The sequence below is a fragment of the Capsicum annuum genome, chromosome 1 (assembly GCF_002878395.1).
Source record: "Capsicum annuum cultivar UCD-10X-F1 chromosome 1, UCD10Xv1.1, whole genome shotgun sequence".
Classification (NCBI taxonomy): Eukaryota; Viridiplantae; Streptophyta; class Magnoliopsida; order Solanales; family Solanaceae; genus Capsicum; species Capsicum annuum.
Window position 1 is genome coordinate 71,057,693 of NC_061111.1, and position 72,089 is coordinate 71,129,781.

General features: G+C 32.2%; 1 pseudogene; it reads right to left on the minus strand.

Annotated features, from left to right (window-relative positions):
- Positions 1-14,596: 14,596 nt before the first annotated feature.
- LOC107855075 lies at positions 14,597-53,859 on the minus strand (annotated as a pseudogene).
- Positions 53,860-72,089: the final 18,230 nt, after the last annotated feature.

The window sequence follows — 72,089 nt, forward strand, 5'->3', positions numbered from 1 at the left end:
CTCCTTTGTGTTACATAAATCCACATACACTACCAGAAAAATGTGAATTACATGGGAATTTTCTTGCAACTTTTATAAAAAATTCGTAGGAAACTAAATTTCCTGCGATTTTTTCTACCAAATAAAATTCGATGGTAAAATCTTCGTGGATAATATTACCTGGAAATTTCAAAAATTCCTAAATAATTTAGCTGGGGATTTGAATTTTTCATAAAAGGAAATTTCTTTCATAGAAATTTTTTCGCAAGTAAAGTGGCACAAAGAATTTTAATAAATTTTTAGGGAACAATTTGTTTGAATGCAGTATATACCTATTTATTTTTAACATTATCCTCCTTTGTTAATTTACTACTTCATTTGTGCACTGTCAACCTCACCCCATTTATGGATATACTACCCTATTGCACGTTTTTCTTCTTGATCCATCCCACCCCCCATTTAATCAATCAACCCTCAACCCTTATATAACTGTACTACTTCACCCAGTTGGCCCCACCCCGGCCAATTCTTGAAGTTCCACCCTATTCCTGTTTACATATGGTATTATAAATACCAATGTTTTGATGTTCTCAACCGATGTGGTACAAAAGGTACTAGTGAAATTGCACCCAATTTTATTCATACTAAATTAAATATTATCCTAATATTTATATATTTTTAATTCTTTTTTAGATTAATGTAAATAAATAATTTTATAATACTTCTTCGTTCCTTTTTAGTTGTCATATATCACTTTTTGAGAATCCATTTAGCTAATGTTTAAAGTTACATTACATTAAATAATTTAATATTTTAAAATATAGTTTAGATAATCATAAACTACATAAAAAGTACTCTAATCTACAAATCTTGACATATCAATAAAATGAGAAAATATATTTTAAATTATTGATCAAAGTTCATATTATTTGACTAAAGATGAAACATAATAAATGTTTATGTGCTCTAAAATAATTCACTTCCACCTTACATATTATGAAAATTTTATGTTTACACTTCTTGTGAGATTATATCCATAACTTAGCATATTTGTGGTACTTATAATTTTAATTTATCTTTAACAATTATATTATAACATACTTAATTGCATATAGTATAAGCAAATAAATACCTTTTGATAACTTACTAAAGAGAAACTATATCATTTAAATACTTGTATCTGATATATATATATATATATATAAGGCAAAAAGTAAAATTTCAATTTAATACAATTCTATCATTGAGGTGGATAGTTAAACTTCACATTAATTATGTATATAATTGAACTTTTCTATACTTAAAAATTGCGCTTAGCTTTTTCATAGACAATTAACATATTTTTTAAATAATATTAAATCAACATTTATTATATTTATGATAGTTATTTTTCTATTGGATAAATAACTAGCCATCAAATTTTAATAATTTGTATTATTCAAATCCAAAAAATATATATATCAAATTTTAATAATTTGTATTATTCAAATCCAAAAAAATTCCATCACTGATTTTTATATGAGATAAAATATTAATTATATGTAAGTTAAAAATATTGAAAAATACGCATGGCATTTCTACAAATATCTAATATAAATTAAGTAAATACGATAATTTCAAATGATGGCTTAGACCCTTTCTATTATATTTGTTTGGGTAATGTTCGGATACCTTATTTGATTTAATTTTTTATATAATAAGTTATTTAACCTGAGAACAAAATAAAGATTTAAAAATAAATTTATTTCTAATGTCATTATCCTTGTTATATATAATTTTAATTTTCTTAAATATATTTTCAATAAAATATTCCTTTTTAAATCTCTAAATAAAAATAAAATCTTACATTTCTAGAAAAAAACTCCAATTAAAATTATATTAATAAGATTTTTAAGTATGCATATTTCCAAGTAAAATCCAAAAGAAATCTCCAACTAAATTAACAATAATAAAATCCCCAAGTAATTCTCAAAGTAAAAAAATTCCTAAGTACACCCTCAAGAAATAAATCCCAACAAATTCATAAAACTTGAATCTCCAGGTAATAAATCCCAACAAATTCATAAAACTTGAATCTCCAGGTAATACTGCATGTAAAAATATTCCTAGATAAATCCCCAAGTAAGTATTTCTAGCTAAATCCGCAAGTAAATTTACCTAGGAATTTTCTTGCAAACCTATATAAAAAATACCTTTTGTTCATTACTTGCAGATTTACCTATGAAAATGGCAGTTGCAGATTAGTTGCCCAAATAAATTCCTAGTTAATAATTTTGCAAAAATGGCACCACATTTTTCTACTAATTTTTCTAGGAAAATATTTTCCACAAGTAAAAGGTTTTAGAATTTAGGAATTCCATATTTTTGCATGAAAATTCGTAGCAAATTTCTACGAATAAAATCCCCAAGTAAGATCTGCAGGCAATTTATAATTTTCTAGTAATGATAGTTAGTTTTGGAAAAGTTGAAAGTAGGAGGGGATAAACATTGTTAAGCTGAAATTGAGTTGACTGTCATAGGTGCCTTAGGTTTCTCCTATTTAAGAATCATGTTATTTTGTTAGTGTGTTTGTTGTCCGGGGACATTCAAATGTTCTAAGTCAAGGGTGTTGATGTGTCATAGTTTCATGACACTTTCGATGCTTAAAACCAGAAAATATGTAAGTACTTAGGTCCTTTTAGTTTGATATGATATGTTTTTGTGTTTGCATTGCAGGAAACTAGGTTTTGAAGTTGAAGAGAAGAAAAATTGATGAAAAGGTACAAAATAACCACTTATAGGTCCACTTACAGCCCGTAAGTTGTACCTACGATGGTCATAGTCCCTCCGTAGGTGTCAGACAAAAAGTTCTGAAAGCTGAAGATTTTCTCTAAAAGTTACGACACCCACTTACGGCGAAGAATCACTTACAGGCGAAAGTATCACTTCTGCCCCTCGTAAATGCCTTCGTATGTGGGAGTTCAGACACTGTTGATTTCTTCTAACACTTACGACCCACCTAGGGGTCCGAAAGTACTACTTACGTCCTATAAGTAGGTCCGTAAGTTGTCACCCATACAACTTTCTTTATTCATTTTAGTTAGATTTTTAGGTTTTTGATGTATTCAATAAAAACCCTTTTGATTTTTTTGTATTTGTTTACACACTCTTTACATTCACAATATTATACTGATTCTAAGATTCAATTTTTTATCTTGGGATCCTTTGTTCTTGATTTTTTATGGTTGATTATTAATTTGAGATTCTAGGTTTTGTTCTTAAATTAGTGTAAGATTATTCATATATTTTCCTTCTTGAATTCAATGGATGTTCTTGCAAACATGAGAGGTTAAACCACCTAACTAGGGTTGTGGAAACCCTAGCGGAATAATGAAGCAAAGGAAGTGTAAAGTAGTTCTTGATCAATATTCTTGCATGTATTTTGATCAACTTCGGTATAATTATTTCTTAATGACGGCCAAAGTTGAGAACCTACCTGTATTCGATACTTACTTTGAAAGAGAAGTAGATATTGAAAAAAAGAGATCACAATAGTAATTTGAGGTTACCAACTCTCATCTAATTAACTTGACACTCAAAAGGTAATAATTAATCTAGAATCTAGGATAAGGGTTAGCAAGCGACACTCTAAGACTCAAAAGGTAAAGAGTGAAATTTACCAAAAACGTTCACAAGACGGTTGGTGATACATATCTTATCAAATTTAGCATGTAATGTATTGAGATAGTTCGACGGAGCACGATAAATCTACAGAGTTAGGAAGTCCGGGGGAACACATTCCTAATATTCATCTCATATTGATTTCAACCAAATCGACCAAGATTTGTTACTACTGATATCATCTTCACAAAATCCCTTATTTATCTTTCTGTATTTTTCTGGCTACTTCAACAAGTTCGTGAGAGATATTCAGCATATTCCTCGTGAATTCGACCCCAACCTCTATTGGATTATATATTTGACAGCGATCATATTATACTTCTTGAAGGTGTTATATTGGGCGACATCAGATACACTTCTTCTTATGTTATTCAGTTCATTGAAAACAAACGAGGTAATAAGAAAGAGATAAAAGTCAACTACATAAGCAAAGGACACTTTTTTCATGTAAGCCATAAGTGCTCTTATATTTGTCTTGCCATGTTTGTTGTTATTTCTCGTTAAGTTCAATGTAACATAGTTGAGCCAGGGGTGATTTTACATATGAAAAATGGAGCTCGTGAATTTATAATTTCTTCCAAAAATTTGATATTTTATGTATAAATTTTTTAAAATTAATATAATACTAGTATACATACTCACGCGATACGCAAATCATTTTAAAAAAAAAATCAGTATATTATAAGATGTGTAAATCAAACTAATGAACGTAAAGCATCTCTTGTACAATAAAACTATTGACCTATCTTTAGGACTTGAGGACTACAATATTTTAACCAAACAAATTAAATATTTAGAATTCAATAATATGTGTAACTAAAAGGACAACACGCAAATAATTTTATAAAAACAACTTTGGATAAATTACTTGATTGCATTACCGGCCTTCCTAGCTTGATCAAATTTGATGTCCATTTGATAACTGCATTACTTCATGCTTCCCAAATTATCAGTGTTGCCAAAAAATTAATCCAAATCTTCAGATCAAGATTAATTTACTACGACACACCAGAAATTTACATAAGTAAAAGATGATACAGTGCAAAATTTAATGCTAAGGAAAAATTTGATAAATGGACCAATTATATACGCTTATTTCCAAGAAATAATATGGGTGATTGCACAAACATTCAGAGATATATTTTCATTTCACGTTGCAATTTGCTCGCCAATTTGTCATATTAATTAGGTGCTATTCACTAAGTAGGTGTTTCACCATGAAAATTAATTTTTTTTTTTGTAGTTGAAGTTGAAGCAGGAGTTATGTTTGATCATGTCTCTTTGAAAATTTCTTTAATTTTTTTTTTAATTATAATTTTACACCCTTGATTTTTTAAAACTTTCAAAATCACTCATCTTAATTAATTTACCTACACGATAGAACCAAATATGAGAGGCGATAATAATGTTGCATTTGTTGTTAGTGTTGCATAAAGACTCACTAGAATAGATGGATTAAGATTTCATTGTATCATGAGGAGATTTTGAGGAAGAAGAAAAAAATTAAAGTTACCTTCAATTTTGAGGTATTTTATTGATGAAAGTAGGATGAAGTGGGCAATGTAGTAGTTAAACATTTAACTCTGATTATTGAATGAAATTAATAGGGGGTTTTTGTAAAAATAAAAAAAATGGAGTCATTTGTAATAGTAAAAAAAGTTGAAATTGAAATTGGAAAAAAATTGAAACAAGTAAAACTTGTTTTCACTTTTACCAAAAACAATTTGGAATTCTCATGGTCAAAGACCCCAATTTTTACTGAAGTGAAATAACTTTTTGAAAAAAATAAAAAATTCTTATGGCCAAACGGGTCATAAGTTTCTACATGATGAGTATATAATATTAAAAAAATAACTACATCATAAGTAAAATGTCACACATATAACCCACAAGTCATCTAGAAAGATAATAACCATATAACAGCAAGAAGCAACACCACATTCTACAAATAGTACAAAAAATATACTACATCCTAGAATTAATATGAGTTGTGTGCATATGACACGGACAAACATAATTAAAATAAAAAATAATATTATAAAATCTGAAAAAGTAGCAGCATTATATACTATTTTCTTACTCTTTCTTATTATTTTTAGTAGTTTCTTATTTTTTTTTTATAATTTTTCAAATCAATTTCATTTTCAATTTTATGTACCTATGAGTAGTGAATAGATAAGCAACAAATTGATCAATTTAGTTTATTATTAGCAGTACCATTAACTATGAAGGCACTTAACTTGTAATGTTTGATATTTGTTTTTCTTTTGTTCTGTTTCAGGTATATAGCATATGAAACTTTCTATTTTCATAATTTTTTTTTCAATCAGTGATCTATCGTTATGGATATAGAAATAGGACGAAGTGACTTATCTCTCCTGGTGAACAACATAAAAGTGAAAAATATTCTTTTCTTGACAACCTATCATACCACATCTTACATAAAAATCAAAACTGAAAATTTAGTCAAATTATTAAGTTGGAATGTAAATATTATTAAAATAGATAAATGTTTAAAATAAATTGAATGACAAACCTCAATATTTTAAATGTAATTTTGAATAAAATAAGAACACAACATACTTATCAATGTTTATCAAAATCGATTGAAGAAAATATTATCATTAGCCCGGAAGGTATCCTCCATTTTCAATTTACACACTAAAGCAGATCTTCAGTCCAAAAAATATTTCTAGATAGAGAAAACACATCTTGTAATTGAGGTAACAATTAATTGCTACAGTATTCTCTATTTTAAAAGAAGAAATTAAATAGTGAAAAGAATGAGGGAAAGGGACATATAACGAAGAAATATTCTTTAAATAGTTAAGATACACTGAACATTCAAACGTGTGACGACAATCTGAAACTCAACGAGAATATGTGGATGGACCTATATTTTTCATGTGTATTAAAGATTCACGAGAGTTTCAGAAAAAAGAACTGCCACCGTTAGAAAGACAATTATGCGTAGAGATGGAGAGGTTAAAAGTATACGTAACTTTTCTCTTTTAGATGAGAAGTTGTAACCAACTCTACTTCAATTTTCAAAAATGTTGGTAGATAAGATTTGCAATTGGCGGTTCTTAACTTTGTGATTTTTAAAATTATTATTTTAATATATAATTTTTAATAATAAGTATTGATTTTTATAGTATTAATATGTGACGTTTCTGCCTTTATTATTAGATTTACATAGATCATCTATTAACATTCATGCTACGGAAAGACTAAATGGTAGTCTTAATTGGATATTAAGTTAGTTACTTAAAGGACTATGTGTATCAATTCTTGCTTATTGTGCATTTTTTCCTTTTTTCTTTAAATGATGCACCCCATGCTCTAAAAATTTTAGAGTCCCTAAACAAGTCAAGAATTATTAATATGTGTATAGAAAATCATACATGTATTAATAATACTTATATTATCTTCAATTAATACATTAAATTAGACGATCCTCATTAATTACTTCCTCCAATACTTATATTATCTTCAATTAATACATTAAATTAGATGATCCTCATTAATTACTTCCTCCAGAAAATCATACATGTATTAATAATACTTATATTATTTTCAACTAATACATTAAACTTGACGATCCTCATTAATTACTTTCTCTATTTCTTTTTAAGTGTATGTTTCATATTTTTTGAGCCAATTTAACTAATTTTTAAAGTAAAATTAGATTAGATTAATTTAATTTTTAAAAATTAAAATTGGATACACAAGAAATTATACAAAAAGTATTATAAATTAAAATAAATAAATTAATTAAGAAATATATTTTAAAATATTAATTAAAATTTATAGTGATTCTATAAAGATCATACACTTTTATTTAAAAAGGAAGTAAGTATATAGCAAGACAAAAGAAGATTCACTTTCAACTTAAAAATTATGTGTTCGAGTCTTTAATAAAGCAAAAGAGGTGAGAATTTTTGAAAATAAAAAAAAGGTTCGTAAGCTTAATGCATAGCTGGCATTTAACTTATCAACATATTTTATTTAGACATTCAAATTATATAATATTTAAATTGAACACCCAGTTTCTAATAAAATATTTAATTAAAGATTGTGAATTCAACTTTTTAAAAAAATTAATGTGCATTTTCATTTGTCTATTAATTAGGAAATTAAGTTTAGCCACATAATACACATTAACCTCAAATAGAAAATATCTAAAATTTATGATTTATTAAGACGAATGCATATAATTAAAGAGATAACATAATTTATGAGATTAATTTTACAATCTAATTGATGATAAAAATATACATAATTTTTTTTAAAATTCAAATTAAAAATATCTAACTATAATATTTTATTAAAAGTTAAGATGTTCAAAATATTACTCCCTCCGTTCCATTTTATGTGTCATCATTTTTTTTTGGTCCGTCCCAAAAAAAAATTACATTTTCGTATTTGGTAATTATTTAATGGCATATTTTCATTTTATTTTTACTGGATCCCGCTTAATAAAAAAGACAACTAAAAAGTAAATATTAGAATAATTTTAAGAGGGACAATTTTATAAACTGTACAAAATCATCACTTATTTTTTAAATTTCGTTCCCCATCAAAAGGCGACACATAAAATAAGATGAAGAAAATACTCACTTCAAATAACTAAATAAAATATACCACCAAATTTATGAAGTAAGTATGCCACCACTTATGAAAACTTCTATCACTACCAGCCTTATAATATAACTAGGTGTCAGTTTGCATAGCACGAACTTAATTTCGATCACCGTATTTAATTTGCATATACTTCATCCTTTTCAAATAGAATAACCTATTGAAAAAATTATATGGAGTAGCATACCTAAAACTTAAATTATAAAAAATAGCAATACTTTAATGAAATTACCTTGTATAACAAACTTAACATTATTTTAAGTGTGGTCCCCCACTTTGTGCGTCTCTGAAAAATTACCGTGTTTAACATGCGAATTTCATGCCAATTGCAGACTAATCTTTCTCTTTCCTTTTCTCTTTTACTTTCTCTTTCTCTTTCTTCCCAATCTTTCTCGTTCTTTGTAACTTTACCTTTTCTCTTTCTCTTTTTTCTTTCAAATCTCTCAGATTTCACTTTTAATTTTTTTCCTCATATTTTTCTCATGTTTTTTTATAAGGATTGTGATGCACGGTCTGAATAAGGAGTTGATGGGACATGTTCCCAACTAACTCCAACTAATAAATTAATTAATAAGATAATAAAGTAATGATCATGTCCTCGAAAGATGAGGACTTACTGCTAACTCTGACTGTTGAGACTGGAATCTACTGATGCTTTGGAGCTCGTGTCTTTGAACCTATGGTATAAGATACCATAGCGCAAATGCGTCAGTACTTTGAATGTACTGGTATGCATGTGAGATAGGATGAATGCATGGGGTTCATATGCATGAACAATACTGGCTAACTGACTAATATGAACGTGAGAATACATGCATGCATACATAGTAACTATATCTGAAATTGTGATAACATGAATTTACTGATAACTAACATAACTAAAGACTGAGTTCTGATAACTGATAAAATAAGTGACTGTATCTGACAGTCCTAAATCTGATGGAACTACCTGAGTTCCGTACTGTATCTGACAGTCCAGATTTTGTAACATAAAACTATGAGAAATATTCATCTAACCAACATGACCCAAATAACGCATTATAACTGAATTGGGGTCCAATCTATGCCCTGATTAGAAGGGTGTCAATACCGTGCCACTAGTAAGGACAACATGTGAGTGACCCTCGACTAGCAGGTTACTCTAATAAGAATGGTGGGAACCCTCAACTAGCAGGTTAAGCCACCTCATCTACCCTCAACTAGCAGGTATGATGTCTCAACCTACGCTGGCTACGTAATTCTGGAATGCAAGGATTGCCTCTACTGGCAGGTGAACTCCTATTCTTGGGTTCACTCAGTGCTAATATTTACTCCCATCTGAATAGACACTGAACATGAATAATTGATCTAAACATGGACTGAGTTTACTAAATTTCATTAACTGATGGAATACTACTGATATCTGACAACCGACTGAATTCATAAGATTACTGAGGTTACTGAATTACTGAGCTTTCCTGAGTCACATGGCTGACTGAGTTCTATGGATCATGGCTTGACTGAGGATATCGTGAAAACATGACACTGGCTCTAGGCATACAACTAAATTGTCGGGTACAAGTACCCCCAGGACTCGATGGAAAGAAACTAACAAAGTATGACTTTCATGAATACATGACCAATATCGTAATCCATAATTCATTTATTGAGGCAATTCATCAAACATGTGATATGCATAAGCTTTTACATAATGGGGATTTCATAAGATCATACTAGTTGGGTATTTTTTTCCTTCACATAGGCATTTAATCAAACACATGGTAGGCATAGTATATGTAGACAATATTATATAACAAATAAATATCGTGATTCAACTCTAATTTCATCATTGAAGGGTTTAATCATAGGTCCGCATAAATCTACCTTTATACTAATCAATTCCACATAGAATTGATCACTCAACATGGATTAGAATTCAATTGGTCATCATCAACATGAACAAAAGCAACCAAACATGAAATTCATAAAGAAATCCATACAATTGAACTTTGGTAAGAGATTCTTGGGCTCCATGGATGAAAGAAGTCCATGAATGAACACTATGCATACCTAGGTTGAGTTTCTTGAAGTTCTTAAACTTGAAGATTGAATCTCTTAGTTCTTGAAGAAGATTTGAAATTTGTTCTTGAGGATTAATCTTAGAGAGAAAACCCTACTTTTATTACTGTAAATGGATAATGAATTTCTGATCTTTGTACGGATATAACTAGGTTTATAAAAGGGTGGTAAAATACCAAAAATCCCCTTTAAAAATAGCTTTAAAATAACTGAACGGAACATGTGATGGTGGGTGCGATGGTCCATCGTTGGGTCGACGGTTCATCAGACTGACTATCGCATTGGGACCAGAACTAGAACTTACTGCCTTGGTGCGACCGTGGGGTGTGATGGTACGTTGCTGGGTTGACGGTCCGTCTGTCCTGACCATCGCTTCTAGGCAGAATAGGGCCTCACTGTTTCCCTTGAGATGTCCTGAGCGACGGTCCGTCACTAGTCCGACGGTCCGTCGGCCTGGGCCGTCGATCCATGGTAGAAGGTAGTCATACTGAATCGCTACGATGATCATGGGCGACGGTCCTTCGCTAGTCCAATGGTCCGTCGGCCTCACCGTTGCACCTGGACGATTTTACTGCCTTCTGTATTTTGGCATAACTTTCTCTTTCAATGTCGGATTTTGATGAAATTGGTATCGATGGAAATCTTATTCAATTTTTCACATGAAAAAAAAATTAAAAATCTTAAAAATACCACGTGTACAAAAATGCATTCATCTTTCAAAGAAAACTTCTAACATTCTTGGGACAATTTCATGCTAGAAAAAATATGGGGTATTACACTTTCATTTGTATTTTCGTTAGGTTCAATATACATTTTAAGGTATAGGGAAAGATTTGTATTTATACATACATATCAAATTTCATATGTATTTTGCTTTAGTGATGGTTTTGTGTTTTTGTTTTGTTCAATATACATATGTATATTTATATGTATTTTTTGATGTGTTGATTGTATTTGATTGTTTTTTACAGGTTAATAAGGTGTAGTTTTACTTTGTATAGGTGCCACGTGATGAAATATTCATTGTAAGAAAACTTTCAAGTTTGCACCACATATGTGCTGCTACAGTGATAATGATATTGAGGAAAGTTTACAGTTTATATTGATATGAAATATTTATGTGTTATTTGTAGAAGATTTGTAAGTTTGAACAAAATATATTTTAATTATTATTCAATGTTTTTTTGTAGAGACTTTGGTTTGTATATGGTTACATACGGAGAGTGCCTTTCTTATAGTCAAGGCATTCCTCTAGTTGAGTTCAATCCCAACGTATTTCTTACAAGATACGCTTCACTATTGTGGAATTACATCATAAGGAAAAAAGAAGCAAAAGCTCAAAGTGACGACGAAGTATCATTGAGGCCTGTTAGAAAAAGCAAGATAACTAGTGTCACAGAAGTATTAGAAGTCTGATGGTTGATGATTTTATCACATTGTGTAATTGACAAGATTTAACTGGATGTTGCTATTAATTGTAGAAACTTATTTTATGTTTTGAAGTGAATCAAAGTTACTTATTTTTGAAGTGAATGAAAGTAATTCACTTTAGTCTTTTATGTTGAATATGTTTTCAATAATTTTGTAGTCTATGTTTTATTCCACTGTTCAGTTTTAATTTTGTAACAGTGAGATTTAGCTTCAAAATACATATGCAGTATTCAGATTTTGCAATATATATATATGCAATATTCATATTAACTTAAAAATACATATGCAGTTAATATCATATGTATTTTACTCTTGGTTCATTTTCTTTCAAATATATATGAAGTGAATCAAAGTTACTAATTTTGAACTGAATGAAAGTAATTGATTTTAGTCTGTGTTTTATTTCAGTGTTCAGTTGTATTTGTTACAGTGTGATTTAACTTCAAAATAAATATACAGTGTTCAGATTTTGCAATATATACATATCCAGTATTCAGATTTAACATAAAAATACATATGCAGTTAGCATTATATGTATTTTAATCTTTGTTCATTTACTTTCAAAATACATATGAAGTGAATCAAACCTACTAATTTCGAAGTAAATGAAAGTAATTCATTTTAGTCTTTTATGTTTAATATATTTTCAATAATTTTGTACTCTGTATTTTATTTCAGTATTCATTTTTTTTGTTACGGTGAGAGTTAGCTTAAAAATCAAGTATGTTCAGATTTTGCAATATATACATATGCGGTATTCAGATTTAACTTTGTTCATTTACTTTCAAATACTTTTAAATAATTTCATATTACAAATACATATAAATGATCATATTTGAAAAACATCTCAATTATCAAATACATATACCCTAAAACATAGTATTTTCAAATAAAAAGCATATGTATTTTTCTATCAAATTTAGTAATACATAACTGTATTACTAATTGTTATTTATAACACATTATAGCAAATGATCGATAAAGATCCTAAAACTCACAAATGAGTTCATTATTATGAAAAGTGCAAAAGAAATTATAAAGAAAGAATACAGAAGAACAAATGTATCATTTATGATATTTTCTACATGAACGCCTATTGTTATGCTTAGACCCACAACCACTACATGAGTTGATGTTCTTCTTTTCAAACATATCGCTGCTCGATTTTAGCACCTTCAGCAGATGTATTTAACACTTGATGCAAATTATTTTGGACGTCACTTCTTTCAACAGCACATACATTATGTATTTGTATTTATCCTGCATTACCAGTGATTTGATATTCCACTTGAATATGTCTGCTCCTCAAATCCACATTTATGTGAGATGCCAAAATATTGTGTATTTCATTGAATGATGCCGTCGTGCTCAATAATATTGCATCAGTGACGTACTCTTCATAGTTTTTTTCATATATCCACCTTCCAGAGTGCTTCACGAGAACTGACATGTTTCCCATTGCTAGCTTATTTCACCTAAAATATAAAAATATATATATTTGTAAGTTGTCAATAGTTAAACAAAAACTCAAACAAAATTCTACATTTATAAACGTAGAATTACAAAACAACTACTCCCGAAAATACAATTACGAAACATACAACTGCAGAAAAAATATAATTACATACAATCAAAGCCAACAACTACTCCAAAAAATTCTACAGCTAACAACTACTCCCGAAAATATAATTACGAACATTTGTTAAACCTAAAATACAAACACAGAAAAATTTTTCAGACAAAATACAATTAAAAATTAGTTGTTCAACGTTAAATATAATCAAAGTCACAACCTCCAAAATTGAACACAGCCAAATTATCTATAAACAAACTTTTCACATATACAGATATACTGTATGAATTTTGATCAGCTTAAAAAACTTATTTCGATCACTATTTTGTTCTACCGGATCAATTTACTGTAGCATTAAATTTTACTCAAAATTTATCTAAAAAATATTTAAAAACAAATTAACGACGTTGTGGAAAATTTGAACGAAGCAGCAATAATAGATCACTACAAAAATTTCTAACCAAATAACCAAATTGATATGAGAAAAAAATATTATGAATGAATACCTTCAACAGTAAAGGATGAATTTACAATCGATGGTTGAATTTGAACACATTATCTAGAAGAAGGTACAGTTGATCGTTGAATTCGAAGAAACTGATCATTCAAAATGATCGATGAATTTGAAGAAATTGAACAGAAGAAGATACACTTTAATTTGATTGTTCAATTAGAAGAAATTGATTTTGATTTTTGTTTTGCCTGAGCACTTTTTTGAAACTAAAAATTGAATTTGATTGTTGTTGGTAAAAAATAACAAAAATCACGTGATTTATTAGGTTTTAATGGGAAAGGAATGTACACATTTAATTTAAGGTAATTTTATCATATTTACCTCAACTAATTTCAGTTAATTAAGGGCAGTAAAATCATTTGTATTTGTATTTTTATAGCAATAGTTTGTTAAAATACAAAATACAAGTTGCTACCTTAGGTAATTATGAAAGTGTTGCTATGAATCTCATTATTAAGGTCTTAAGTATGCTATTTGTGAATTTCGCCCTGACATATTTTACTTTTAGCTCATTTTAAAATGGATGATTTTTACTTTTTTTGATAATATTTAATTTCAACTTTCCACATGACATGTTTAAGATCACAATATTAAAGAACATTTTGGTACATTTGACACAACTTTAATTTTAAAATCACAAAATTCAAAAATCTTCTTTACTTTCTTAAACTTCATACCAAATTAAAATAGGTCATTATATTTAAACGGAGGGAGCATATATTTTTTGTGATGAGGATGGTTTATCTTCTTCTAGCAACAGTTTCTCTTTGGGAACTAAAGTAGACAGTGGCAATAGGGAACCCATGTTGAAATTCAACACATACATAGAGACAATGCACAACAAAAATATAAATTAGAACGTACCTTCAACCATAGTTGTTCAAGTGTTGTGGAGAATCCTTTGTCAAAACTTTAATAAGAAAGAGGTAGAGAAGATATCTTAGAATCTTCTAGCCTAAACCTACCAAAGGTATACCAGAATGATGGACTCATATGCGTATTTATACGTAGACTAGTGGCTCTTAGGCAAATAACTTTAATCCTAGGGAGTTTCATACTTATTTCTTGCCATCAAAGAAATACCATATATGCATAACTTGAAGGAAAATTAATTGACTAATTTATAACTTTATTTGAGAGATAAGGTAAATTTTTTAACAAAAATATGTGGGTTATTAATACATAATATTGTACGTAATATTCTTACATTCTCCCACTTGACCCACATATCAAAATTAGCCAATCCTTTATGAGTGAAAATAAAAAATATAGTCATAAACATATATTCACTCAACTTATTAAAGGGCAGCCCGGTGCACTAAAGTTTCCTCTACGAGCAAGGTCCATGGAAGGGCTCCACTACATGGGTGTATTGTACGCAGCTTTACCTTACATAAATACATATTCACTCAACTTATTAGTTATGCAAAAATCATTTTTGTCAAGAATATATTAATACACGAATCATGACAGTCATGATCTTAATCAAACACTTCCTTCCATGTATTACGAAGTACAATATGTTCAAAATAAAGTGTCCAACAACTTTATAAATGAGCTTAATATAAGTCATTCAGAGTCCAACTTTATTGAATTCAGTGATCGCTTTATAATACATGAAAATCAAAATGCACACGTTTATGTATAACAAAACTGATAATGTCTAGACAAATTATTAGAGAACAGAACAAGACTACAATAAGTTACTAAGTCCCATATGGGTCGCATGATCCTTGAAAACATTAGTTAGTAAACCTTTAGTTATAGGATCAACAATCGTTAACGTAGTTCTAACATGTTTAAAACTCATATCTTGCTTCTGGAGATAATCTCTAACCATCAAATACTCAATGTCGATGTGCTTACTTCGGATGCCACTCTTAGTATTCTTTAAAAAGCACATTATAGCTGAATTATCACAAAATAATCTTAATGGACTCAAAATAGAATCGACAACTTTAAGACCTGAAGTAAAGTTCTTCAATCATAACACCTATGATATAGCTTCATAGCAAGCTTTAAATTCAACTTTCATTGTGGATGTTACAATAATGGTTTGCTTAATATTTCTCCAAGACAAAGCACCTATAACAAGAAGAAAAATATATCCAAAAGTAGCTTTACCACTATATTTGCATCCACTCAAATTGGAGTCTGAATACCCAATGACTTTCAATGAGTCAGAATATCTGTATATAAGCTTAAGATCCTTGAATCATTGTAAATACCTCAAAATTCACTCATCAGCTTTCCAGTGATTAGTACTAGGGTTACTTTGATATCTGTCAAGCATTCCTACTATAAAGACAATATAAGGTCTAGTACAGACTTGTGCATACATAAGACTACTAATAAGTGAAGCATATGAAATGCCCTTTATTTTATCTTCTTTCAATGCATTTTGTGGGCATTGATTCAATAAGAATTTGTCACCTTTAATGGTAGGTGCTGCTATAGGTGAATAGTTTTTCATTCCTTATCTTTTCAAAGTTCTTTCAATGTAGGCTCTTTGAGATAATTCAAGCAATCATTGGGATCTATTTCTATGAATCTTTATACCAATGACATATGAGGCTTCACCTGTATTCTCCATTTTAAAATTCTTGATAAGAAACTATTTCATCTTGTACAACAACTCCAAATCATTACTAGCAAGTAAAATGTCATCCACATATAGGACTAGAAAAATATATTTACTCTCACTTATCTGAAGGTATATATATTGATCATGATATTCTTCGTAAATCCAAATGAAGAAATAACATTATGAAATTTAATATACCATTAACGAAAAACCTATTTTTGTCCATAAATAGATTTATTCAACATGAAAACAAGGTTACTTTAATCCTTCAGGTTGATGCATGTATACCTTCTTTTCAATATATCTATTCAAAAAATCCATTTTCACATTCATTTAGTGTAGCTCTAAATCAAAATAATCTACTAATTCCATGATTATTATTAATGAGTCCTTCTTTGATAAAGAAGAGAATGTGTAACACTATGAATTTTCGGTCCTTGAATATTTCTAAAATTTTATCCTTATTGTCCTGACTACGACTCCCCTTACAATTCATAAGGAGTCTTAACGGGTCCTAGGGAACCAATTATATCCTATATAGTGTGTGTGTGTGGCTGAGTTCTGTTCTAAGTATGAGTGGCTCACTACGATCCGTAAGGACTCATTATAAGTCATGGTATGTAAATCATAGGATGTCCAGTGTATACCCTAAATGGGTTCTGTGTTGACTACGACTTGACACTACAAGTCATAGGGTCTCACTAAAGGTCATGGTATACAAGTTGTCAGGTAAATAGTATGTGCTCCAGATGACACTGTCTTGGCAATGACTCATGGAGACGAGTCATAAAGAGTCATCATGAGACCCGTAATGACTTATGGTTATTTTCTAGATTTTAAATGAGGGAATTTTAGATATTTTACTCTTATCCCAATAATAGACCATGATCTATAAACATAATTGGGGGCCCTATTTTCATTGATAACATGCTCTAAACATTCTTTCTTCTCTCTCAAGCATCCATACTTCAAGAAGTGGGCTAAGGAGAGCTTCAAGGGTTGAATTCTCTCCATAATCTTGGGTATTTTAGGCATGTTACTCTTCTTTAACTGCTAATTTATTAAAACATACATATTAAAGTGTTGTTCGTATAGTATTGATGTTGGTTTTGAAACATGGGTTGAGGGTTCTGAATAACTATTGTTTATGTGGTGTTTCATGTTTGTCCCTGCATGGGTTACGTTAAGAAATCAATTTGATGCATGGGTATGGTGAATAAATTAAGGGATTGTGATTCCCCAAATTTGTGACTTTTGAAGTGGTTATGACCTCAGCCCCATATTGTGAAATTGATTTTTGAATATGAAATGTATACATATGGAACTACTCTTGAACTATTGCATAAAGTGAAAAGTTAATAAAGTATAATGATTTTGAAATTGAACCTTACGGGGTTGTGTGATTCCCTAAGCTAATATATAATTAAACTAAAGGGGCTATGAATGTTCCTCAATAATGAAATTATTTCGGCATGTTGATATTACCTTGCAAGTGTAGTTAGTATGACGATACCAACAATGTATGTCTGAATGTGTATCATGGTTCAATGAATGAAAATATGTGTTAATTGTTCTAATTGGACTTAAAAGAGGGTCGTGTAGCTGAGTCATGAAAGTGGAAGTCCCGAGGGATCAATATTGGAAACCACGATTGCTGACGCAAGGGTCTATATGATTGGGTAGTCCAAGTCCCCCTTATTATTATTATTATATGATTGGGAGGTTCCTGTCCCCACATAATATTACATGATTTGGTGCTTAAGTCAACTTGATATTTTGGGAGGTTCGAGTCCCCCATAATGCATATGTATACTCTATGATTCTTGTGACCACATCCACTGGGGCCCTACCAGCTGGGAGAGAGATAGCCCCACATAGCCCATGAGTGCCTTCTTATGTTATAACGGTTGAGCTACACAATTCAGACTAAATTTTTAAAAATTCTTGCTAAGTCTTGTCCTACCTCGGTACATGATATATATATATATACACATATATATGTATATACATATATATATATATATATATGTAATTGCATATAATTATGTGTATTGGATTTAGGACTGGTTTTGAATTATTATTCATAATATTATTTTATCCCCTATCCTTGAGGTACATGCTAGTGCTCTAACCACTAGCCATCTCCGGGCGTTTTTTTCCCACGTGATGCAGGTATCAGAGATACCTCTACTTTTCCTATGCAGAGTTAGGTGGATCATCTCAGCTCGTCAGTTTTATTATGGTAAAGTTCCAAGCTTCCATTCTCCGGAAGACTTATAAAATTCATCAATTCCTTTCATAGACTAGAGTTGAGAGTTTATATTATCATTAACATTATCATTGTTATTATCATCTATCACAGTCGGGGACATGTCCCAACCAAGACTATTTTTTTGTTTTTTTGCTAGAAGGCTTTATTGGATTATTGTGGACTTAGGTGATATTGGTCGGTTGTTTTGGACGGTCAATAGTTATCTGGTTATGGACATATCCTTTATTCTTTAAAATTTTCTTGTTATATATTTGGAATTCATCTAACATTGGGGATATTGTGTTGTTTGTGTAGGTGTAGGGGTGGTCTTCGGTCCATGGTGGACTTGAAATGCCCGTCACGATCTGGCCCTGGTTTGGATCATGACAAAGATGGTACCAGATTCTAGGTTTGGTGTCATTGGGTGTCCATAAAATTGTGTCAAGTAGAGTCTCTTTTATAGGTGTGCAGTATGCCATACTTATAAGGGGGAGGCTACGAGGGATTTAGGAATGTTTCCCTTTCTTTTTGTTATATTTTGAGCTATAGAGTCTAAGGTGTTGAATCTCGTCTAATCCTTCTATGTTCTTTTTTTAGATTATTCCTTCTAGAAGATTTGATATTCACAAAAACTTTTCTGTCCCGTATGAGGATAATGTGGATGGAGTTCGTCCTACTTAAGGAGTTCAAACTCGGTCTAGGGTCGCTGCTTCTGATTGCCCTAGTGGAGCTCTACTAGTTCCCCCTATTTTTCCCCAGGCACCTCAAACTAGTGTGACTAATGCTGAGTTTTGCTAGTCAATTCATTTTCTTACCTAGTTTGTGGCCTCCCAAACTGAGAATGTTGCTTCTATTGCTCATCCTCCAAGGCCACTAGAGTGGTCCAATTTATGAGGTTGATCCTCCTACTTTTACTAGTTCAGAAGATCCTCAAAAATTTATTAATGAGATGAAAAAGATTTTTTGAGTGATGCATGCTACTGATGTGGAGGGTGTGGAGTTCGTCACTTACCAATTAAAAGATGTGGTATATAAGTGGTATAAGGAGTAGGATCAGTCTAGTTGTAATGATGTTGAGTCCACCTTGTGGGATGATTTCTCTAGTTCTTTCCTTGACCACTTCTTTCCTCAGGAGTTGAGGGAGGCAAAGGTTGAGGAATTCATAAATTTGAAGTAAGAAAGGATGACAGTGAAGGTGTATGCTTTGAAGTTTCACCAGCTGTCTCATTATGCTTTGGAGATGGTGTACTCTATGAGATCTTGAATGAGCAAATTTTCTTTTGGATTTTCCTGGGATTTGGTATTGGAATGCAAAGCTGCTCTATTGAATAGGACATGGACATTTCCAGGTTAGTGTGTACATACAGCAGGTTGAGAAGGAAAAAAAGAAGCAGGTTGAGATAAGTGAAAGAAAGAATAAAAAGTTTTAATATTCAGTCAGGATGGAAGTCAGTAGAAGAGTTGTAAAGACGCTGGAAAATGGTCTAAGAATAAATAAGGAAATTATGGTTCTTACTTTACGGCTAGTGATCCTTATCCTAAGCCATCGGGTGATCATCATTTTCAGAATAGTATGGGTCCCAGGGCACAGGGTGCCATCCTCAAGCTAGTGGGGATCAATTAGCTCCATCGTATCCCCCTTGTAGATTTTATGGTTAGGTTTACCATGGTGTTTGTACAGAGGGGAGTAACAAGTGCTTTAAATGTGGTTAGATTGGTCATAAGCAGAGGGATTGTCCTTCTAAGGTTTCTTCTGAGGAAAATAAAATTCTTATTGCTAATTCATCAACTCTGAACCAAAAGGTGTTGCTTCTACTTCTAGCTCTGGCACTAGTTCCAACTTTCTTACGCACTTGCTACTGACTAGGATTCTAAGGCATCTCCTGATGTTGTTGCTAGTATGCTTAAAATTTTCTCACGTGATGTATATTGTCTTCTTGATACCAATTCTACTCTCTCTTAGGTGACCCCTTATGTGGCTATCCATTTTAGTTTTGACCTTGAGTGTATTTCGGATCCCTTCTCTGTGTCACCTCAATGAGTGACTCTATTGTGGCTAGAAGGGTCTATAAGGGTTGTGTGATGTCATTCTACGGCACCGAGACATTGGTATATTTGATAGAATTATACATATTAGACTTTGATGTGATTTTGAGGATGTATTGGTAGCAGTCATGCTATGGGTCTCTTGATTGTCAGACTCAAAGGGTCAGTTTCCATTTCCCAAATGAGCCGGTGATCGAGTGGGAAGGTAGTTCCCTAGTACCTAAGGGAAGGCTCATTTCATATCTTAGAGCCCATAAATTGGTTTCTAAGGGGTGCCTTTATCCCTTAATGCATGTTAAAGATTCTAGATCCAAAGGTCCTTCTTTGCAGACTGTCCCTATGGTCTGTAATTTTTTCAAGGTGTTCCTTGATGATCTTCTTGGTGTTTCTCTCGATAGGAAAATTGATTTTGGAATTGATCTTCTTTCGGACACTCATCCTGTTTCTATCCCTCCTTATAGAATGACTCCGAATAAGTTGAAAGAACTTAAGGAGCAGTTGAAAGATCTTCTTAATAAGGGTTTTATCTACCCTAGTGTGTCTCCGTGGGGTGTTCATATTCTTTTATGCATAAGAAGGATGGGTCCCTTAGGATGTGTATTGATTACAGCAAATTGAACAAGGTGACCGTGAAGAATATGTACCCCCTTCTGAGAATTGATGACTTGTTGTGCTAAGTTCTTTTCTAAGATTGATCTCCAGTCGGGTTACCATCAGTTGAAGATTAGGGAAGTGGATATCCCTAAGACTGCTTTTCAAATCCGATATAGTAATTTTGAGTTTTTGGTGATGTCCTTTGGTTTGATCAATGCCCCGGCAACATTCATGGAATTTATGAATTGGATTTTTCATTAGTTCTTGGATTTATTAGTGATCGTGTTTATTTATGATATTTTGGTGTATTTAAAAAATAAGGTGAATCATGTCGATCACCTTTGTTTAGTGTTATAGACCCTTAGAGAGCAGTAGTTATATGCTAAATTCTCTAAGTGTGAGTTTTGGTTGAATTCTATGGCTTATCTGGGACATGTTTTTTCTATTGAACGGATCATAGTAGATCCATGGAAGGTTTCAGTGGTTAAGGAGTGGCCTAGATCTATGACTCCAACCGACATTTGAAGCTTCTTGGGTTTAGCCAGTTATTATAGAAGGTTTATTGGGAGTTTCTCTTCTATTCTTTCCCTGTTGACTAAGTTGACTCAAAAAAAGGTAAAATTCTTATAGTCTGGGGCCTGACCATATAGGGGAGAGTTGGCCCCATATAGCCTATGGAGGCCTTTTTATGTGATGATGGTTGAGCTACATAATCCAGGCTAAATTTTTAAAGGTTCATGCTAGGCCTTGTTTCTTAACCCGGCATGTGATATATATATATATATATATATATATATATATATATATATATATATAATTTCATATGATTATGTGTATTGGATTTTGGACTTATTTTGAATTAATATTCATGACATTATTTTATCTCCTATCCCTGAGTTATATGCTAGCGCTCGAACCGCTAACCGTCGTCGAACGTTGTATCCCCACGTGATGTAGGTACTGAAGATACCTCTACTTTTTCTGCGTAGAGTTAGGTGGATCGGCTCTGCTCGTTGGTTCATTGTGGTAAAGTGGTGAGCTTCCATCCTCCCAAAAACTTTGAAATTTCATCAGTTTCTTTCATAGATTAGAATTGAGAGTTTACATTATCATTATCATTGTCATATGTCAAAGTTGGGGACATGTCCCGATCAAGACTGGTTTTTAGTTCTTGTGTTAGTAGGCTTTGTTGGATTACTGTGGACTTGTGTGATATTGGTCGATTGTTTTGGTCGGTCACTGGTTATCGGTTATAGATATATCCTTTATTTATTAAAATTATATTGTTATATGTTCGGAATTCATCATTGGAGATATTATGTTATTTGGTTAGGTGCAGGGGGTGGTCTCCAATCCATGGTGGACTTGAGATGCCCATCATGGTCAGGCCTTAGTTCGAGTCGTAACAAAAGGTTTCATAGTATCAATACCTTCTATTTGAGTGAAATCCTTGGCTACAAGTCTAGCTTTATATTGTTCGAGACTACCAGATGGGTCTATTTTGATTTTATAAACCCATTTAGATACTATAGTAGAGACTCTTTTTTATATTCAATGAGATTTCAACTTTATTTTTAGCCATAGATTCCATCTCCTTTTTCATGGAATCATACCAAAGAATGAAATTTTCTCTACTCATGGCTTGTGAAAAATAACATGGATTAACTTTTAGTTCAATATTATAACTAGACTCTTGAAGATATACAACATAGTCACTAGAAATTGTTGGTCTAGGAACTCTGGAGGATCTTCTAACTTCCACTTGTTGAGATGCTCCTTCAACAATGGGTTCAGGTAAGGCGGAATGTTCTTCATGTGGTTCATCAAGTGGTGGTGATTCTTAAACTTGTTGCTCTTCAGGTAATTCATGAGAATTTAACTGATGTGCATTCAAGTTTTTAATATATAATGGTACCATAAGTGGTTCCCTTATCTCTTTTAGTTCCACCACTTACGTTTACCAACTTTCACTTACTTCATGTTCCTTAATAAATTTAGCATTTCCAGCCTCAATAATTTTAGGAGAATAAGAAGTACAATAAAATCTAAATCCTTTAGAGTTAATCACATACCCTATAAAGAAATGGCTTATTGTTCATTCATCCAACTTTTTTAAATGTGGCTTGTAAGTCCTCACTTTAGTTGGACATCCCCAAACGTGTAAGTGACTTAAACTAGGCTTTCATCATTTAAATAATTCAAAAGGTGTCTTGGGGACAATATTGTATGAAGCCCTATTTAAAATATGCATAGCAGTCTTAAGGGTTCATTTCATAAGGATAAAGATAAAGTTGATATGCTAATCATGCTTCTTACCATGTCCATTAATGTTTGGTTTCTTCTTTCCGCCATAATATTTTGTTGTGGTATTCCTGGCATGATATATTGTGCAATATACCTTTTTTCAAGAAACTCAAGAAATGGACCTTTAACTTGTCGACCTTTAACTTGTCTATTTTCTGTGTACCTACCATAATATTCTCGACCCCTATCAGACCTTACAATTTTGATCTGAGCTCAAGTTTGTTTCTCTACTTCTATTTTAAAAATTTTAAAAGCATCAAGTGCTTCTAATTTATTAAACAAAAGATAGAGATACAAATATCTTGAATAGTCAACAATAAATAAGATAAAATATATCTCACTATTCAAGCAAGGGGTAGGAAAAGGTCCACAAATATCTGTATGTCTGATCTCAAGAAATTGAGCACTCTTTTTAGCACCTTTAGTGGATTTGTTGATCTGCTTACCTTTTATGCAGTCCACACAAGTTCCAAAGTTAGAAAAATTAGGAGCTCCAATGACTCCATCATTAACTAACCTTTTGATTTCTTCAATAGAGATATGTCCCAATATCTAGTGCCAAAGACTTAATGCATTCTTATTTATAATACTTAGCTTAGTGACAATTTCTTTATCATACAGAGCTATGACATTACATTCAATCATGGGGGCTATCTCAAATTTAAATAATTTTTCATACAAATAAAAGATTTTCAAAAGTTTAATTGTAGACAAATAAAAATTAAAATCATAACCAGCTATTGATAGTCTAGAAAGGGAAATTAAATTTCTAGAATGCGATGCAACATAAAAAGTATTTTCTAAATCTAATTGAAAATCATCTATTAAATGAGCTTATAAGTTCCTATTCCTTCCACGTGTGATGAAGTCCTATTGTTAGAAAAAATATTTTATTCACTTTCTATCGATTTTCTTGGAGTTAGAAAATCCTATATGGTTTTGGTAATATGAGTTACAAAACCATAATTAATTAACCATGTATTAGCTGAAACTTTAATGAAATTAGATTCATAACATAGAAAGGTAAGATTACCTTTATTCTAGGGCTATTTCTTGTATTTGATGCAATCTTTCTTTTAGTGTCTCTTCTTTCTACAGAAACGGCAAGTGGCTTTGTCAAGATTGTTCTTCTTTATAGGAACACTTTTACCCTTTATTGCATTTTTCTTATCATGAGTCACTAAATTAACATTTTTGAGTGTCTCATATTTCAATCTCTCCTCTTCTTGCACACACATAGTCAAGAGTTCACTTATTGACCATTTATCTTTATATATGTGGTAACATATCTTGACTAAACCATATTTCATAGGAAGAGAGTTGAGAATAAAAGGCATAAGAAATGATGCAGACATATCAACCTCAAGTGACTTGAGTTCAACAACAATATCTCTAATCTTCATAATGTGCTTACGCACTGTATGACTTTTATTAAATGTCATACTTAAGAGCCTCTTCATAAGGGTACTGGCCAATGTCTTGTCAGAGCTTATAAATTGTTCATCAATTGCCTTCATATAAGCTTTGACATTGTTTTTGTAAGGGGGTAGAACCCCTAATGCTTTAGCTTATACGATCCTGTATGAGCATTAAGCTCAAGCGATTAGATTGCTTCACCACTCATAAGATGCCTTAGCCTCTGGTGTACTTGATTCTGTGGGCTTAGGTAGTTCTTCCACATGAAATGTCAGATTCATATCCAAACACCCTAAAGTGAGAAGGACTTTCTCCTTCCATTTAGTAAAGTTGTCTTCAGACATAATTCGAGCATTTTTTGTTAAATAGAGTGGTAGGAAAAGTTGTTTTAACTGCAAAACAAGGATACACATACATAAGCTATGAAATAATAACCATCAAAATGAATCTCATAAATACCGATTCTTAAGCATAATTGACAAACCATGGCTAATCCAATAACTATATTGATTTAAGCATGGTTGCACTTAGAGATAATTAATTACAAACTCAAAGAAAATATTTCAAGTAACTATAGCATATTCACAAAGTAGATTAATGAGACAAGTTATACTCCATAAGTCATTATCTTAAGTGAATAGTGAGAACTCATTGAACAGATTCGTACAATGAACTATTTGTGAATATAACAAAACACTAAACAACATAGTAAAAGTTGATTTTGATACCACATGTTAAATTTTAACACATACACAGAGCCAATGCAAATTTTAACACATACACAGAGCCAATGCACAACGAAAAAATTAATAGGAACATACCTTCAACCATCATTGTTCAAGTGTTGTGGAGAACCCTATGTCAAAACTTTAATAAGATAGAGGTAGAGAAGAGACCTTAGAATCTTCTAGCCTATGCCTATCAAATGTATGCTAGACTAATGGAGTCACATGCGTATTTATAGGTAGGCTAGAGATTCTTAGGTAAATAACTTTAAACTTAGGGAATTTTATAGTTATTTCTTTCCATCAATGGAATACTATATATGCATAACTTAGATGAAAATTAATGGACTGATTTATTACTTTACTTGGGAGATAAGGTAAATTTCTTACCAAAAAGATATGAGTCATTAATATGTAATATTCTTACAACCCAATCCACTCTCTGCTGCAAATCTTCAAGTGTTAAATTTTCCCTTGTTGCTGGTGGTTTCACTATTTGCCTTCCTTTATTTTGCTTGTACAATAGAATACATAACGGTGAATTTTAATCATTGGCTTCTAGCTCTCGTACTCACTATCTTTTTTCTTGTATGATTTGAATTTATATGTGTCAAATTTTCACGACCCAACTTTTCAGGTCATGATGGCACCTACCATAACCCATCAGAATGCAAGCCAACCTGTAGTCCGAAACGGATAGTAACAGACTACTCAATAACATAAGAAAAATACTGCAGAATACATGAAATAAAGATCAATACATCGATGAATCCCAAAATCTTGTGGTATCAGTACAAGAGCTTCTAAACATAATAGGAGTACAAAAGTGATATATCAAGGAGAAATACACTGATTTAACTTACCTCTAAATACAACTTCGAGGCTAGTCTAATACATAAGAGAGAGATAAGTAACACTCCGAACGGAAGAAGGTCACTTTAAGTCTCCGAATCAGGGCTACTCCACTGTAATGCCCCGCAAAATCCTCTTCTATTCTGAGCCGTAGAGCGTATTTGGTAAAGCAAAAATCCGAGTCAAAATATTTTAGAAATATCCTCCCAAGTATGAAATACTTTGAATCATGTGGAAATCTATTTGATCATGAATTAAGATCATAGAGGTCCCCTAAATCATGGTCGAGTTGAAAATTTTTCTATCGTTCAAATTTTAGTGACTGTAAAAATTTAGGTCAACTACAATCGACCATTAATCCTTGTATATATCTAATTAGAGGACCTACTATATATCAAATGAAATATATTTGAATTACCTTTCCAACGATATCAATTTCATCAAAAACCGATATCTGAGCAAAGAGTTATACCCATTTTACTCCAGCATGTCAATCTGGAAAAGGGTAAGGATGTTTCTGACGGCCTGTCACGTTTCTGACGACATTTCTGACGACCTCGTCACATTTTTTTGATGACATTTCTGACGATTTCGTCAGCCTTAGGCAAAAAAAAAAAATTTGACCTTTTTTTGACAACATTTCATGACGGCCTATCACGGGTCTGACGGCCTGTCACGGATGTCGTCATCTATTTTTTTCAGCAATTTAGAGACATTTTTGCAAGGATATTTTGGTCATTTTTGACCTTTTTTGAGCCTCTATAAATATGAGAACCCTCATTCAAACTCTAAATTCATCATTTTTCTCTTCTAATTCTCTCAAGAATATCTATCTAGGGTTTTATCAAGAACCTTAATCCTCCAAAAAATCATCTATAAATTCTTCAAGGTTTCTTCAAGAATCAAGTTTCTCATAGTTTGGGCTTCAAGGATTATTTATTACAAGTGCAGATAGAGTCTCAAGTATTAGGATTCATCCAATTTTAAAGGTTAAGGTATGTAGACGTTGATTCTTGAGTCCCTTTTATCTAAGAAGCTCAAGAACCCTTTTTAAAATTAAAAGATTTTTATTTTTATGAGTTAATGATTTGTATGAGTTGAAATTGGTGTTTAATGTGTTGTTGAGTTTTGATTTATGTGTTCCTACAAAATTTATGAGCTTTGACCCTAGTATGTGGAATTCATGTGATGTTTATGATAGATCCTCTTGAAGTTGTTTTTCCATGTGATCTGTTCATGACTTTAGGGTGTAGAAATGGTTGAATAAGTGAAGAATGTTCCCCATAGGTTTGATAAAGAGCTTAGGTGAAACATAAGAGCCATTATAGTATGTTGAATATGAAACTCCAAATTGTGAGCTAGTCCATGCATGCCTAGTGTTTAATAAAATGCCTTCGTGAGTGAAATGTGCCAAGATAGCATGAAATCCCCAAGTAGGTGTAAAATCGGTCATGTCTAGTGGTTGTTAAAAGACCCTAGTGACCAAGTTGGGGTATGTTGATTAAGTAATTACTTCCCACAGTTGTAGTTTCAGTATCTATCTTTAGAAATCAGGACTGTCAGATACAGTAATCCATCTCTATAAAGAACTCAAATAGTTCCATTGATTCATGGACCATCCCGTCAGATAGGCTTGGTCTCATATACAGATTCTTATTATCATATCTAGAGATCTTCCATCAGATAGGCTTGATCTCAATCTCAGACTGTGTTGAGTATTCTTATTATTATATCTAGAGATCTCCCATCAGATCGGCTTGATCTCCATCTCAGATCCTTTATTCTATTGAGTATTCTTGTTGTCAGATTTGGACATGATCATACTTATTATCATTGATAATAGTTTTCAAAATAATCTGTTAGAAAAGTTGATCTCTAATTCTGTCAGTCGAAAGTAATAAGCTCAAAGTTCAGTGCTTGATGTAAGCACATCCAGATCCTCAGTTATCAATATCAGATGATTCAGTGATTCAGTATCTTAGTTTCAGTAGTAAGTTCAATTTCAGTAAAGTGGTATTCGAGTTTCAGTATCTAGAGTTGCGATGATTGTGTTCATGTTCTATGCATTCATGTATGTGTTCTCATGCATTATTTTCATGATTATTCAGTTTAGATATTGTGCATACATGAACCCTTGCATTAGTCTACCCTGTCTACATACTCAGTACATTTCTGTACTGACGTATTTGCGTTATGGTATTTTATTTGACACCATAATTTCAGAGGCATAGGATCCAGAGTATCCTCAATAATTCAGTCCCAGTCAGCAGCAGTAGTAGTAAGTCCTCTTCTTTCGAGGACGAGTCTCAGTTTACTATTATTGTTTCAGACTTTGTTTATTTTCAGTTGATGGAGTTAGTTGGGGACATGTCCTATCAACTCCACAGTTCAGTCAGTTTAGAGGCTTTTCAAACGGATGTATTAGTATTCTATTTTCTGTATTATGAGTATTCATAGATGTATTGAACCTTATCGCTAGTTTTCACATTTATTTCTGATATTATGCAGTATACAAATATAGATATTAGTAAAGGGTTGGTTGTGGTCCTTTGGGGTCATAAGCATATTGTGACATCTTGGGATGGGATCTCGGGGCGTTACAAGCTTGGTATCAGAGCCTAAGGTTCAAGAGTATCCCAAGGAGTCTGAAAACCCACATCTAGTAGAGTCTTGTGCATGGGTGTGTAGAATGCCACATTTATGTACAAGAGGCTACATGATGTTCTTAGGAGTAGTTTCCCTTCTTTCAGTGATCGTTTCGTGCGAATGAGCATGAGCTCAAGTTGATCCTCAGTCTAATCCACTTCATTCTTTCATTTACAGAGTATGCCTCCTCGTAGAGATTTTGTCTGTGGGGTCGATGATCTTCCCCCTCAGCCAGTAGATCCTAAGAATGAGAGTGTGTCATATATAGAGTTTTAGGCCACTTTCCAGGTGCTAACCCAAGTATGACTAATGTTCATAGCAACCGTCAGGATGCAGTCCCTCCTCAGCAAGATGGGAATTCTACTGCAGCCAGGATTAGAAGCTTCACGAAAATGAACTCGCCTGAATTATTTGGGTCAGTAGTAGGTAAGGATCCACAGTTGTTTCTAGAGGAGGTGAAGAAGATCACCCATATTATGAATGTTTCTGAGGAGGAGAGTGTTCAGTTAGCATTTTATAGGTTGAAAGATATTGCTCATGATTGGGCAGTGATATGGGAGAAAAGTAGAGGGGAAAATACAGCTCCCATGACTTGGTTAGAGTTTTAGAGTGCCTTTCTAGATAGGTTTTTCCCGCTATAGGAGAGAGGCTAAGGTAGAATAGTTCATGAACCTAAGGCAAGGTTCCATGACCATGAAAGAGTATTGTCTTAAGGTTAACCAATTAGCTAAGTATGTTCCCGACGTGGTAGCTGACCCTAGAGCGAGTATGAGTAAGTTTTTGTCTGGGGTGTCGAGTTATGTGTTGAAAGAGTGTAGAGATGCCATGATCAATGGAGATATGGATCTTTCTAGGCTAATGATTCATGCACAACCAATTGAGGCAGATAAAATGAAAGAAAGAAAGAGAGTGAGTAAGAGAGGCAAGACAGATAGTCGTGGTTTCTTGCAGTCAGGGTCTCAAGGTGGTAGTAGTTCTCAGTATGGTCAAAGATTTTTAGTTCCATCTCCATCTTCAGCTAGTGTACTTGCACCTGTGTTTGGGGGTGTCAGATCTGAGGAAGCGCCAAGCTCCAAAGCCCAGAGTAGTGCTAGTGGTGTTCGTACCCATCCGCATTGTGGAGAGTGTGGTAGGTGCTAACAAGGTGTGTGTAGAGCCGGTAGTGATGTATGTTTTGCATGTGGTGAGCCAAGCCATAGAAGGTGAGAATGTAGAGAGATGACTCAAAGGGGTCGACTTTATGCGTTTCAGGATCACCTTGATCGGGAAGGATTCCCAAAAGTAGACCCAGGTATGTTATGATCCCTTCATCTTTATGACATGCATTGATAGATCCTTTTCTCCCATTTTGATCTTATATGTTATCATGAGTCATGCATGAGTTTTTGATCTTGATCGATCAATTACGACCCAGTCTGTAGGTGCCCCGCGCACCGCTCCAGTATTTCAGCGAAATGTGTTTAGAGGGACATAGAGTCCCAAGGGGGAGATACCCTATAGTATTATGATGTTGCATTCCATTAGATTCATCCTGATGCATGTTCAAATTTACTTTATGAAGTTAGCATCAATCATTGTCGCATTGTCAAGTCATGCTTTCAAAAGTGAGCTTAGCCGAACATTCATGTATTAGATATGCATATTTAGTAGAAAGAGTTCAGCTTGTCAGCGTGTGTTCAGTCGTATATTCATGAGATCATCCCAGTTATGAGTCCATGCATCAGATATGCATGTGTATTATGGGAATTTAGCTATGAGTATAATCAGTCGAGTATTCCATGCATCAGATATGCATGCCTAGTATGAGAACTCTATATGTCAGTTATTCCAGTTGCATATTCCTGATCTGAGATGTTTCCATTTCTTGAGTAAGTTCTGTTGATCCGTATTCTCAGTCTATCAAGTGACATTCAAGAACGAATGTTCTCAAGGGGGAGATAATGTAATGTCCCGCAAAATCCTCTTCCATTCTGAGACTTAGAGCGTATTTGGTAAAACGAAAATCCAAGTTAAAATGTTTCAGAAATATCCTCCCAAGTATGAAATACTTTGAATTGTGTGGGAATTTATTTGAGCATGAATTAAGATCATAGAGGCCCCCTAACTCATGGTCGAGTTAAAAACTTTCCAATCGTTCAAATTTTAGTGACTATCAAAATTTAGGTCAACTTTAATCGACTATTACTCCTTGTATATATCGAATTAGAGGACCTACTATATATCAAATAAAATCTCTTTGAATTATTTTTCTAAAGATACCAATTTCTTCAAAAACTGATATCGGAGCAAAGAATTATGCCCATTTTACTCCAGCATGTCAATCTGAAAAAGGGTGACGATGTTTCTGATGGCTGTCACGTTTCTGACGACATTTCTGACAACGTCGTCATATTTTTCTGATGACATTTCTGACGATTTCTTCAGACTTAGGTAGAAAATAAAAAATTTGACCTTTTTTTACTACATTTCGTGATGGCCTATCACGGGTCTGACGGTCTGTCACGAATATCGTCAGCTATTTTTTTCAACAATTTAGAGACGTTTTTGCAAGGATATTTTGGTCATTTCTGACCTTTCGTGAGCCTCTATAAATATGAGAACCCTCATTCAAACCCTAAATTCATCATTTTTCTCTTCCAATTCTCTCAAGAATGACTCTCTAGGGTTTTATCAAGAACCTTAATCCTCCAAAAAATCATCCATAAATTCTTCAAGGTTTCTTCAAAAATCAAGTTTCTCATAGAGTGGGCTTCAAGGATTATTTATTACAAATGCAGATAGAGTCTCAAGTATTAGGATTCATCCAATTTCAAAGGCTAAGGTATGTAGAAGTTGATTCTTGGGTCCCTTTCATCTAAGAAGATCAAGAACCCTTTTTAAAACTAAAATATTTTTATGTTTATGAGTTGTTAATGATTTGTATGAGTTGAAATTGGTGTTTAATGTGTTGTTGAGTTTTGATTTATGTGTTCCTACAAAATTTATGAGCTTTGACCCTAGTATGTGGAATTCATGTGATGTTTGTGATAGACCCTCTTGAAGTTGTTTTTTCATGTGATGTGTCATGACTTTTGGGTGTAGAAATGGTTGAATAAGTGAAGAATGTTCTCCATAGGTTTGATAAAGAGCTTAGGTGAAACATAAGAGCCATTATAGTATATTGAATATGAAACTCCAAATTGTGAGCTAGTCCATGCATGCCTAGAGTTTGATAAAATGCCTTAGTGAGTGAAATATGCCAAGATAGTATGAAATCCCCAAGTAGGTGTAAAATCAGTCATGTCTAGTGATTGTTGAAAGACCCTAGTGAACAAGTCGAGCTATGATGGTAGTAAATTCCCCGATTATGTGCTCTTTGATATATGCTATGTTTTTAATACATGTCAAGTAGTTAGTAAGTAAGTTGTGACATGATAGTATGAAGTTTCCCCAAGACATGTGATGCCCAAACAGGTGTCAAGACTGATATTGGTATGAATAACTTAATGTAAGACCTTCTTGAATGGGGTATAATCTAACAGCATGTTTTCTCTACGCTAGTATATGTTGATGATTTCTAAATGCTTAAAGTGACTCTGTAGTAATTGTGGTGAAGAATAGAGGTTTGCGATCCTTATACTTGAGGTGATATCTTAATGAACGCTTGTGACGATGCATGAATGATTGTGATGATGAATGAATGATTATGCTTTACTTTTACGCTATCGAGTCCTGGAGGTATTTATACCCGACAATCGAGCTGTTGTCTAGAGCCCGTGTCAGTTTCTCGATAACTCCAATCAAGCCATGATTCTTAGAACTCAATGAACTATAGAACTCTGTAACTTCAAAAAAGTGTAGAACTTAAGAAAGCTCAGTAATCTCAGTTATCTCTGTCATCTTTGTATCGCTAGTAATCTAGCCTCTGTCCTATAATCAGCTCAGATCTAATAGTATTCAAGTGATTCAATTCTAATCTCAGAAGTGATTCGAGTAATCTAATCAAGCTTTGCATTATCAGTCAGATCTTTTGAGAAACATGATCAGTATCAAATTTAGTTCTGTTGTGCTCAGTCAAGATTTCAGTTTAGAGTGTTTCAGTTGGGAGTAGAAGCTAGCACCAAGCGAGGAAAGGGATGACGGATCTCCCGTCAGAGAGGCCGAGTTGTTAGGAGCAATCCCTGAACTCCAGAACTGCGTAGCTAGTGCAGGATGTAGGAGTCTCCCATTAGTAGAGGTTGTCACAATCAGAGAGGTTTGACTATTATATTGCCTCAAGCCGACTTCTTGCGAGGGTCATCCTGTCAGAGAGGCTTGACCAGAGAGGTCTTTACCCGTGGCACGATATTGACACCCTTTTAACTGGGATCACAGGTTGGACCCTACCTCTGGTAGGTTGGGGCATGTCGGTTAAGTAATTACTTTCCACAGTTGTAGTTCCAGTATCTATCATCAGAAATCAGGACTGTCAGATATAGTCATCCTTCTCTATAAAGTCATCCACAATTGCAGGTGTATGCATGAACCTTTGCATTAACCTACCCCGTCTACATACTCAGTACATTCCTGCACTAATGCATTTGCGCTATGGTGTTTTATTTGACACCATAGGTTCAGAGGCATAGGATCCAGAGTATCTTCAATAGTTCAGTCCCAGTCAGCAGCACTAGCAATAAGTCCTCTTCTTTCGAGGACGAGTCTTAGTTTACTATTATTGTTTCAGACTTTGTTTATTTTCAGTTGACGGAGTTAGTTGGGGACATGTGCCATCAACTCCACAGTTCAAACAGTTTAGAGGATTTTTATAGGGACGTATTAGTATTCAATTTTCTGTATTATGAGTATTCATAGATGTATTGAACCTTATAGCTAGTTTTCACATTTATTTCCGATATTATGCAGTATACAGGTACAAATATCAGTAAAGGGTTAGCTGTGGTCCTTCAGGGTCATAAGTACCATGTGATGTCTCGGGATATGATCTCGAGGTGTTATATCCGCACGATGCACACATCAATCGCGATAATTCGTACTATGATCTGCAGGCTGCAGAGGTGTAGTATGAGTACCAAATGAATGGTACTCAGTAAGCAAATGCCAACTGATCTCTAAAGATAAAGTAGATATATACAGCATATTAATAGAATAGAAATCATGTAATAAGTCAATGAGAATAACAAGGGACGACTATCCTATTGATATCCAAGAGTCTAACATAATAGGACTAAGGAAATATCAAGGTGAACTATCTAGCTATATTCAATATCTGCCAATGCTATACCGGATATCCCAGGTCAATATACAAATAAAGAGTGAAAGAAAGGTATATTATAATATACAAGGCGAAGGAACAACTATACAATATGAACAACGAAGGAAGGGATATCCGGTAGTACAATGGCTTCTTATAGCTATATATATATATATATATATATATATATATATATATATTAATACATATAAATAGGAGGTCTTCTCAAACATAACCTAGATCATCATGTTCTCATTTTAGACCTCATTATAATACTATCATGATTTAAATACTATCATGCTCAGGGTTTCTAATCCACATGGCTAGACATGAAATAGTCATGCATAATAATGCATCATAAGAAAGGAGAGGCCAAAGACATACCTCAAATCCCAATACCGGATCAATGACCAATTTGTCATAGCTATCCATAATAATGATCATAACAATGCTAATAACAATATCAATAACAATGTTCATAACTGACTACTCCGGATAACCAAATATCTAGAAGAGCCTATGCGTACCCCCACTGCCCCAGGCCCAAAAGGTTCAATCAATATACAACAACACAAAACATATTCTTCACCCGTATCTATGAAACCGTCCCATACTGGCTGATAAATATAGGTGCATACTGGTGATAGGAGATGTGCATACAAAAATGAATATACAGTATACCATCAATATCACAACTCATAATAACTTTCCTCATCAGGACCATCATCTTCGTAATCAACCTCTGGCCTTGTCGAGAATCAATATCATCTCAATAGTATCCTCCAAACTTCGGTATCAATATCATCACAATATCCTTCGGCCTTGCCGGGTATCAATATCATCTCAATAGTATTCTCTGGACTCGAATCGGGTATCAATATCATCATAATATCCTCTAGTCTTTTTGGGTATCAAGATGTTATCACAATATTCTCTGGCCTTGCCAGGTATCAATATATCATCGTAACTATCAACACATAAATATAGGCATATAATAGGTGAATAGACGCAAGCCGATATACTCAAAACCATAATCATAAAATCGCAAAGATAACTATCTTATCATTATATTCTATCTGCTCATGATTAACTAGCCATGACTCATTATTATACCGCTAATTTACTAGTCAACACATGATATCTAGTTATCAATATAATTGATTCTTCACATAATCATTAATCATGAAATAGCAACTAACCATTAATCAATAATTAGCCAAACCTAACGTCTAGTCAAGGTTCACCATTAAACCATAATCGCCATCTATTCACTATTCATCATTTATCAACTAAACATCTTTTATTAACTAACACCAATCAATAGCTAATATTGTTTACCAACTAATCCTCATTATTAACTAGTCCTCGTTATTATCTAGTCAGCATCAGTAACTAGGCATCATTATCACTAGCATCCCTTAACACTTAGCAATGTTTACCACATTATCCTCACTTAACAACTAATTGGCATTATAACTTGTTATCAATAGCCACATATCACTACCATCAATAGACCCAACTTCATCACCACGTATCAACCCTAGTTTTTAGCTACCATATTACTAAGCAAGGATTATTAACTAATATATTTAGAATTCTAAGCATCAAGTACTATAGTCACCTAATAGACAACTAGTTACCACGTAGCTTATACCATAATTAGGAAGAACAGTCATAAGATTGCATTCAGCTATAATCACATCAATAACTGATATAATAATCATAAATGTATCAAATCTATGCATGCCATCACCAGTATTTAATCAGTTAAATCATAAGCGTCATACCACACCTTCCTTCATCCCATACCGGAGAGATGTGTATATGTATACATATATATATATATATATATATATTCATGAATTGTAGCCACATCCTTAACAAGGATAAACACTTCCTGGATGTCCAACTGATATCATCTATCGGCCCTCGGCTAAATAATATGTCTGAAATAATAACAATATCATCATCACGACCTTTGGCCCATATACATATCTGGAACTCATCTCTATAATCACATTTATATGTCATAGCATATCTCTAATCATCTTACATCTAGGAGGTATCTTGCATATATGAGGTATAATATCAATAAGCATATAACCATCTCTTACATAGGAGGCATAATATCAATAAGCATGATACCACTATAAGTCATTTCATATATAAAGGTCATTTATCATGACGATAAAGAATATCACCTCATTAGTCCAACTATCATATCTAAACAGAGGTAGCATCTCTATAGGCCCAACATCGCATCTAAGAGAAAAATCATCTCTAAGGACCCAATGTCATGTCTAAGAGAAAACGATATCTCCATGGGCCAAATATCAAGTCTAAGAGGAAATGGCATCTCTATGAGCCAAGTATCAAGTCTAAGAGGAAATAAAATCTTTATAGGCCAAGTATCAAGTCTAAGAGGAAATAATATCTCTATGGGCCCATTTTATCACATCATTTTTATAAGAAACAACATAACTACAACTCATAAGTCACAATCCAAGGAACATCATTACAATATACTGAGTCACAAAGTAACCTTATACTAAGGTTTACTAGTCTCAACTATGTCTAATATCTACAATTAATTTCACAATGACTAACACAATACTAGGCCTAAGTAGGTCGGACAATCCCATTTCTAAACCTCAATTTCCTTAATTAGGTACACTATGCCATATGCAAGCCTAAGATAGAAACTTCAACTAGAAATAAGGGAACTTAAGTCAATTCTATCCAAATTATTATTCCAAGAATACCACACTAGACTAATAAGATCAAATATACTAATCATGATTCCAACACTAAAACCACATCCATAACCTAGCAATGTATTAAATCCATGCTACAATTCAATCTAAACTAGGGAGAAGTCAATAGGAGTCCACAAGGTTATAAACATACTATCTTACGGGTCCAAAACCATCATCTAATTTCCCAAAACATCAATAGTCAAGGCTAAGATATATAACTCATAATCAATCCTAACATTCATATCCACACACAATACATATCATACATCATCTATGAAAGAAAGTGGACAGGAGCCTACCTCAAAGCTAAATTGCAAAATCACACTTCAAGCACCATATGCTCATCTTTGCTTCAAAATCCCCAAAATATCATCACAACATTAAAAATATAATTTACTCATCTATACGAGTCTAACTATATTCATATTGTACTATTGTGCTTCAGGTCCAAAAACGACACCAAAAAACCCCAAGTCGGTCCCACCTACAGAAATTGCATTTTTAAGGTCAACTCAATGCTCATACATCACCAAGGAATCATAACCCTCAACTAATGGGTGAAAACAAACCAAATTTAGGGCTAAATCAATTCCTAAGCTAAATTAGGATTTTGGGTCAAGAACTAAGATATTCACCAATAAAGTGATAAAGTCTTACCTTAATTCAGATGATAATCATGATAAAAGATGTTTACCAAGCTCCCTAGACACCCACAAGACTCAATTTTGAGTTATCATACCTATTTAGGATTTTAGGCTCTCAAAAATGAGTCAAAATGGTGAAAAACACGGCCTATAGGGTGCTTAAATACCCCTACCAACTTTGGAGATGCCGTAGTCACTGTCTGGGCCACCAGTAAAGTCAAAAACTTATTTTTGACCCTCGAAACTCATTCAGAATCCAAAATATATGATCCAATAGTGAAATTTGAGTTTAAATCACATTTCAAATTCATTGGAATCATCAAAACTTTTATCCGAGATTATTTCGGCAAAAAATGGGACCCACACCTATAGTTTCATTTTTTAAAATTCTGCTCAATATCTCGAAATGAGCTTGGGTGCATTGGAACCCGAATCAAAGGTCTACCTAGACTAAAATTGATATTTTAGATCTGCTGGCATAGTTCGAATTTGCATCCGAGATCGTTTCAATAAAGTTTTCACTCGATAGCTATTTGGAACCAGTTAAGACTTCTAATAGAGAATTGGCTCTAAAAACCAAATGAACTGCCCGGTAACCATACCGTCGGTCCCAGCAAGTCATAAATGACTTGGGGCAGCTATAGAGAAGCTCAAACGGTGAATATAAACATAAATATGGAAAATAACTTGAAGGGTCACTACACAAATTTACTGAAGAAATAATTAAGAAAATAAAAGTATGTGTTCCATGACTAAAACTATTAGATGAGATGGACATACTTCAACATGATATTAATGTAGAAAAAAAATTCTAGGTTGTACTGTCGTCGACGTTATCCATTATGAGTAGTAAAACTGTATGCCATCAAAAGAGTAAGTCCTAGATGAGAGGAACATATTAATAACATAATTAAATAAATAAATTTTACCCTTTCTAACAACTCAACTCTTTTATACGAGAGGTCATACACCTAATCAACAAGATTTACCTATTAGTACTAATTATTTCATCTTTTTTAATTTATTTGTCTGGCTTAATTTGACATGAAGTTTAAGAAAGTAAAGATGATTTTTGAAGATTGTTCTCTTAAACTTAATATATATCAAATGTATAAAAGTATACTTTAATTTTGTGATTTTAAACATGTCATGTGAAAAATTAAAATTAAGGAGTTATCAATAAAAATACAAATATTTTTTTGAAATGGTGTAAAGATATAAGTCTCTACTTCTTTGGAGGTAGTGATATGGACTGCGTACATTCTACCCCCCTCAGACCCCACTATGTGGGAATATACTGGGTTTGTTGTTGTTATTGTTGTTGATGATGATGGTGGAGTAAAGATAAAAGTACTACAAATAAATTGAAACTGGGAAATACTTATCTTTCAAGATACCATGTTAACGAAATAGTCAATTGAATTTTCTTACCAAAAACAGGCATCAGTAGAACCAGAAATATCAGTCACAATCCTAGAAAAGCAAAACCAAATTTAAATCCCATGCAAACATTACAAAGAACTTTAAATAGTAGTAATATAACTTTATAACGCCTTTCAATTCTATTTAGTCACTAATTAATTAGAGTAATATATATATATATATATATAATTAATTAATTACCAATGGAGATGTTCTCTCAAGTAATGGTCTTGATATTGCTCTCAGTTTATTTCTTTTCAAAGATCGGGTAGTAAAGAAGATAAACGTTATATCTGACTTAGGGACCAATCCTTATATAATTTCCTACGTGGATTTTCAGTTGAAAAGGTACCTTTTAAGGAAAGGTGTCTTTTCATGAAAGGTACATTTTTCTATAAGTTTTCATCAAACTTTAGAAAAAGTTTGTGGGATTCCTATAATTTCAATTAAACCCATACAAATAGTTAATTACTTTTAGGCCCAAAAACTTTAATAATTAATTAAATCATAAATTGAGCTTCTTTAGAGATAGCATATCTATGTATAATATTAATATGTGAGTCCACTAAATAGAAATTAGTAACAATCTCCACTTGAACCACATATATTTTTGAATAATCATACATAGATGAAACTTTAGTGTGTACGAACTTTTGCTATCATGATTTAAATATCTCAAAATAATATGGTCCATCGATACAATCAGTATAGGATTAGAATGGTCTTTATAATATATATTCAAAACTAAATCCATTAATGGTCACACATATCAGCAATACCAATAACATAGATCAAATATAGAAATTAAATGTAAAGTGATCTATGTCATGCCTATTTTCATTTGGTCCTACCTTATGACTTTAATATTCCCAAATCCCTTTCTTATACCTTATGTAAAACTGCAATAGAAAGTTAATATCTTTATTATTTAGAGTTATTCATAGATTTCATAAAACTTGAGTCTATAAATAGCATAAATAAAACAACAAACTCCCACTAAAAATGACTCATCATCAAATTTGACAACACTTACATGAGACAAACATATATGAAACACATAAGGTGACTAACCTTTCATGAGCGAATCCCCACTCATTGAGTTTGTACTAATATGCTCAATTTACACAAATAACTCTGAACTCTTTCTTTTATAACCAAAAACTTAATGTCTATGTTCTTTGACTTAGACAAAATTTGGTTGTTCTTTAAATATAACTCACTAGACTTATTACCACAACATTATGCCATTAACCATATTCATTCCAGTAATAAAACTTCTTAGCCATATTTCCTGATTTGATGCTTCATAATAGGCCATAACTTTGACTTCCATTGTAGAGGAAGATAATAATGTTTGTTTCTTATTTTTCCAAGAACAACTCCTCCAGCCATCATGAAACATAACCTGATATAGATCTCCAACTATCAAGACATATAACAAAATCTGAATCAGGATATACTACGATCTCTAAATAATTCGACCTCTGATAAGTGAGCATGTAATCTTTAGTTCTTTGAAGATACCTCATAGTTCATTTTGTAGTTTTTCAATGTTCTATTCTCGAATTACTTAACAATCCTACTATGTATGTTATATCTAGATGCATGCATGAGACTTTCCACTACTGGTGCATATGAGATTTTTCCATCTTTTTATTCTCTACATCCAAATATGAATATTGCCACAAACTAAACTTATCATCTTTTGCCACAGATGCATCTCCTGGTGCACAATTTTGCATGCAAAATTTATTTAGCACCTTATCAATATAATTATTTTGCGATAGTTTAAGAATATTTCTAGTGCAATCCCTATGGATCTCTACCTAGAACAAAGGATGTCTCGCCAAGATCTTTTATTTCAAATTTGCTTGATAGATTTTTCTTGGTTTCATGCAATAAACCTACATCACTTCTTGCCAGTAAAATGTCATCTACATATAGCACGAGGATAATAAATTTGCTTCCACTAAATATGAGATATATGCACTAATCAATGATATTGTGCTTAAGATCAAAAGAGGTTATCACCTGATCAAACTTTTGGTACCATTGATGGGATGCTTGTTTTAAACTATATATGGACTTCTTAATTTTACATACAAGGTGCTTTGAATCTTAAGACTCAAAGGTTTTTTATTGCACCATGTATATTATTTCTTTAATGTCTCCGTTGAGAAATTCAGTTTTTACGTCCATTTGATGTAGCTTCAAGTCATGAGCTACAAGTGTCATGATGATTCTAAAGGAGTGTTTTGATGAAACTGGTGAAAACGTCTTTTTAAAATCTATGTCTTCTTTTTGAATGAATTCCTTAGCAACTAGATGTTCTTTATATCTTTCGATGCTAACATTTGAATCATGTTTGATTTAAAAAATTCATTTATAACCAACTGGTTTTGATCCCTGTGATAACTCGACAAGATCCCAAATGTCATTGTATTTCATAGACAGAAAGAAAAAGAAGAAAAAGATATAGAACAAAAATTATTAAACGAGATAAATCAATTTAAAGAAAAATTAGAAATAAATACAATAGATATTGAAGAAACAGATAATTACGACTCAGAAGATAGTGAAACATATATAGAAATCTTAACAAATACAAAAAATTTAGAAATCAATGAAAAATAAGAAGTAATTAATGAAGAAAACTTAGAAAATAGAAACACGGAAATAAATACTCTTGATAAAAAAAGAAGATGAAAATATAATACCTAGAACATCAGAAATAAGAAAACCTACATATTATAAGAATAAGTTTAAAAGATATAATCTAAAAGATGAATATGACAACTGGACACCAAAACAAATAGTTAATAAAAATTATAACTTTTTAGACTTAAATTGTGTAATTGATACAGAAAAAACAATACAATTATGGATAAGATATATGACAAAACAATTATTAGATAATAATATAAACGTAACAGATGCACCAGAATATATAGAAAGAACATTAATAGGAACAGTGAAATTATGGTTTTCAAATTTAACTGAAAATAGCCAGAAGGTATTAAGAACTGATAAACCTACAGAAGGAACTTCATCAACAACTACAACTAAATTAACACCTATAGAATTATTAAAAAAATATGAAATAGCTATAAAAGAGGAATTTAGCAGCATGACAACAACAGAAGAAGAACAAAATGAAGAGAAAGATACAAATACAAATTTAATGTTAAAATTAGCAATATGTAATATGTGTTACATAGATGAGTATACTTGCGCATTTAAAGAATATTATTATAAAGAAACATATAATACAGAAGAAAGTAAAGAAATAAGAAAATTATATTTTAATAAATTACCTAAACCATTTAGTTCAAAAATAATAAAAAGATGGGATGAAGCAAAATTAGTAAATACTTTAGGAGCAAGAATAAAATTTTTACAACAATGGTATAGAAACCTATGTGAAAAATATAAAGAAGAAATAAAAATGAATAAAACATTAATAAGAAATTTAGCATGTTGCAAAGATAAAATAGCACCTTAATTTGGATGCGAAGAAAGATATTATATGAAAAGAAAAAGACATAAGAAATATAAGAAATACAAAAAATCAAAATATAAATATAAGAAACCAAGAAAAAGATATTATGTAAAAAATTATAAACATAAAAGACCATATAGGAAAAAGAAATCTATAAAAGAATGTACTTGTTATAATTGCGAAAAATTAGGACATTTAGCTAGAGATTGTAAATTACCTAAAAACCTAAAAAATAAACAAATATCAGAAATAAAAATAGAAAATACAAAATATATGCAGATAGATTATATAGATTACGAATTAGAAAGTAAAGATAGTAAAGATGAAATTTCAAAGAATAAAACAGATAATGAAATAGATAGTGAATTAGATGAATTAAATGACTGAAGAAGATATAAAAATAATAACAAAGGAAGAATATTTAAATGAAGAAGGAACAGATCAAAAAATAATATTTGATAGTCACATATTTGATGAAATAAAAGGAAAAAAATTAGACTTAAGTGTAGAAAAAATATTTAAAATACCAACAATAAAAAACATATTTAGTAAAAGAAAAGAAGAATACTACGTAGTAAGCCAAAAAGAACATGTAATAAACTGTAGATATGTAAAAGGTAAAGCTAGTATACCATTAGTAACAAAAAGGATAATTAATAAAGAAATAAACGATATAAAAATTAGAGACCCAATAAAATAGTACACCTAGGAGGTACAGAGATATTAATAGAAGCATGTTTCAGAGAAGGAATAGATACACCGATAGAATTATACCTAGCAGATGATAGAATTATAAAACCTAAATACTGCCATAAAAGGAAATTTAATATATCAAAAATTTTAATTTATAATAAGTGTGAATTATTCAGTAGCAATAACATATAAAAATATAGATAAATCATTGGTATTATATTGGAAAATAGTAGGAATAGAACTAACCCCAGGAAGTAAAATATTTACAGCAAGATGTAAAAATCTATATGTATTAACAACAAAACATAAAATAACGGGAAAAAATAAAATTAACAAAATACAAATAGAAAGTTCTTTCGAAAAATTTGTAAAAACAATTGATAATAATGATTATAGTTATAGAGACATAGATATAGAAGAAAATTTAGAAATAATAAATGATAGAATAAGCACAACAAAAAGAATAGCTTATGAAAAACAAGAATCATCAAGTTCATCAAAAAGGACAAGTTATGAAACAAGTTCAGCAACTAATTTAAACCAATATTACATAACTGGAACGATAAATGAAAATGAATATTTAATACTCTTAAATACAAGACAAGAAGAAAACTATGTAGCAAGATATCTAATAAAAAATGAGGAAATAAAATCTGACAATAATATATGCCCAGATCTACCAAGAAGCTTAATAAACACTAAAAATATAGCAGAAAAAAGAAATAACAATAGGAGTTAGAAAAATAGAAATAGAATTTGAAATAAAGGAAGAAATGCAAAAAGCAGACATTATATTAGAAATAAAATGGCTAGAACAAGTAAAACCATATAATATAGAGCATACACAATTATCTATAACATATAACAGAGAAAAATTATTCGTAAGAAGAGCTTTAACATGATATGAAAATATATGTATTAATGAAGCTAGTAGTAGAAGGGTATTACAGTAGATATTATACGCCTATGATATATACAGGAGCAGAAGCTAATTTATATAGATATAATTATTTACCAAAAAGTAAATGGGATAAATTAAAGACACCAATAATAGTTAAATAATTTAATAACGAAGGAAGCTTAATTACTTATAAAGCTAAGAATGTAAAAATACAAGTATGGGATAAAATATTAACAATAGAAGAAATCTATAATTAGGAGCTAACATCAAAAGATATACTTTTAGGAATGCCGTTTTTAGATAAATTATACCCACATATAATAACTAGAACGGATTGGTGGTTTACAACACCATGTAAACAGAAAGTAAGAGCAAAAAGAGTTACTAATAAAATAAGAAAGAAAACTGATTGGATAGAAGGAGGTGAAAAAATTACACAAAAATTAGAAAATATAAAAAATACTGAAGATACAATAGAATTGGTCGTATTTTCAATAAATAAAAAGGAAATAACTATATTTTCAATAAGTAAGATAGAAATAATTAAGAAAAAAAATTAGAACAATTATATTGGGAAGATCTATTAAAAGGATGAAAAAAACATAAAATTACTATAAAAATTGATTTAATAGATAAAAATAGCATAATAACTCATATACCATTAACATATAATTTGACTATTTAAAAGAATTTAAAATGCACATAGAAGAATTATTAGAAAAACAATATATACAAAAAAGTAATAGTAAACATAATAGCCCAGCATTTATAGTAAATAAACATAGTGAACAAAAAGAGGAAAAAGTAGAATAGTTATTGATTATAGAAATTTAAATGCAAAAACTATGACATATAATTACCCAATACCTAATAAGATATTAAAAATAAGATAAATACAAGGATATAATTACTTTAGTAAATTTGATTGTAAATTAGGATTTTCCCATTTAAAGTTAGAAGAAGAATCTAAGGAATTAACCGCATTTACGGTACTACAAGGATTTTATGAATGGAATGTACTACCATTTGGATATAAAAATGCACCAGGTAGATATCAACATTTTATGGATAGTTATTTTAAACAATTGCCTAATTGTATAGTATATATAGATGATATACTATTTTATACAAAACCAAAGAAGAACATTTAAAATTATTAGACAATTTACGGATACAATAGAAAAATCAGGAATAAGTTTAAGTGAAAAGAAAGCTGAAATTACGAAAAATCAGATAGAATTTTTAGGAATACAAATAGATAAAAGTGGAGTAAAAATGCAACAACATATAGTACAAAAAGTAATAAATTCAAAAGAAGAATTAGACACAAAAAAGAAATTACAATCATTTTTAGGATTAGTAAACCAAGTAACAGAATATATACCAAAATTAGCAGAAAACCTAAAGCCTTTACAAAAAAAATTAAAAAAGGATGTAGAATATAATTACAATGAAGAAGATAAAAAACAAGTTCAAAAAATAAAAATACTTTGTAAAGAATTACCAAAATTACAATTTCCAGACGAAAATAGAAAATTTATATATATAGTAGAAGCAGATGCTAGTGAATGTAGTTATGGAGGAGTACTTAAATATAGATATGAAGAAGAAAAATTAGAACACCATTGTAGATACTACTCAGGTACGTTTAATGAAACAGAAATAAAATGGGAAATAAATAGAAAAGAATTATATTCATTATATAAATGTTTATTAGCATTTGAGCCATATATTGTATATAACAAGTTTATTGTACGAACAGATAATACACAGGTACATTGGTGGCTAACAAAGAAAATACAAAATTCAGTTGCAACAAAAGAGATTTGGAGACTGGTCTTGAATATATTAAATTTCATATTTACAATTGAAGTAATTAGTACGAACAAAAAGTTATTGCAGATTACATATCAAGACAAAGCTACACAGACTGATATAATAGAAGAGGATACTTTAGAAAAGATATTCAACACCCTAACTACGCTTTCAATGAAAGTGGATAGTATGGGTAATGAAATAGAAAAGCTAAAGACTAATGAAGTTAAACCGAAGTCCGAAGCTACAAATCAGCTAACTGAGCAATGTGCAGAGCTATGTCGATCAGAAGACTTTAAAATTCCAGAGCTAGAAGGAGACGTTGGGTACTCCATAAAACCCATAACGTTTATCAATCTACTTCTGCAGGTATAAGAAAAGGAGTTAGGAAAAACACAAATATGAACCTAAATAGGCTATTTGATAAACCATTTATTCCAAATACACCAAAAGATCCTATATTCATACCCCCACAAATTATCACATACCGAGATAGTTTAAACCAAGACAAAAAGACCTACAACTATACAAGCCGAACATAGATAGAAAATATTTACAAAATACAAACCTTCTTAAATACCAACCCCAGAGCTATAAACATCCAAGAACCATATACGAATTACATAACCCAGAAGCTAACCGGATACAATAAGCTAATTGTTTTACCCAAAATCAAACCAAGTCTAGTTAAAACCCATTACGAATATGGACTACTTAGTACCATATATACCCAAGATGGAAATGAAATATCCACTATACCAGAAATATATGAGTCATTTAATATTTTTAAAAGAATAACCAAAGGTAACCTATTTTTTATAAAATTTTACATAGCACCAGCAAAAATATTGTATGATAAAGTTAAATCACCTATACAAGTTGTAAAAATAGGAATGACCTGAGATGTGATTATACCAGAAGATATTACTCAACAACCAGAAATACCTAGAATTGAGATACCAAATTTTTATGCAAATAAGAGAATTATTGGACTATCCACGATTTTTCAAGAGTAAGCAAACACTTATCGCAACAGAAATTCCATATGGAGTTATTATTAAAGAGGTAATGTAATAGTATACTCAAATTCAAAGGAACTACGAGAAGCAGATATGGAAGAGGTTAGGCAATGGATCTTGACGTTACTCAATCCAGAGAAAAAACCTATCGCAGAGCCATTAGAAAAAAATTTATTTCGGAAGAATTATTAACCAGATATTGCAAGTTAATTGGGCATAAATATCCAGACCATCAATGTTCAAAATGTAATGGAGAAGATAATATTGTCCCAGAAGTTCAACTGGAATAGAAGAAGATAAAAGCGACAGTTGGAAGATGCAAGATATAAAGCAATAATGGAGATACAGAGCAATAAAAAGAAGATAACTACGGATAAGAAAGAAGACAAAGAAAGTAATTCAAGTTGTTAAAGGAGAAAAAGACATATGGAAGATTTAAAATAGCTAGATAGCTTTACGTAAATTATCATGTAAGTAGCCTTAGGTTTTTTGACTTTTCTTAGTCTTTTTTGGCAAGTAGTGCCATTATTTTATTAGACATTAGCTTTAGGAATTTGCAGAAACATTTTTTTACTTTTGTAAAGTAGCTGACAGATGTAAAGAAAAATAGTGTACGCGTTTTCATTTCTAAGAATATAAATAAATGAGCACTTGCTCTGATGAAGGTAAGCCTTCATGCATTGAAGCACAAAATCTCTTGTCCACGATAAATATTTTACTTATTTATTAAAAAATAGGTATATTTTAATAGAAAAATCTATGGAGGAACAAAGCTTAGAATTACCAAACCTACCAGAACAGGTATATTCATTTACTATTATGAATAGCTAAATTCATAAATTCCTAACAATCATGATATGATAAAATAAGTTCATGTTAATTGCTTTATAGTAGAATTATTCGAAAAATAGCATGTTAAGAAGTTTATTAGCAAAGTGGAAAAGGAGAAAAATTTCTAAGAACTATGCCATCCTAAAGATGAAACTGGTGAGGCAAAAAAGCCGTGATAGGGGAGTAACCAGAGTAGAGACGTTGTTTATGGGAAAAGTATTCAGATTACCATGCTAATAGTGACCGAAGAATATGCTATTTAAGAATAATCTAGTATATAGCAATCTAAAGTGATCATATTTTGTTATGTGCATGATTGAAGGGAATATTTTGAAAATAGCAATTTTATGAAAAATGGATAATTATTTATCTGACGAAATGGTAGATAAATTTAAAATACTCATTTTAGATGTACTTAAGGATATAGAAATAGTAGATATAAGAAAAGTCATATTGAAAAAATATTTGATAGATATTTTATGACTAGAATTAATTATATACCACACCTATTTAACTACTCTTATAAATACTTACATACCAAACCCATATACTAACTATGATAAATCATGTATATTTAGAATTTTGAAAAATAGATATGAAATATATACAATTTCTTAGTGAAAATATAGAAGAATTAATGAGATTAAAACAAACAACTAAAAAATATTATAATAAAGTATTTAACCAATTTTAAATGATAGATAATCTTAAAATCTTAATCTTATATATACTTAGAGATATATAAATTATAGATATTAAGAGAATAATATTTCAAAAAGTATTAGACTACGAAATTGAAACTATAAATTGGATAGAACAGTTATACCTGGATAATTACCCAGATGGATATTATTTAGATTAAGAAATGTTAGAATATATTAGAAAAACTAGAGAAAATCAAGATAATCTAAATGAAGAAATTAATTATAGAAACTGAATTAGAAATATAATGGAGAATCTAAAAGAAAAATTAATACGGATAGAAGAAACCCTAGAAAATTTAGGAAAAAGTACATGTGATAGTTTAGCATTGAAAATCTAGAATTACATATATATTACAGTACAATTATGATAAATTATTATACAGAAATTTGTAACTCTGCAATTACTACAGGATAAAATGATAGACTATGAATATTTAAAATATTAGAGACAAAATATGGAAGAAATAATATTATTAGAAAAACTTATGAAAGATAATCTAATTGGATATTTTGAAACAAAAGATATAGAATATTTAGAATACCTTCAAAATAATATATAAGAATTACAAAAACTAAGGGAAAAAAATAAAGAATACTATAGTAAAGCATTTAACCAATTACCATGTAATCACCCACCCAAGATATGAATATCGATTAAACTAACATAAATAAACTCAAAATAAAATTATTTAGAGAAGTTAAGAAATATCCACGCACAAATAAAAATAGATCCATTCTACTTATAATAGATCTATTTTACCACACAAGTTATCCGCACCCCCTTACAATTAACTTGAGGTTGTTGAATGTGAGGTAATATCGTTATGTTTTCTCCATAATCCTAATTAATAGGTTGAAACACATTTGGTAAAGTAATCTGACCATTTCCACTAGAATCAATATTATCAAATTCCTTTTCAAACATAATTTCTTTGTTTTGATTACTCCTAATAATCAACATCCTCAATAAATTTGGCATTCTCTGTCTCAAAAAAGGATCTATTCAAGGATCCGTAAAACTCAAAGCCTCTCGATTTTTCTAAGTAACCTACAAAGTAGCAACTAACAGTTCTTGAATGGAGATTTTTTTTATTAGTCTTGTAAGATCTTGCTTCGATTGGACATCCCTACACATGTAAGTGTCTAATACTAGGCTTCTTACTAGTCTACAATTCGTGCGAGGTCTTAGCTACCACTTTGTTAGGAACACTATTTAGTATATAAACTGCATTCTTTAATGCTTCTCCCCAAAGAGATTTAGATAAAGAAGAATGACAAATCATACTTCTTACCATATTCTTAAGATTTCAGTTTCATCTCTCAGCTACGCCATTTTGACTTGGAGTCCCTGACATAGTGTATTGAGGTATAATTTCATAGTCTTCCAAATACTTTACAAAAGGTTCCGGAGGTTGTTCACTTGTTCCATCATATCTCCCACAGTATTTTCCTCCACATTCAGATTTGATAGCCTTAGCTTTTGTGCCTAATTGAGTTTCGACTTCAGTCTTGAAAAATTTAAACATCCAAAGATTGTGACTTCTTGTGAATTAAATAGAGATATTTATAACTGGAGTAGTCATTATAAATTTAATAAAATATTATTGACCATTCTGTGAAGTCATAGGGAACGAATCGGAATTGTCTGTATGTATTAACTCTAAAGGTTCTTTTCTCTTATAAGCACCTCTTTTCCTTATATTCGTTTGTTTTTTCTTTATAAATTCTATACAAATTTTAAAATTTGATAAATCAAGGGAATCAAGAATTTCTTCTAACACAAGCCTTTGTATTCTTTGTTTAGAAATGTGACCCAGTCGCTTATGCCTTAACATTGATAAATTCTCATTTGTTAATCTGCGCTTAGTACTGAAGTTACTTGAATACAGGTTTTCATTATTGCACGAGACTTGTCTGTTTAATTTGTATACACTATCAATCAGAGTACCATTCAATTAATATTAGAATTTAGGGAAGAAATACAAATATCATTTTCAATAGAACAGTTGTACTTAGATATGTCCAAACATGAAATAGAAATTAAGTTTTGCCTAAATGACGGTATAATAAATGTTTTCTCTAGTTTCAAATAGAAATCAGTATTTAATATAAATTCTAAAGACTTCAATAACCTTCATAATTGCTTTATCTCCATTGCCCACATAGATGTATCTTTCAGCATCAATCAACACTCGGCTCCTTATGCAATCCTGCATAGTGACACTTGCGTGAGTAGTTAGGCCTGTATCTACCCACCAAGTGTCACTAGGTACCATAACCAAACTAACTTTTGAACAAACGAGGTTGAGAAGTTTTTTTTTTTTCACGTAAGACAATGTACTTGATACACTTTTTCTTTATGTGATCAAGTTTTTTACAAAAGAAACATAATGATTTTCCTTTGTCTGTTTTTTCTTTAGTCTTAGTCTTTTTTCTCTTATGTGCAAGAGTTTTAATTCTAGAAGTAGATACTAAATGAGCATATTCCATCGGCTCTTCTTTAGTTCTATCCTTTTCTTGTACACGTTGAGCTATAAGCTCATTTAAAGTTTGATTTTTAAAGCTAGTGCCATTAGACACGAGGATATTATTCATATTTATAGATATAGAAGACACTATAAGATAAAATAAATAAATCTCATAATTAATCATTCAAATAGATCATGTATATGTGGAAATAATTAAATTAAATAAACCTAAAGAAAAATGATAAATAAATCAAAAACCTATATTTAACATACACATATACATAAAAGTGGTCTATCTCAAGATACCTAGCACAACATTATCATTTAATCTTTGAAAAGAAATAATAATTTATAAGTGGTACTCCTATACATAGTTCATGAATATTGATTACTAAAATGGCCTAACAATATGTCTTTCTTTAGACCGACACATTATCAGCATGTATTATAGATGTATCACATGTTTATAACTATTCATAATCTGGACAAAATAATCTCCTTTGGAATAATTATCTCACATAGGTAAACATGCTTACTTGTTCAAAGTAAATAAATCTACACAATAGAGATTACTTTGGCAACATATTGATTCAACCTACTCACTTTTAAATAAAAAGAAGAAATAAAATAATAATAAATAATTTCAAAAGTAAAAGTAAAATTGAAAGCTGGTAAGTCTCATGTCGTTACTCAAAGAGCAGGTGCCTTTGTTGAAAACAAGAAGGTTCTTTATCAAATTTTTTCTTAACCGCATGAAGCAACAACCCTTTTCCAATATAAATGTATAAATAACATAAATACCAATCCTTTTGAAGTAATTATACTGTCTCCCACTTGTTAAATTATTTTACTCTCTCTATTAATATATATAACATAGCCGACATATACATAGCATTCTCTGTATATGTTGGGATTTTTGTAATATGTTTAGAGAGTTGGTATTTTTTGTAATATTAGAAACATAAGTTGTGTATTTGTATAATTTTTAGTATAAATAATAGAATAAAAAACTTAGTAACTAATTGAAGAAAATGACCAAAAAATCAATCAGTATCTTTAAAATCAAATAATTTAATTGACCTTAAATCGTAACGGAATACTATTTCCTTTTCTTTAACACTTATAATAATATCACTTACCATAAGTAAGCAATTCAAGGGGAAAAAAATACCACAAAAAGTCCACTTTTCGACAATACAAAACTCTAAAAGGACTTAACAACTCTGTAGTTGAAAAATAACAAGAATAGTGTTTTCATTAAAGAATTTTTTTAATACTCAACAAAATAAAATCTTAATGGTTCAAATTGTTCATAAGAATTCTGTAATATTAAACAAACGGAAATCGCAAAGACTCAAATATGTTTATAAGACACCGAACATTGTCGCCAATATTGCACTTCAAAAAATTGTCATACCAAATGTCGCTTCACGACATAATTAAATACTAGAGGGTTTATCATTTTGACATAAAACAATCATGCCACTTAATTTTGAAAAATTAAGTATCACATCTAATGATCTAACAACACCTTGCTCTGATACTATTTATTGGAAAACTTTAAAAAAAAATCATTCAAGATTACAAGTAAATCATTAGACAGAAATTTGAAACTAGAAGAATAGTAAGAAATTCCATTGCAAGACTTGATTAAAGGAAAAATTAATCTTCTAAGTCTTGATATTTCTCTTAGTTTATTTCTTTTAAGAGATGGAGTAGAAAAGAAAAGAAGCATACTTAGGAACCATTCCTTATATAATTGCCTAAGTGCCTTTTCAGTTGTAAAGGTACATTTATTAGAAAGGTGAAAACTTCTAGAAAAGGTTCATGGGCTTCCTATAATTTCAATTAATGAAAACTTTAGAAAAGGTCCACGGGCTTCCTATAATTTCAATTAAACCCTTACTAATATATGTTTACTTTAGGCCCAAAAACTTTACTAATTTATTAGATCATAAATTTGGCTTCTTTAGAGATAACATAGCTATGTATAATATATTAATATGTAAGTCCACAAAATAGAAATTACTAACACCTGGAACATCTGGGTCTGTCATTACCTAAAAAATAGTTAGAAATTTACGATTAGAAAAAAGAAAGATAATCTGAAAATGAGACAGACTAAGACAATTAATGGTGCGACATAGTTACTAGTTACTCTCCCCGTTTCAATTTATTGTCCAATTTTGACTTGGCATGAAATTTTAAGAATGTAAAAAATACTTATTAAATTTTATGATTTTAAACTAAAGATAAGTGTAATGCACCAAAATATTATTTAATCTATTGATTTTAAACATGTCATTTAAAAAGTTAATTTTTTAAAACGGCCTAAAAAAGAAGAGTACGAAAACAAATTGAAATGAGGAGAGTATTATATAGAAATGACATATGAGTTTGTAAGCAGATCTCATGTCTTCGCCAACAATTTCCACACGAGGCTTAGCAGCAATGGCAGGAGGCATGAGTTCATGGCCATTAAATACTTGCTTGTTTACATTGTAGTAGTACATCGCATTTATTTTCACACTTGGATTGAAACTGTCTACTACTTCTCCTATCACTCTTGCAACAACAAGTGATTCAACATCTCTACATGACATATTGATCCTTTTTCTGGTGAATAGCTAATTATTAAGTATTTTTTAGTTTTGAGCTATTTATGCAATATTGAGATATACCCCGAGATGGTATGAAGAATGTTACTAGCACTGAGGATTTTATAAATAGGACTTTATATATAGGACACAAGTGGGGGATGGATGTAGCTTTTTGACTCTGTATTTATTTAAACCCAGTGTTGGGACATAGGATCATTGGACCCTTAGGACCACTAGCTCTGATAACATTTATTATCGGGTTTGAAATTGATAGGGCGTCATGTTGAAGTTATTAGTTGGAAATCAAAGTAGCGATAAATCAAATATAAAAAAAACATATTATTCAGTATGGTTGTCTCGAATCAAAAATGGAACATGATGGCACTTATCGCAATTAAGTCTTGATAAGTAAGTCAATCTCCCAAACTGATGAGATAATATAGAAATCAATAAAAAAAACAAGACCAAGGCTAGACTTCTTGGATGAAGTTAGACCAACACCAGTATAATAATAACAGAAAACTGAAATAAATGTCATAATAAATTCAAAAAGTAGTGCCATAAATCAAGAGCATCTAATACAACCTAGAATAATGTTGAATACATCTGTCTCCAAAAATAGGCAAAGACATAAAGTATATAAGATGAGGCCCTAAAGTCAATCCCGGACTCTAGAGCACATCAGAACCTTAAAGATCCATCCAATCTCCCACAAACTCAATCATAGTGTGTCGTACTCGAACCTAGATCTGCACTGAAAGAACACATTAGGGATGAGTACGGATTCACTTGTATATAGTAGGTATCATAGGCCAACTGAGCAAAGTAGGGAATAAGATAAGTAAAATATACTATGAACACATCACCTGCAAGTAGAAAGTCCTAAACGGTAGATCATACCATCTCTACTAACTATTCTAATATATATGTGTATAAACATAGATATGAAGGAGAAAATACACAAAAACTACATACAAATCAAGGAAACTAAGGAAAACAAGCAAGATATGTATGCAATACAATGTGGATAGAATGAATGGTGAAAGTCATCGCATAACTTTTCGTATACACTCACCGAGCTTGCAAATATCAGGCAGGACCCATGGGGGGTTCGAACTCCATATATTGTACCTCATATCTAAATCACAATCTTAATTTCAAATCTTCTCTCTGACTCATGTTTACGGATAGGGGTTTCATAAAGGTGTCTCAATTTCTTTCAAAAATATGTTTTCTAATGATACTAGTATCTCATAAATATATATGTATGGAATGAGGATGTAATGCTCACAATCGAATTAAATGATAATATCTAATCTATCCAACATGGATTATATACAAGTCATCCTAGAAATCAATACAGTATGTTCATAATTCATGATTATCAACTCTAATTAGGTATTATCAGAATAAATATGGATATAAGACATCATTAATATCATATTTACCTCTAACTTGGCTATTCTATCATGATAAAAGTAATAAATGCTCAAATAAGGTCTAAATTAGCAAAATAAGCCCTTGTACGAACATCTTATCTAGAATAAATGCATTTAAATGCATAGATTAGGCTAATGATGTAAAATAAAGTCCCTACATGGGCAACACAAAATATAAGTTATCATAAAGCAACCTCAATAAAATATAAGCCCTCATCCGGGCACACAACAATAAAACTAACCTCAAAATATAAATTTTATAGTTATTTTCCCCAATCCATAGCACGCTTTGCTTATTAATTAAATATCTAGCTCAATTTGATAAAAGTTAAGTCATAACCTTACTTAAAATGATGAAATCCCGGTCTAAAGTGCTTCAATACGATGTATTTCCTTCATGAACAGCCTCAAATCCAACTACAACATTTAAATATTGCATCTACGATTTAAAAGAAAGTTAACTATAACCATGTTACTTATATATAGGCCATGTCCAAAATAGATTTAAAAAAAGAGTTTGAAAACGAAAGAGGTAAGATTGAAATTTTGTTTGAGAAATACATTCCACAATGTTATAAGAGTATACAAGAGAAAATCCAAGCGAAAATGGGTTATATCGAGGTCCAAAATACAGAAAAATCCTTTTAAAATTTTATCAGTAAAAATACTAATTTTCTACTTTGCAATCATGATTTAAAATTACTTTTAAAGATAAAATCAATGGAAGATAGTGGATTTATGAGTTTAGATGTTAGCCACACGAAAATCGATGTTGAAACCCTCAAAAAGTGATTTTTCCAAAGCTTGAAGGTCTAAAAATAAAGTAGAATCAAAAAAATGAAGTATTTATACTATTTAGTGAACAGTACCTCACAAACACGATCAACCCTGACCAGGCCATTAAATTGGCCTTCAGGTTCGCAACAGCCTCATCACGTTCACAAAGAAAAACCCCATTTCCCTTTGCGATTATAGTCACCACCTCACAATTACGTTGAAGGGTAAATTCCTTATTCACAAACATAGGCCGATGCACCATATATAAGCTATGCATCTACTAATTTTGCATGTTTTTGACTATTTTAAACGAACCCTTGAGTTTCATTCAAGATCCTACAGAAGTAAGCCATATATGCTACTAGGATAATTTCAATATGCTAGAATTAATGGTGGCACTGGATTTTTGAAACAAGGTCATTATCAATAAATAATCCCGAGACCCTATTTCACTATTTTCCAAATGAAGGGTCGAAATGGGATATAAAAGTTTTGAAATCGAACCAACCCTTTTTGCTAATCAAAATTCAACATTTTGGATCTGCTGGTGGAGTCCGTTTTCTATTTGACGTATAGAAGAACAAATATTGACCCAAGTCAACCATATGACTTTTCAAGCCTCTAAAAACCACCAACTTACACAACTCATTTCCGATCCCATGAATAACTGTGTCAACCATTCCTGAACCTTAAAATCAATATATAACAACTATGGAATGGGTAAAATGGTCAAAACACATAGAAATGAAAGACACATAAATTCAATTCATTACTACATCCACCACTAAAAATCTAGTTCTTTCTCTAACTAAAGGTAAGAATATACCTAAATCGGTAAGAAGTTAAGTGTAACTATAATGCATGTTGGACTCGACCTCCAAAATGGCCTCCTTAATAGAATAGTGCCTCCACTAAACCTTGACCACATGTTTATCCCTAGAACACAACCATCTCACATCCCTAGCTAAAATGAACATTAGCTTCTTAATAAAGGTCAACCAGTCATTCAACTAAATTGAGTCCCAATGAAGTATACGAGACTCATCTAGAATATAACACTAAAAAATATTCATATGAAAAACTGGATGGATGGCTAACTATTCTGGAGGTAAGGCCAACTTAGAAGCAACCTTCTCAACGGTCCAAAGAATCTCAAATGACACAATATACCTAGGTCTAAGCTTGACTCTCTTTTTGAACCTCATCACTCTTTTCATGGGCAACGCATAAAGAAAGACTCTTATCACCAATCCAAACTTCATAGCACAAAGCATGTGGTCAAAATAACTTTTTTACCTACTTTGAGTTGCTCAAATCATATCCCAAATACCCAAAATTTATCCAAAGAGTCACAAAGCAAGTTTGTACCATGGGGTCTAACCTTTGAAGTCTCAAACCAACCAATAGGGGATCGATAACTCCTACCATACAATGCCTCAAAAGATAATATCTCGATACTCGAGTGGTAGCTATTTGACACGTCCCGAACCAGTACCTTGTCATAATGGGCATCTCAAGTCCAACAAGAACCAGAGAACACCCTGTAGACAACCCAACCAACAGTCGCATGCCTTAAGTTGACTAAATTTTGAGCATATAACAAGATAGTGTATGATTGTTCAAATCTAAACTCTGGGATTGGTCCATGACTGAGACTGACCCAACCAAGCCAACCATTCAAACCTAACCGATAACCAAACAAAACCATAATCCAAATTAATAGCCAAACCAAGTTCAATAACATAATATAATAGTATAGAACAACCAACAATACCATCCAAAGGTGTTAGCCCTAATACCAATACATATAATAAGGCTAATATCAATACCGATCCCACTTAGTCCAACTCATAATAGTTCCACAAAAGCCTCTAACCAAAAGAGTACCAAAATCTAGTTGGTACAGGCCCCCAACCATAGCCAAAACCAATATCCAAAAATAAACTTAAGTATGAAATAACATCTATAAAATGGAGCCTTTCAGAAAGATGAAAGTTGAAACATCCTGGGTTTTGACCCTTAGAAAATTTTAGGGAAATCCATTCTCCAGACCCAGTACGACTCATGGGTATGAGCTGTATATTAGAGTACAAGTGGTATGGTCCTATCGTTGCTGACCAATGTTAGTTGGTGGGATGGTTTTGGTCACTAAAATAGGTACAACTTAGGGGTATGAGTCGTAAGGGCTTGATACGAGTCGTATCAAAGACTTGTATGGTAGACAGTGTTGATCCTCTTGGTATTTTATTCATCCATGGATATGGGTCATGGGTACGAACCGTATGTTGTGGTTACGACTTGGTAGGATGAGTCATCTACTAGAAAATATTTGATTCAAGGGTTGAGGTCCAAATATAAGTGGTGGGTACCAATCTTATAGAAGGGTACAACTTGTGAGGGTCAGTCGTATCCCTATGATGGGTTTTTAAGAGATTTAAGTGGGGGTATTCTGGATATTTCCCTACTTACCTTAATTAGGACCCACGACTTCTAATATACTTAGAAGGTTATTTACCCTATTATTCTATTCATTAACACTTAGAAACTATTCCAAAACATCTTACAATTCTCTCAAGAGCTTTTGGGGCAAAAAGGCTAGGGTTTCACCTTACGACTAGCTTTGGTAATTTCTTTCAGTCAATTCTTTGGTATAAGACATAATTATCTTCCCTCATTGTATTTTCAACTAAAGTAATGGTTTATATGATTGATTTTGTGGTTTTACTATTTCATGATTATTGTTTTTAACTATTATGTGGGGGTTTTGATATTAAATGCTTGGTTATGGTTTCCTGTGGTTTTAATTATAATTTTATATGCATTAATAGTGGTTTTCGACAATTGGATTGCATGGTAATGGTTTAATGGTCTTTGGAAATGGTTTTGGTTATATTATGCCCCAAGGTGTTTGATAAAATACTTATAAAGATATGTTCAATGCATTACTTCTTTTAATGGAACTTTTGCATGTTTTAAATTGGATAAAGGATTTATACAAGTTTTAAATGGTTTGAAAAAGGCTAAAGGATAAATGGTTATGCTTGTGGAGAACATGGATGTCTCCCAAGTGGATTTAATATGGTGTATGGAAAGGGAACCTATGGTCCGCTTAACCTAAATGGTTTGGCTATGGATATTACTTGCAAGTAATGGGGTGGTATGACGATACCACTAATATTGACCTTGGTTAATAAATAGTAAATGAATTGTTTGGACATGGTTTTAATTGGGTATTAAAGGCACAGAGTGTAGCTACACTATAGAAGATGACGGTCTCGGGGGGACCAGAACGAAAAACTCATATTTGCCGATATGAGGGGTCTTCGATGACCATGTGCGAGTGTCACATTTTATATTAAAGGGATGTACTAGTCATCCCATGGGATATTCCCTAGTCATGCGGCTACATGTACTAGGGCCCTTTAAGCAGGGGGAGATGAACACATATGACCTGTGGGTAGTTAGGACGGCAAGCTACACAACCCAGGTAAAGGTTTTAAATGAATGCTAAATCCGATTCCATTTTATGGCACTTATATATATATATGTATGGTTGTATGCATTATTGTAACACCCCAGATCTGGTACCCAAAATGCTACACGGTACTCATAACCTCGAAGGACCACAAGCTAACCTATGATTGATATCTGTACCTGTATACTGCTTAATATACTATATGATTGTGGAAACATAAACTGAAAGGCCATAAGGTTCAATACTGTAACATAACTGATAAAGATATAACATCTGAATGGGGTAAGAAATACCCAAAACAAAACTAAAATAACATGATAGTCTGAACATAATAGTCTGGAAAGCCTCTAACTACCTGAACTGTCTGAATGAGGAGTTGATGGGACATTTCCCTACTAAATCCAACTAATAAATTACTTAATGAGATAATAAATAAATGATCATGTCATCGATAGATAGTACTCACTGCTAACTCTGATTGCTGAGATTGGAATGATATTGATGCTCTAGAGCTCGAGCTTCTGAACCTATGGTATAAGATACCATAGCGCAAATGCATCAGTACTTTACTGGTATGCATGAAAGGTAGGCTGTATGCATGGGGTTCATATACATAAACAATACTGGCTAACTGACTAATATAAATGTGAGAATACATGCATGAATAATAGTAACTATATTTGAGTCGTGATAATATAAGTTTACTGATAACTAATATAACTGATAACTGAGTTTTGATGACTGATATAACTGATAAAATAAGTGACTATATCTGAAAATCCTAAATCTGTAACTGAAACTGTGGGAAGTAGTTATCTAACCGACATGTCCCTAATACGCCATTGTGGCTGAGTTGTGGTCCAATTTGTAACCCCAATTGGAAGGGTGTCAATACCGCACCACTGATAAGGACAAGCTATGAGTAACCCTCATTTAATAGTATCCCTTAAAAAAGAATTGTAGGACCCTCACCTAATAGTGTTTATCCACCCCATCAACCCTCATCTGATAGTGTTGATGTCTCAACCTATGTTGGCTACATAGTTCTAGAATGTAAGGAAGACTTCTAAGAATCACAACCTCATCTGACAGTGTGTGTTCCCATCCCTGGGTTCACTCAGTGCTAATTCCTACTCCCATATGAATAGACACTGAACATGGATTACTAAACTAAACTGAATTAACTGAATTAGCTGAATTCCGTTGACTGATGAAATATTACTGAAATCTGATAACTGACTGAGATTACTGAGTTTTTCCTGAGTTATAAGACTGATTGAATTCTACTAAACCTGGCTTGACTGAGAGTATCTTGAAATATGACACTAATTCTAGGCACACATCTATATTTTTTGGGTACAAGTACCCCCAGGACTCGATGGAAGGAAACTGACAAGGTATGATGTTCTTGAATACATGACTAACATCAATAATTCATAATACAATAATTAAAGACATTACATGGGCATTTGATTATCATAGCTTGGTACGTGAATAAGATAGCATGTATATAGCATAATTTCATATGGCTAACTCATGAGCAATCCGACAAACAATTTCAATACATAAGAATAGCATGGAAGTCATTTTGGATCAAAATTAAGCTATACTGCATAATTTCTATCCTCCTAGGCATTTTATCAAACACCGTGCATGCACCCTTAGGGCATAGGCCTAATCATCAAATTGACACAATATAAATAATGCAATTTATGGATTTCACTCACTTGCTAATGTAGTTTCATGAAAAACACATAAATATTCCAACTTGGGAATCATATAACAAGATAAATATGGTTACAACCAACCCACAACATAAATATCATAATTCATAATTTAAAATAGGGTTCTTAAGCTTTATGGATGAAAGGAATCCATAAATCAACAAAACGCATACCTTAGTTCTTGATTTAGTGAAGATTGATGGAGAAATTTTTTTGAAATTGAATCCCCAATTGAAACCCTAGTTTGTTCTTGAGAGAAACTAGTATATTTTGGGTAAAGAATGGCTAAATCACGTGTTATTGGGTTTAAATAGGGGTGGAAAATTGACCCTTTTAACCCTGGATGCGTCTTTTAATTTCAACAAAATTTTTCCGAATTGGACCCCTGGCACGACGTGGCGCTATCACGCCATGTCACTAGAATTTGACAACTGGGAAATTGAGGGATGGCGTGACGCAGAGCCATCACGTTGCCACTTTATTTGTGAACTAAAAGTTTGGTGCGACGTGCCACTATTGCGAACCCCTACTGTAATTTGACAATTTCCATTTATCCTGTGGCGCAGTGCGCCACTGACTAATATGGCACTGTTTTACGACGAAAACTTGAAATAGTCATAACTTCTTACCCGGTTATCAAATTTGGGCGAATCTTATATCGTGGAAAGCATATTGAATTTTCCACATGAAAAAAATGAAAGTCTTACAAATTTCTCATAGAATAAATATCATTCAATTTAGAAGATAATACTAGACATTCTTGGAACGAAATTAGCTAGAAAACTTTGGGGTATTACAATTATAGATGATTTTACTTGGTTTTATGACTGACATTACTTTATCTTTATCATGACTTTTATGCTAGTGATCATTCACTAACCCCATCTACTGGCGGTTGTATACCCACGCTATGCAGAAATCGGCCATTCTACTTTTCCTGTTTGGCCCGCGGATTTAGTATCAACATTTGGACTGAAGTGGTGAGCTTCCATCCTTTTAAAAAGAATTATTTAATGTTATGGATTTTTTTAAACACATATTTTTTTATCTTAGATATTGGTTTTGGCCATGGTTGGGGGCATGTCTCAATCGAATTTGTTTACTCTTTCGGATAGAGGCTTTATGGTACTTCAGGGGTTAGTATGGGTGGGATCAGTATTGGTGTTGGCCTTGGAATTAGAATAATCTTGTGGTCTGACATCATTGGATGATATAGTTGGTTGTTCCATTCTTCTACATTTTGGGATTGATTTTTATATTATATTTTGGTATTCCTTTTTGGTTTACGATTTATGGTTTAGTTGGAATGGTTGGGTGGTTGTTGCGGTACAGTTGGACTCAGTTGGGTTGATTATAGTTGTGACCCTATTCCAGAGTCTTAATAATAACAATAATGCTATCTTGTTATATATTTGAAATTCAGCCCATCTAAGGCTCGTATAAGTGGTTGGGTTGGGTAATAGGAGGCGGTCTTCGGTCCAGGTTGGACTTGGTATGTCCATTACGACAATGTGGGGGTTCGGGTTGTGTCAAGTTGGTATCATATCCTAGGTTCATGGTCAATTGGAAAGTCCACAAAGCCATGTCAAATAGAGTCTCTTTTAGGGGTATGAAGCACGCCACACTCATAAGAAAGAGGCTGCAAGACATTTAGGAATTTTTTACTTTCTTGGTATTCTATCTTCAAACTTGAGTTCTCAATCCTTGAGTCTCCTCTAATCCTTATTTGTTCGTATTTTAGATCATGCCTCCTAGATCTGGAACACAAGGAAATTCTTTCGTCCCAACTGGGTATAATATTGAATGGGTACGTCCTACGTCTGGGGTACATCTTGAATCTCATGGTCTTATTCCTGATGGTGCTGGAGTTCCTCCTATTCTGGCTAGTTCTCCTTAGGTACCTCAAGGCAATATGATAAATACAGAATTTTGTCAGTCCATTCATGTCATTGCCCAACGGTTGCTGCTCAGGCTGAGCGGGGTGTGACTAGTGCTTTGTTTACTGAGGACATAAGGGTTGGTCAATTTATGACTATGGATTCTCAAACTTTTACTGGGGTGAAGGTGGAGGAGGATCCACAGGTCTTCTTAGATGAGATGGAAAATATCTTTCGGGTGATGTAGGCTACCAATGTAGAAGGAGTTAACTTTGCATCTTATCAGCTCAAGGATGTTGCTTATCAGTGGTATAAGGAGTTGGACAGGGAAAGAGGTGATATAGAAGAGGATAGGTTGTGGGAGTTATTTTCTAGTACCTTCATGGATTGGTTCTTTCCTTACAAGTTTAGGGAAGTTAAGATAGAGGAATTTGAGAACCTCAGGTAGGGAAGGATGTCAGTAAAGGAATATGCTTTGAAGTTCCATCAACTATCAAGGTATGCTCCTAATTTAGTGGTTGATATAAGGTCGAGAATGAGGAAGTTACTTTTGGGTTGAATAGAGATTTGATTCTGGAGAGCAAGACTGCCTTATTGATTAAGAATATAGACATCTCGAGGTTGACTATTCATATGCAGTAGGTTGAAGATAAAAATAGTAAGTAGGTGGAGTTTGGGGATAGAAATGGAAAGAGAAATAGGTTTTTTAATCAGAGAAATGCTCAATCTCAGAGTGGTAGAGATAGGGACAAGTGGCAAAAAGAAGTAGGGGAAATTGGGCTCCTTTTTTTATAGTGTTTTTTATCAGTCGGGTGACAGGAATCATCAAGGTGGTGGCAATTCTCGGGCACAGGTTGCCCAATCTCAGGAGAGCGGAGATCAATTAGTTTCTTCGTGTCCTTCTTGTCGATTCTATGGTCGTCCTCATTAGAGTTATTGTGAAAAATAAAGGGACAAGTGCTTCAAGTGTGGCCAGGCAAGCCATCGACTAAGGGATTGTCCAGTCAATAAGGTTGCTACGGAGGTGAATAAGTTTTATGTGGCTTCATCTTATGCTCCTACACCTGGTGGTGTTGTATCTGTTTTTATTACTGCTCCTGGTTCTAGTGTTGATCGGAATAGGTTGTATGCTTTGGCGTCCCGACAAAAATCCGAAGCATCACCTGATGTCGTTATTGGTACGTTACATCTTTTCTCTCGTGATATATATTATTTGTTTGATTTGGGGTCTACTTATTCTTATGTGACTCCATATATGGCTGTGTTTTTTGGTTTCGATCCGAAAGATATTTTGAATCTTTTTTCTATTTCTACCCTGGTAGGTGATTCGATGTTATGTGAGCAGATGCTAACACATTTGAGGATTTTAACTCTAAATATTGCGAGCTCTTAAGCAACTTTTGGTTGTTTTTGATCGTTTACTTGTGATATTGCAGTTGTAGCAAGGATGGGAGGAAAACATAGGAAAGATGAACAAAATAAGTAAAATCTGGTACAAGTGAGCTGATATGAGTCTGACGGCATTTCTTGCAAGCCGTCAGAGATGTGGTAAGATACCAGAAAAAGGCGTCAGGAAGAACAGTGAAGAAGAGTTACTGGATGAAGGTGACAACATTCTCAATATGTCGTCACTAGTGTGATAAGCCGTCAAAAGATGCCGGCAAGTGGGACAGAACATGGTGAAATAAGATGAAGGTCTGACGACATTTGCTACACACCATCACTCCTCTGAGACGCCTTCAAAAACATGACGATCAACACCAATATGTCGTCACTTAAATCCAAGCCCAACTGTGATTTTGTTATTTTATTACCTTAATTAGGTTTTATTATAAATAGCAATTTTGAGGGTTTTTAAATTATCAAGTTTTCATTATTTAGAACAAGAACTTTAGAGAGAGAAACATGTACATTGTTCTCTTTCGCCAATTATTCGTAGTTTTATTTCTTATCAACTATTCTTGGGTTTCTAACTTGGGATTTAATTGAAGAAATTGCTTGTTGTTTTCCATCTATACGTAAGTTGATTATTATCATCATGAATTCAACTTGTGATTTTTTTCATCAAATCATAAGCAGCTAATTCCATTAGCCAGGGTTATGGGATCCAAGGATTAGGGTTTGATATGATGCTAGGTGTTTAACGGATTCAAGGAGTAGTAGAACATCTTGAAATTCTGTGGTTTTAACTGAAATCTAGTGGTTGCAAACATTAGATTATTCCTTAGGTTTTATTTGGTTCAAACGGAGAAATAGACTAGAGGATGGAAATTATCAACAGGGACTCAGAAGTTACCAACCTTCTGTTTAATGATTAATGCCGTAACTGGATTAATATACCTGAGATAACATTTGTTTGGATGTAGATAAATTATCTAAGTTCGAGAGAATTAGATAATAAACTATCTAGTGAGGTCGAGAGATAAGTCAGATAGTATCATAGTCAGGGATATTCTGTTGTTCTACTCATTCTGAGGGTCTCTAGCATTACCTAGTATCTGCCAATAGCCGAAACCTTTGGTGATCATAACTCTGGTTTCCCATTTATATTGATAACAACACTATTATTTAGAAAGTGAAGATTAATTCATTGTGAACTTTAAACCCCCATCTTTCGGAAATAATAAACTACCAGTAAAGTATTTCATAAATAAATTGACGTTCACACCCTATTCCCTGTTGGATTTGACCCCAACCTAGTTGGGTTTTATATTGGCAATGATCGCTTACACCCATTCAAGAGTGTAATTTAAGCGTTATCACTGGTTATTGCTAAGAGAGTCTATTGGGGGGGTGTCATATCTGTTGGTAGCAAGCAAACCTTGGCGAATCTATTTGAGTTGGATATGGTAGATTTTGATGTAATTCTAGGTATGGATTGGTTACATTCTTTTTATGCGTCTATAGATTGTTGGACCCGTAGGGTTATATTTAAGTTTCCTGATGAACCAGTTATAGAATGGGAAGGTAGTTCTTTAGCTCCTGGGGAGGGGGGTTATTTCTTATCTTAGAGATCGAAGGTTAATCTCTAAGGGTTGTTTTTATCACTTGGTCCAGGTTAAAGATTCTAACTCGAAAAGTCCTTCTTTGTCTTCGGTCCCTGTGGTTAATGAGTTTCTAGAGGTCTTTTCGGATGATCTTCCTGGTGTTTCTCTGGATAGGGAAATAGAGTTTGGTATTGATTTGCTTTTGGACACTCGTCCAATATCTATTCCTTCGTATAGATGGTTCCGGCTGAGTTGAGGGAACTCAATGAGCAACTTAAGTATTTTCTAGATATTTGTCCTAGTGTTTCTCCATGGGGTGTACCGGTTTTGTGTGAGCACATGAAGGATTGTTTTCGTTAAATATTCATAGACTACAGGCAGTTGAACAAGTTGACGGTCAAGAACAAGTACCCTCTTCCTCGGATAGATGACTTGTTTGACCAGTTACAGGGTGCCAAGTTTTTCTCTAAAATAGATTTTCGGTCTGGGTACCTAACGAGTTCAAAGTATATAAGATTTTTGTTGCTCGTACTCTATCAAATTCTAGTATAGTTTAAGATATCGTTCCATAGAGATTGGAAAATCTATGCTACAAATTTGTATTATCTTGATTACTATTTAAGAATCAAATTGATGAAAGGAGAGTAATTTCTAAAGGTTTTTTTAAAAAATATGTAAAGAAATAGTGTTTAAAAGATTATCTTGGAGAGGAAGTTGGGGCTTATTGAATTCACTTGGTATGTTTATTATAATAAAATCATTATTTTAGTAATTTCTACAAAATTGTAGAATAACTTTCTAGACTTGATTTATGTGTTTATGAGGAATAAAGACCCCTTGCGAGTAATCTTTAAATCAATAAACTTACTTGAGACAATCTCTCTACGAGGATACAGATTGAAAGATATAAGATAAAGACCCCTCAAATCAACAATCTCTTCGCGAGGATACGAATTGAAACAAATAATATAGAGATTATTTAAATCTAAGAAATAGTTTGATGTAATCCTTCCGTGAGGATAAGGATCAAAAGAAGCAATTTCAAAGATTTGAAATAACAAGTGACTAAAAATTATTATGACTTATATTTTATGAAATACTTATAGTATATTTAGTTTTCTTCCTTGTGGGAAGCACAACTTAATATAACTATAACAATAATATAAAATATCAAGTAACGCTAATTTCTAGTACAAGAATTTTAACACGAAGTATTTAGCTTTTAAATAACATCAAGTCTTGAAAGAACTAAAATAAGATTTATATTATAATATTATACCAAGTTTCTTCAACGCTTCCAACACAAGGAAATTACTCCATTATGGAGAAATTAATAATGAAAAAAAAATATTGTTCTACAAAAGAAAAAGAAAGAAAGAAAAGTAAAGAAGACTAATTCTTATATATTGCTTATGTTGTTGGATGATTAATAATCAAAGAAATGCCTCTATATATTGAAAATTATAATGTTGAACCAACGAATGCATTCTTTGAAGTGGTGGTTGTAACCGTCAACTTGTAACTTCTTCTTCAAACCTTCACTTGGTGTAGTTTAAGATATCGTCCTACAAAGATTAGAAAATCTATGCTACAAATATGTATTATCTTGATTACTATTTGAGAATCAAATTGATGAAAGAAGAGTAATTTCTAAACCTTTTTTTTAAAATAAAAAAATATGTAAAGAAATAGTGTTTAAAAGATTATCTTGGAGAGGACGTTGGGGATTATTGAATTCACTTGGTATGTTTATTATAATAAAATCATTATTTTAGTAATCTCTATAAAATTGTAGAATAACTTTCTAGACTTGATTTATGTGTTCATGAGGATTAAAGACACCTTACGAGTAATCTTTAAATCAATAAACTTACTTGAGACAATCTTTTCGCGAGGATACAGATTGAAATAAATAAGATAAAGACAGCTCAAATCAACAATCTTATTTGAGTCAATACCTCCGCGAGGATACGAATTGAAACAAATAATATAAAGATTATTTAAATCTAAGAAATAGTTCGAAGTAATCCTTCCGTGAGGATAAGGATCAAAAGAAGCAATTTCAAAGATTTGAAATAACAAGTGACTAAAAATTATTATTACTTATATTTTATGAAATACTTATAGTATATTTAGTTTTCGTCCTTGCTGGAAGCACAACTTAATATAACTATAACTATAATATAAAATATCAAGTAATGCTAATTTCTAGTACAAGAATTTCAACACGAAGTATTTAGTTTTTAAATAAAATCAAGTCTTGAAAGAACTAAAATAAGATTTATATTATAATATTATACCAAGTTTCTTCAACGTTCCCAGCACAAAGAAATTACTCCATTATGGAGAAATTACTAAAGAAAAATAATATTATTCAACAAAAGAAAAAGAAAGAAAGAAAAAGTAAACAAGACTAATTCTGATATATTGCTTATGTTGTTGGATGATTAATAGTCAAAGAAATGCTTCTATTTATAGAAAATTATAATGTTGAACCAACGAATGCATTCTTTGAAGTGGTGGTTGTAATCGTCAACTTGTAACTTCTTCTTCAAACCTTCACTTGTTTCATTCCTTCACTTGACAGGTGTATGTAAACTTTGAAGTGGTGATTGTAACTGTCAACTTGTAACTTGTTCTTCATTTCTTCACTTGTTTCCTTCACTTGACGGGTGTAAGCTTGGAAGTGAAGATCATCATCACCCATGAACTTTGCTACTTCTTCCAAAAAGTTCCACGATTGTGGCTATGAAATTGTGGTTACACCCACGAAATTTTTTTATTTCTTCAAAAATTTATTTCTTCTCTTTTATTCTTCTTCCAGTAGAATTTGTCAAAAAATATACAATAATATGATATATTTATTTAAAATAATTAATATTTAATATATTAAAATATATAAATAAATATATCCATCAAATAGTTTAGAGTAGTTTCCAAGTGGAGGATTAACAAACTCTCATTTTGTTGAAGTTCAAAGTTTGAAGTAACATTCACTTAGTCTTTCATAAATCAAATCAATGGAGATTTTGAGTATATCTTTACTTGTTTATCCTATGAGTAGGTAGTTATTTCTCTTGAGATTATTCTAGAATAGGGTAATATTGTGTGGAAGTTGTGATTCATTTATGCATACGTTAGTTATTTGTTGACGATGGGTTCTACTATGACTTAGTTATTTGTTGACGATGGGTTCTACTATGACTTAAATAAATTGATTGGATTTGTGGGTGAAATCCCCAAATACCCAAATGGATTTGTGGATGAAAATTTCAAGCTCTTGAAAGCTCAAAACATCTTCAAAAGAGTGGTTTGAGTGAACTTTAGGAACCCAAGTCTTTCTTGAAAGAGGGGTGTGCGAACCAAGGCAATAGTACACAACTTCAGACATAATTTGCTAATTTTCACCATCTCAGACATAAGAGTGATTGTGGAGTTGACTATACCTTAGGTATCATCCTAGAAATAGGGGTGCCTAATTGAGGTATTTGATGATTTTAATTGACACACTCGTTAGGTACTCGAAAGGGTCAGTGAATGACATCTTTAAGACTTATGTTGACAAACTAGTTTCAAAGACTTTCAACCTAGCCTACTATATCATCAATGATTAAAATGTGTACCAAATCATCATGTTCCCGTGCATAACTTGCCCCTAGCGAAGCATAATCCCAAGATTCGTACCTAATTGACTACACTCTAATTATTTGTAGCCCGAAATTAGTGCTTTAAAAGTCCATGAATAAACATTAGTTTGATACTCTCTAAAACCCCCAATTTTTCCATAGTTGGATTCTAGGTCTAAATTTAGCAAGTTTCTCCTATTACGAGCTAATTTGATTGTCACTCACATTTTGCCTCATGGATTCGACCCCGACTCAAAATTGGATAAATATATTGACGACAACCACCTTGCACCTAATTTGACGTGTAAGTTGAGCGTTATCAGCCATCATGATTTGAGTTTTAGCCTGTGACAACATCATAAGAAATAGGACCACCCAAGATTGTCGTTGGTCATCACAGATTTCCTTCAAAACTATGGCAGAAAGGGTGGAAGCTGGCATGGCATGATCCTATTTCAACTACATCACCATGAACATAGTAGCTGCCAACATCGAGGTCACCATGCTCATGGGCAGCCAGGTTTCATTTAATGCAAAGGTCCTCGTCTTATTGCGTTGACTATGCATGTACGAGCATATCTCAGCCATCATTTCATACATCCAAAACCCTATAAGAATATCATCCGACATAGAACTCACCATACATCTGATTACCTTGGGGTTGGACATATAATCCATGCCTTCTGTATTGTCGCATCAATGGGTATTTCGAACATGCATACCGTCAAGGAACCCCAAGAGGTCTCTATATTGAATAAAAAAAATCAAAAAATGGAACTCCCGGGCAGGGAAGTTCTTTAAGTGAATTTGGTTATCACAAACTTAGACGAGAAGTCTAGGATTCTATCACAAACAAGATCAATGAAACAAAAAACATGAGAAAAGGAAAGAACCGAGAAATGTAGAGCGTGGAAGCAGGGTTGAGGGAAAAAACAAACAAGAATAGAACTAGATCCACTAGACTTCTGATACCATGCTAGAACGGTAGAATCGTATTCTAGAGATTTTGTTTACTGAATGAATCACTCAAAGAGTTAATGATATATTTATACAAACTACTTCCTCTGTTTTGGAAAAAAAAAAAAAAAGATAACTTGTTTTTCCTTTTAGACTGCATTTGTTTTTATGAAGATTCAAACATTGGAATCTGAATACATATCTGAATAATTAATTGAAATAAAAAATAATTATGTATTAGAAAAATATTTCATTTAATATAATAAAGTTATTATTTAGTTGAAAAAATATTTATATTTGTTAGAGATAATGGAGATGGTTTGTAATGGTAGTGGTGGTGGTGGTGGTGGTAATGATTGATGTTAGTGATCAGTAATATTGGTGGTGATAGTTGTGATGGTAGAGATGTTTGGCATTATAGTGACTGTTATGATGGTGGAGATTGATAGTGGTAGTGGTAGTGATGTAAAGTTGATTGATGTTATTACTTGGAGGTGTTGATTATGATAGCTTAAGAATGAATGCATAATGGTCTATAATGTGTTGGTGGTAGTTGGAGATGCTGTTAGTTGTGTGGTGGAGATGATTATTAGTAAAGATATATTGTAGTGATGATGATGGCTAATGCGGTAGTAGAGGTGGTGACACCGATGACAATGATGGTGGTGGTGGTGGTGCTGGTCGAAAAATGTATGGATGCTAATGATGTGTTAGTGATAGAAAGTGGTGGCGCTAATTATGATAGATGAATTGGTTAGTAGTTGGGATTGTCCGATAGTGGTTGATGGTGTCGTTGTTGGTGGTGCTGGCATTGGCGTTGGCGTTGACGGTGGTGATAGCAGTGGGTATAATTAAACTAATGGAGGTGATAGATATAGTAGCGGTTGAAAATAGTGGTTAGTAGCAATTATGATTGAGAATGGTGGTTGTGATGGTGAAGGTAGTTGGTGGCTAGGTGGTACTTGACAATGGTGGTGACGGCAGAGGTGGTTAGTGGTGGTTATTGATGATTATGGATAGAGTAGTGGTGAATATTATCCAACACAAGAATACCTCTTAATGATTAAGACTTAGTTTCAGATCTGAATGATTAAGAACTATTCAAACACATTAAGAGACAAAATTTTAATGAAAAACAAATGCACTTAATGATCTGAAGTCTGAATCATTCAAATTCAGACCTCCATTAAGTGCAAACAAATAAGGTCTTAGTCCATTTCAAATAGAATAACCATTTTTTTTGGATAAAAGGGGGGTGGGGGGTGGGGGCACATAAATAATATTTCTTATGAAACTATTGACATTAAAATGTTTATTGAATTTTAATTCCATTTTCTAGCCATTTGCTTGAAGCTTTATACAATACTGATA